The following is a 56,471-nucleotide window of genomic DNA, read 5'->3' on the forward strand; positions in this document are numbered from 1 at the left end:
GGGTTCAAGGCTGGGGGAGGGCAGTTCTTGGGGGCAATCGGGGCTGCTGGGGGTGCCAGGCTGGGGGAGGGCAGTTCTTGGGGGCAATCGGGGGCTGCTGTGGGTTCAAGGCTGGGGGAGGGCAGTTCTTGGGGGCAATCGGGGGCTGCTGGGGGGTGCCAGGCTGGGGGAGGGCAGTTCTTGGGGGCAATCGGGGGCTGCTGGGGGTGCCAGGCTGGGGGAGGGGGGGCCCATTGTATGCTCTGGTCACGCAGGCAGAAGGGATGCTAATGCCCGGGGGGGGCTGGAAGGAGAAGCCGAGATACAGAGACGGGGGGGGGGGATTAGTGGGACATCTGGGAGGGGAGGCAGCGAGTGCAGGAATCTCAGTCTCACTAAAGCCGGGGAACCAGCTGCAGCTCTGACATTGTGCCAGGGAGCGGGCACCCTATGGGGGGCATGGGGCATCATCTCAGGCCATAAGGGGCCAAACATTGTGCCAACTATGGGCATCTCCTAGGGAGCAGGAATGAGCCCAGAGACTGGCAAAGTCATGCCACAATGCTGGTGAAGGCGGCGCTGTGCTTCTACATATTGGTGCCCCTTGTGTGCCCACTGCAGGGTAAGTGTCTTCTTTATACCCCTGGGATATCCGCATTCTGTGGGCCCATTGGGATGTGCCAGCCAGTGTTTGTCGGTGTGTGCCAGGCATTAACCAGCGGTACCACCTGGCCAGTTCTAGTTAGTGTCTGTAGTCAGGCCACCCAGTGGCTGTATATGCAACTCAGTGCCAGTCAGTGCCAGTCAGTATGTGCAACCCAATGCCAGTCAGGCCACCCAGTGCCAGTCAGTATGTGTAACTCAATGCCAGTCAGTATGTGTAACTCAATGCCAGTTAGGCCACCCAGTTCCAGTCAGTATGTGTAACTCAATGCCATTTAGGCCACCCAGTGCCAGTCAGTATGTGTAACTCAGTGCCAGTCAGGCCACCCAGTGCCAGTCAGTATGTGTAACTCAGTGCCAGTCAGTATGTGTAACTCAGTGCCAGTCAGTATGTGTAACTCAGTGCCAGTCAGTATGTGTAACTCAGTGCCAGTCAGGCCACCCAGTGCCAGTCAGTATGTGTAACTCAGTGCCAGTCAGGCCACCCAGTGCCAGTCAGTATGTGTAACTCAGTGCCAGTCAGTATGTGTAACTCAATGCCAGTTAGGCCACCCAGTACCAGTCAGTATGTGTAACTCAGTGCCAGTCAGTATGTGTAACTCAATGCCAGTTAGGCCACCCAGTGCCAGTCAGTATGTGTAACTCAGTGCCAGTCAGTATGTGTAACTCAGTGCCAGTCAGTATGTGTAACTCAATGCCAGTCAGTATGTGTAACTCAGTGCCAGTCAGTATGTGTAACTCAGTGCCAGTCAGTATGTGTAACTCAATGCCAGTTAGGCCACCCAGTGCCAGTCAGTATGTGTAACTCAGTGCCAGTCAGTATGTGTAACTCAATGCCAGTTAGGCCACCCAGTGCCAGTCAGTATGTGTAACTCAGTGCCAGTCAGTATGTGTAACTCAATGCCAGTTAGGCCACCCAGTGCCAGTCAGTATGTGTAACTCAGTGCCAGTCAGTATGTGTAACTCAGTGCCAGTCAGGTCACCCAGTGCCAGTCAGTATGTGTAACTCAGTGCCAGTCAGTATGTGTAACTCAGTGCCAGTCAGTATGTGTAACTCAATGCCAGTCAGGCCACCCAGTACCAGTCAGTATGTGTAACTCAGTGCCAGTCAGTATGTGTAACTCAGTGCCAGTCAGTATGTGTAACTCAGTGCCAGTCAGGTCACCCAGTGCCAGTCAGGTCACCCAGTGCCAGTCAGTATGTGTAACTCAGTGCCAGTTAGGCCACCCAGTGCCAGTCAGTATGTGTAACTCAATGCCAGTTAGGCCACCCAGTGCCAGTCAGTATGTGTAACTCAGTGCCAGTTAGGCCACCCAGTGCCAGTCAGTATGTGTAACTCAGTGCCAGTTAGGCCACCCAGTGCCAGTCAGTATGTGTAACTCAATGCCAGTCAGGTCACCCAGTGCCAGTCAGTATGTGTAACTCAATGCCAGTTAGGCCACCCAGTGCCAGTCAGTATGTGTAACTCAGTGCCAGTCAGTATGTGTAACTCAGTGCCAGTCAGGTCACCCAGTGCCAGTCAGGTCACCCAGTGCCAGTCAGTATGTGTAACTCAGTGCCAGTCAGTATGTGTAACTCAGTGCCAGTCAGGTCACCCAGTGCCAGTCAGTATGTGTAACTCAATGCCAGTTAGGCCACCCAGTGCCAGTCAGTATGTGTAACTCAGTGCCAGTTAGGCCACCCAGTGCCAGTCAGTATGTGTAACTCAGTGCCAGTTAGGCCACCAGTGCCAGTCAGTATGTGTAACTCAATGCCAGTCAGGTCACCCAGTGCCAGTCAGTATGTGTAACTCAATGCCAGTTAGGCCACCCAGTGCCAGTCAGTATGTGTAACTCAGTGCCAGTCAGTATGTGTAACTCAGTGCCAGTCAGGTCACCCAGTGCCAGTCAGGTCACCCAGTGCCAGTCAGTATGTGTAACTCAGTGCCAGTCAGGTCACCCAGTGCCAGTCAGGTCACCCAGTGCCAGTCAGGCCACCCAGTGCCAGTCAGTATGTGCAACTCAGTGCCAGTCAGGTCACCCAGTGCCAGTCAGTATGTGCAACTCAGTGCCAGTCAGTGGGTGTCAGTATGTGCAACTCAATGCCAGTTAGGCCACCCAGTGCCAGTCAGTATGTGCAACTCAGTGCCAGTCAGTATGTGTAACTCAGTGCCAGTAAGGCCACCCAGTGCCAGTCAGTATGTGTAACTCAGTGCCAGTAAGTATGTGTAACTCAATGCCAGTCAGGTCACCCAATGCCAGTCAGGCCACCCAGTGCCAGTCAGGTCACCCAGTACCAGTCAGTATGTGTAACTCAGTGCCAGTCAGTATGTGTAACTCAGTGCCAGTAAGGCCACCCAGTGCCAGTCAGTATGTGTAACTCAGTGCCAGTCAGTATGTGTAACTCAATGCCAGTCAGGTCACCCAATGCCAGTCAGGCCACCCAGTGCCAGTCAGGTCACCCAGTACCAGTCAGTATGTGTAACTCAGTGCCAGGCAGGTCACCCAATGCCAGTCAGGCCACCCAGTGCCAGTCAGGTCACCAAATGCCAGTCATGTACAACTCAGTGCCAGTCAGTGTGTGCCAGTTTGAATGTCTGTCAATATCAGTGTGTGCCAGTCTTTATATGCGAGTCTGTGCCAGTTGGTCTAGGCCCAAGTAGGTACTTGTATATGTGAATCAGGATGTGCCATTTTGTGCCCTACAGTATCATGCCCAGCTGGCAGATTGTGCCAATGGGGTTTAGGATTTGGGAAAGTCTAATTCTAAAAGATACCATCTTATTTCATACCCAACGTAGGGCATCAGTAAGGGCACCATCATCACTACCTACAGAATTGTGAGCACAAATAGGCATCAGCAAACACTTTCCAAATACCCACACTGATACCCACATTTATGCCCACACTGATACCCACATTTATGCCCACACTGATACCCACATTTATGCCCACACTGATACCCACATTGATGCCCACACTGATACCTACACTGATACCCACACTGATACCCACATGGATGCCCACACTGATGCCCACACTGATACCAACACTGATACCCACACTGATACCCACACTGATACCTACACTGATACCCACACTGATACCCACACTGATACCCACACGGATGCCCACACTGATACCCACACGGATGCCCACACTGATGCCCACACTGATACCAACACTGATGCCCACACTGATACCCACACTGATACCCACACTGATGCCCACACTGATACCAACACTGATGCCCACATTGATACCAACACTGATGCCCACATTGATACCCACACTGATGCCCAGGCATTTTGTTCCCCATAACCCCTGTTGGTTCTTCTTCTCTCCTACCAACTCCCCCAGATCTGGGCTCTGTCCCCCATAACCTCCTGTTGGTTCTTCTTCTCTCCTACCAACTCCCCCAATCTGGGCTCTGTCCCTAACCTCCTGTTGGTTCTTCTTCTCTCCTACCAACTCCCCCAGATCTGGGCTCTGTCCCCCATAACCTCCTGTTGGTTCTTCTTCTCTCCTACCAACTCCCCCAGATCTGGGCTCTGTCCCCCATAACCTCCTGTTGGTTCTTCTTCTCTCCTACCAACTCCCCCAGATCTGGGCTCTGTCCCCCATAACCTCCTGTTGGTTCTTCTTCTCTCCTACCAACTCCCCCAGATCTGGGCTCTGTCCCCCATAACCTCCTGTTGGTTCTTCTTCTCTCCTACCAACTCCCCCAGATCTGGGCTCTGTCCCCCATAACCTCCTGTTGGTTCTTCTTCTCTCCTACCAACACCCCCAGATCTGGGCTCTGTCCCCCATAACCCCTGTTGGTTCTTCTTCTCTCCTACCAACTCCCCCAGATCTGGGCTCTGCCCCCATAACCCCTGTTGGTTCTTCTTCTCTCCTACCAACTCCCCCAGATCTGGGCTCTGCCCCCCATAACCCCTGTTGGTTCTTCTTCTCTCCTACCAACTCCCCCAGATCTGAGCTCTGTCCCTCATAACCCCTGTTGATTCTTCTCTCCTACCAACTCCCCCAGATCTGAGCTCCGTCCCTCATAACCCCTGTTGGTTCTTCTTCTCTCCTACCAACTCCCCCAGATCTGGGCTCTGTCCCCCATAACCTCCTGTTGGTTCTTCTTCTCTCCTACCCACTCCCCCAGATCTGAGCTCTGTCCCCCATAACCTCCTGTTGGTTCTTCTTCTCTCCTACCAACTCCCCCAGATCTGAGCTCTGTCCCCCATAACCCCTGTTGGTTCTTCTTCTCTCCTACCAACTCCCCCAGATCTGAGCTCTGTCCCCCATAACCCCCTATTGGTTCTTCTTCTCTCCTACCAACTCCCCCAGATCTGGGCTCTGTCCCCCATAACCTCCTGTTGGTTCTTCTTCTCTCCTACCAACTCCCCCAGATCTGGGCTCTGTCCCCCATAACCTCCTGTTGGTTCTTCTTCTCTCCTACCAACTCCCCCAGATCTGGGCTCTGTCCCCCATAACCTCCTGTTGGTTCTTCTTCTCTCCTACCAACTCCCCCAGATCTGGGCTCTGTCCCCCATAACCTCCTGTTGGTTCTTCTTCTCTCCTACCAACACCCCCAGATCTGGGCTCTGTCCCCCATAACCCCTGTTGGTTCTTCTTCTCTCCTACCAACTCCCCCAGATCTGGGCTCTGCCCCCCATAACCCCTGTTGGTTCTTCTTCTCTCCTACCAACTCCCCCAGATCTGAGCTCTGTCCCTCATAACCCCTGTTGATTCTTCTCTCCTACCAACTCCCCCAGATCTGAGCTCCGTCCCTCATAACCCCTGTTGGTTCTTCTTCTCTCCTACCAACTCCCCCAGATCTGGGCTCTGTCCCCCATAACCTCCTGTTGGTTCTTCTTCTCTCCTACCAACTCCCCCAGATCTGAGCTCTGTCCCCCATAACCTCCTGTTGGTTCTTCTTCTCTCCTACCAACTCCCCCAGATCTGGGCTCTGTCCCCCATAACCTCCTTGTTGGTTCTTCTTCTCTCCTACCAACTCCCCCAGATCTGGGCTCTGTCCCCCATAACCCCTGTTGGTTCTTCTTCTCTCCTACCTACTCCCCCAGATCTGAGCTCTGTCCCTCATAACCCCCTGTTGGTTCTTCTTCTCTCCTACCAACTCCCCCAGATCTGAGCTCTGTCCCCCATAACCTCCTGTTGGTTCTTTCTTCTCTCCTACCAACTCCCCCAGATCTGAGCTCTGTCCCCCATAACCTCCTGTTGGTTGCTCTTCTCTCCTACCAACTCCCCCAGATCTGAGCTCTGTCCCCCATAACCCCCTGTTGGTTGTTCTTCTCTCCTACCAACTCCCCCAGATCTGAGCTCTGTCCCCCATAACCTCCTGTTGGTTCTTCTTCTCTCCTACCAACTCCCCCAGATCTGAGCTCTGTCCCCCATAACCCCCTGTTGGTTGCTCTTCTCTCCTACCAACTCCCCCAGATCTGAGCTCTGTCCCCCATAACCTCCTGTTGGTTCTTCTTCTCTCCTACCAACTCCCCCAGATCTGAGCTCTGTCCCCCATAACCTCCTGTTGGTTCTTCTTATCTCCTACCCACTCCCCCAGATCTGAGCTCTGTCCCCCATAACCTCCTGTTGGTTCTTCTTCTCTCCTACCAACTCCCCCAGATCTGAGCTCTGTCCCCCATAACCTCCTGTTGGTTCTTCTTATCTCCTACCCACTCCCCCAGATCTGGGCTCTGTCCCCCATAACCTCCTGTTGGTTCTTCTTATCTCCTACCATCTCCCCCAGATCTGAGCTCTGTCCCCCATAACCTCCTGTTGGTTCTTCTTATCTCCTACCATCTCCCCCAGATCTGCTCTTTCTCTCACCCATCTACTCCCCCAGATCTCAGCCCCTCGCCCCATAACTCCCTGTTTGCTCTTTCTCTCACCCATCTCGTCCCTCAGATTTGGGCGCTCTCCCACGTAACCCCAGTTTTACTTTTTCCCATACTGTGACTCCTGTTTGTTCTTCTTTCCCATACTGGGACTCCTAACCCTGGAACCCCAGTTTGTGCCCCAGCAGATGGCAGATACAGGTGCCAGACGGGGGCCACACAGCAGGCGATTGGGCAGTGCCGGTCTCCGGTCTCAGCTGATGAATTTTCGCACTGACCTACTTTTCCTTCTGCCAACACCAAATCCCCGATTCCAGGAGGAAGAGGAGGAAGAGTCCATATTACTGGGGGGGCAGAGGAATAATGGGCACAGAGAATATTAGATTGGGGGCAGTTGGCTTTAGAGGTAGAGGCAAATCAAGGGGAAGTAATTGAGGGACACTTTGGGCTGGGATTTTATTTGACCTCTTGGTGTTAGGGCAGGGGACTGTGGCGCCCCCCTCGGGACAAACACAGTGAGAAAGAAATAATGTGACTGACTTGTGAGGGTCTCGTGCCACCCTGGGGCCCAGTTGGGGGGGAATAGGGGTGTGAGGAGCCGGGGGGGTAAAGGCAACACAAGCAGAACCAACGTGACTGTTTCACAGTCTGTGACTTAACCAATAGTGACGGGGTAAGAAGCCCAGAGACCAACCGCATGTGGCGCCCCTGACACTTCCGCGCATCTCACCCCTCTGCCCCCATTCATTCAACATTTCCCACATTCCCACCCACACCGATTGTCAGCTCCGCTCTCCATTCATTCCTCTGCTCTTAAAGGGACAGTGACCTTCCAAGGTTATTCAGCACTCGGATATACTGAGAGCTCCTCAATGGGAACCCCCCCCAAATACATTTCTAGGAATATCTATATATCTATGGAATACTTGTATCTTGGCCTGGGACACAAGGTTTCCGGAGGGAGGAACATACATTGAGTTGTGTGAATGGGTTTATGGGTAACAGATCCTGCCAGACTCATTTACTTGCCCTTTATGAGGAGGTGAGCAGAAACCTTGGCTCTGGGATGGCAGTGGATGGGATCTACTTGGAACTCACAGAGGGTTAATGATCACAGACAGGAATATTATGTGGCCCTTCAAGCATTAACTCTTTACTATATCACAGCCTGACTCCTCCCCTTTCCCCTTTAGGCATGAAATGTTATTAACTACTTGTTTGCAGAAATATTCTGTCTGTAAATATGTATTTGCCTTTATTGTGAATAATCCCCTCCTCCCTCCCTTCCTTCTGCCGCAGAGGATCTGCTTGATACCACTCAGGAGACTTCAGAGATTGGCTGGACATCTTACCCACAGGGCGGGGTGAGTTATACCCTAATGGGTTAATGCAGGACCAAGAAGGCCACACCCACTACTGAGGTGTCTCAGTACCTAATGCAGCACTGACATACACTAAGGAGAAACATTAGCACAACAGTCTGTACTATATCTGTCCATCCAGAACCCCTTCAGTCTGGTCTCCCCCCCCCCCCCCCCAATGTGTCACTCATTCCCCCTCTCTGGGTAGGGAACCCCATAACCTGACTGCCCTTACAGTAAGGAGCCCCTTCCTATGCTGATGGTGAGATCCCCTTTCCTCCCCACCCCCAATGTATCACTCATTCCCCCTCTCTTGGTAGGGAACCCCATAACCTGACTGCCCTTACAGTAAGGAACCCCTTCCTATGCTGATGGTGAGATCCCCTTTCCTCCCCACCCCCAATGTATCACTCATTCCCCCTCTCTTGGTAGGGAACCCCATAACCTGACTGCCCTTACAGTAAGGAACCCCTTCCTATGCTGATGGTGAGATCTCCTTTCCTCCCCACCCCCAATGTATCACTCATGCCCCCTCTCTTGGTAGGGAACCCCATAACCTGACTGCCCTTACAGTAAGGAGACCCTGCCTATGCTGATGGTTAGATCCCCTTTCCTCCCCACCCCCAATGTATCACTCATTCCCCCTCTCTTGGTAGGGAACCCCATAACCTGACTGCCCTTACAGTAAGGAACCCCTTCCTATGCTGATGGTGAGATCCCCTTTCCTCCCCCCCCCAATGAATCACTCATTCCCCCTCTCTGGGTAGGGAATCCCATAACCTGACTGCCCTTACAGTAAGGAACCCCTTCCTATGCTGATGGTGAGATCCCCTTTCCCCCCCACCCCCAATGAATCACTCATTCCCCCTCTCTGGGTAGGGAATCCCATAACCTGACTGCCCTTACAGTAAGGAACCCCTTCCTATGCTGATGGTGAGATCTCCTTTCCTCCCCACCCCAATGGTTTCTGCATTATGATTCCTTGTTATTATGTTGGTTTAGTAAATCATTTCTTGTTCGGTTGCCGCAGTGGGATGAAGTGAGTGTTCTGGACGGGCAGCGCCGCCTCCTGCGCACCTATGAGGTCTGTAACCCCTACGCCCAGCAGCCCAATCAGAGCAACTGGCTGCGCACTGGGTACATAGAAAGCCGAGGTGCCCGGCGGGTATACGTCAAGCTGCGGTTCTCTGTGCGGGATTGCGCCACGTTAAAGCCTCCCCCAAAAAGAAACCACCTGGTTTGTCGGGAAACATTCACCTTTTACTACCGACAGGCCGGGGGCCCTACAGAAGCCGACAAGTGGGAATGGGCAGAAGAAAAGTGGGTGAAGGTGGACACCATAGGGCCAGGCAAGAGCTTCACAAGGGACCTGGGGAAGGGGGTGCAGGGACCCCACATGGATGAACGAATCCTAGACTTTGGGCCAATCAACAGGAAAGGGTTTTACTTGGCCTTTGTGGACTCTGGGGCCTGCCTTTCATTGGCTGGGGTGAAAGTCTATTTCTATAAGTGCCCTTTTACAGTCAAGGGGCTGGCATCTTTCCTCGAGACCCCCTCTAGTGGGGAAGGCGGAGCATCACTATCGGAAGCCATAGGGACCTGTGTGAGTGGGGCCCAACCAATTGGAACAGCTCGACTCAGTCTGCACTGTGGGGGGGAGGGAGAGTGGATGGTCTCCAGTGGGAGCTGCGTGTGTGACCCCGGGAGAGCCGAGAGCGAGGATGGCACCAAATGCCCAGGTAAGTGCCCAACATAATCCCTGACCAACAATAGGGAGTTATCAATGTATATTCCCTGGTTCCCTCTTTATTAGTAAATTAGTATCTGTGCAAATGCACACCCTTCCATTAACTGGGGGGTTAGTTACAAGGTTATGATCATAAATTCCCAAGCCGCACATAGTGATCCTAACTACTGGCCCATATTCTCCTTAACCCTAACCCTACACCCAACTAACCCTGCACCCAACTAACCCTGCACCCAACTAACCCTGCACCCAACTAACCCTGCACCCAACTAACCTTGCACCCAACTAACCCTACACCCAACTAACCTTGCACCCAACTAACCCTACACCCAACTAACCTTGCACCCAAATAACCCTACACCCAACTAACCCTGCACCCAACTAACCCTACACCCAACTAACCTTGCACCCAAATAACCCTACACCCAACTAACCCTACACCCAACTAACCCTGCACCCAACTAACCCTACACCCAACTAACCTTGCACCCAAATAACCCTCCACCCAACTAACCTTGCACCCAACTAACCCTACACCCAACTAACCCTGCACCCAACTAACCCTGCACCCAACTAACCTTGCACCCAAATAACCCTCCACCCAACTAACCTTGCACCCAACTAACCCTGCACCCAACTAACCCTGCACCCAACTAACCCTGCACCCAACTAACCCTGCACCCAACTAACCTTGCACCCAACTAACCCTACACCCAACTAACCTTGCACCCAACTAACCCTACACCCAACTAACCTTGCACCCAAATAACCCTACACCCAACTAACCCTGCACCCAACTAACCCTACACCCAACTAACCTTGCACCCAAATAACCCTACACCCAACTAACCCTACACCCAACTAACCCTGCACCCAACTAACCCTACACCCAACTAACCTTGCACCCAAATAACCCTCCACCCAACTAACCTTGCACCCAACTAACCCTACACCCAACTAACCCTACACCCAACTAACCCTACACCCAACTAACCCTACACCCAACTAACCTTGCACCCAAATAACCCTCCACCCAACTAACCTTGCACCCAACTAACCCTACACCCAACTAACCCTACACCCAACTAACCCTACACCCAACTAACCCTACACCCAACTAACCCTACACCCAACTAACCTTGCACCCAACTAACCCTACACCCAACTAACCCTACACCCAACTAACCCTACACCCAACTAACCTTGCACCCAACTAACCCTACACCCAACTAACCCTACACCCAACTAACCTTGCACCCAACTAACCCTACACCCAACTAAACCTTGCACCCAACTAACCCTACACCCAACTAACCTTGCACCCAACTAACCCTACACCCAACTAACCCTACACCCAACTAACCCTACACCCAACTAACCTTGCACCCAACTAACCTTGCACCCAACTAACCTTACACCCAACTAACCCTGCACCCAACTAATCCTGCACCCAACTAACCCTACACCCAACTAACCCTGCACCCAACTAACCTTGCACCCAACTAACCCTACACCCAACTAACCCTGCACCCAACTAACCCTACACCCAACTAACCTTGCACCCAACTAACCCTACACCCAACTAATCCTGCACCCAACTAACCTTGCACCCAACTAATCCTGCACCCAACTAACCCTGCACCCAACTAATCCTGCACCTAACTAACCGTACACCCAACTAACCCTACACCCAACAAACCTTGCACCCAACTAACCCTACACCCAACTAACCCTGCACCCAACTAACCTTGCACCCAACTAACTCTGCACCCAACTAATCCTGCACCCAAACAAAGCCAATAATATTATACCCATTCAACACTCACCACCACCAACATGTGTATCCAGTGATCCCCACAACAACCTTTGTAACCAAACCCCCAATACCCTATGTACCCATCCAGCACACCCGTTCCATCTGCACCCACTAACCCCCAATACCCTATGTACCCATCCAGCACACCCGTTCCATCTGCACCCACTAACCCCCAACAACAATTGTAACCCTAACAGCTATAAGTTGTGTTCCAAACTAAACCCACAGTAACCTCTGCAGTCAACCACAATAACTCCTGTATCTAACCAAACTACTGATATACCCATAATGTACCCATAATGCACCCATAATGCACCCATAATGTACCCATAATGCACCCATAATGTACCCATAATGCACCCATAATGTACCCATAACGTACCCATAATGTACCCATAATGCACCCATAACATACCCATAACGTACCCATAATGCACCCATAATGTACCCATAATTCACCCATAACATACCCATAACGTACCCATAATGCACCCATAATGCACCCATAATGTACCCATAATGTACCCATAATGTACCCATAATGCACCCATAACATACCCATAATGCACCCATAATGCACCCATAATGTACCCATAATGTACCCATAATGCACCCATAACATACCCATAATGTACCCATAATGCACCCATAATGTACCCATAATGTACCCATAATGTACCCATAATGCACCCATAACATACCCATAATGTACCCATAATGCACCCATAATGTACCCATAATGCACCCATAATGTACCCATAATGTACCCATAATGTACCCATAATGCAATACCCAGTTAAGCAGATGGGAATGAACACACATTATGTGAATATGGGCCCAATGGGCAGTGAATATGGGCCGGACTGGTTCTGTGGGTACTGGGAATGCCTGTATATTGGGGTCTCTACCCCACCTTCCCTACATGCCCCTACGGCCCCCCTTCAGCCCAGGTTTGTTACCCCCCCACCGCTCCCCTTCCCATCCTGCTTTTCCCCCCGACCAATGAGATTGTTTCAATCTAATCCCCTCAATCCATTTATCCATAATCCCTTTTCCTTGGGTGGGAGATTGAAAGCAGAAATGGATTTAATGGCACCACCTGTTTGTTGCAAATAACGTGTCGTTAGAATTACCCGGTCTCCATGGCAACAGAACTCCATATAAACAACATGATGGTTAATATTAATTAAAATGCAGGAAACAGAGCCCCCATTGAATGGTGTTTGCCGAATACCATACAACCAATGGGAAGGGCCCCTGTAACGGTGGGGCAGTACCAGATGCCCCAAATGCCCCTCCCTGGGTTCCATCTCTGATTTATTCAGGGAAATCACGGCTCATCGCAAGGTTAGGGTGCAGTCACCCAGAACTGTCCCACCGCCGAGACCCCCACCCTTTCCCTCCCATAAGTGGCGTCTCCCGTAATTGAACATGAAAGGTTCCTGATGGGTTTGTGTGAAGGTTCCTGGGTCTCTGGTGGGTTTGTGAGAGCAGAACCAGGTGCCGGGGGCAGAAAGTCTCTCTGATTCCCCCGTAGCCGCGGGCTCCTTCCTCTAAGTGTTTCCCAACATGGTGTTTGTGCATCTCCTTCATGTCCAATTAGGCTCCTCTCCATCTCCTCCATCTCCTCCATCTCGCCCCGAGCCAACAGGCCCCGCCATGGACGTCAGCGCAGGAATTCTACTCCCTTTGTTCTCTTGTGGCCTGAACTCCCTCCCTCTCTCCGGGGATTCTTTCATTTCCAACTGACCTAGAATCTGGGAGAATCCATTGCCCATGCCCCATCCCTACGGTGGGAAAGGGCCCCATTGTCCCCTCCATTGGCCCATTATTATCTGTTATTAACCCAACACTGGGACACTGGGAAGTCATTGCACGGCACCGTGACCCACAATGCAATGGGAAGGGGCCTTATGCTCTTATTCTAACTGGCCAAACACCCACCAATCAATCTGCTGAATCCCAGTCCAATGGGTGCCTCCATATTGATTATTTACAGTACAGGTCCCCTATACACTCATTACATACAGTAACCACATCATATACACTTACAGGTATAGGATCTATTATCCAGAATGCTAGGGACCCCGAGTTTTCCAGATAAGGGGTATTTCTGTAATTAGGAAGTCTACCAATAACTCATTTAACCATTAAATAAACCCAATAGGGCTGTTCTGCCCCAATAAGGGGTAATTATATCTTAGTTGGGATCAAGTACAGGTACTGTTTTATTATTACAGAGAAAAGGGAATCATTTAACCATTAAATAAACCCAATAGGGCTGTTCTGCCCCAATAAGGGGTAATTATATCTTAGTTGGGATCAAGTACAGGTACTGTTTTATTATTACAGAGAAAAGGGAATCATTTAACCATTAAATAAACCCAATAGGGCTGTTCTGCCCCAATAAGGGGTAATTATATCTTAGTTGGGATCAAGTACAGGTACTGTTTTATTATTACAGAGAAAAGGGAATCATTTAACCATTAAATAAACCCAATAGGGCTGTTCTGCCCCCAATAAGGGGTAATTATATCTTAGTTGGGATCAAGTACAGGTACTGTTTTATTATTACAAGGAAAAAGAAAATAAGGAGATTGTGGCCCTTTATCTGCTGACGTTTCTGCCCTATGGGGGGGTACAACATCCCGTGGGCTGTAGCCCCTAGGATTCTGCCAGGGGAGGCTGAGAGCTGCAGTTGTGCAATGGCCGGAAAGCTGGGGATTAGAACTGCCCTGAATCCATCTAATTCCGCTTTGTGCCAATAAGACTTTTGCTCTAAATCCCAATGGATATTTCCATGTTTGTATATACGGCTTTAATCCCTGCACCCCCCCCCCCCCCTCTAATCACTGGTTCTGGTTCTGATGTTTTTGCCCCACCAATGATAACAAGCCAAACCGGCCCAGATACAGCCAAACTGGCCCAAACAGAACCCCCCCAGCCCCGGGTCCCACAGATACAGGGAGAAGGTCCTTATGCTGAGCCCGGCCCAAATACAGCCAAACCGGCCCAAACAGAACCCCCCCAGCCCCGGGTCCCACAGATACAGGGAGAAGGTCCTTATGCTGAGCCCGGCCCAGATACAGCCAAACCGGCCCAAACAGAACCCCCCCAGCCCGGGTCCCACAGATACAGGGAGAAGGTCCGTATGCTGAGCCGGCCCAGATACAGCCAAACCGGCCCAAACAGAACCCCCCCAGCCCCGGGTCCCACAGATACAGGGAGAAGGTCCGTATGCTGAGCCCGGCCCAGATACAGCCAAACCGGCCCAAACAGAACCCCCCCAGCCCCGGGTCCCACAGATACAGGGAGAAGGTCCTTATGCTGAGCCCGGCCCAGATACAGCCAAACCGGCCCAAACAGAACCCCCCCAGCCCCGGGTCCCACAGATACAGGGAGAAGGTCCGTATGCTGAGCCCGGCCCAGATACAGCCAAACCGGCCCAAACAGAACCCCCCCAGCCCCGGGTCCCACAGATACAGGGAGAAGGTCCTTATGCTGAGCCCGGCCCAGATACAGCCAAACCGGCCCAAACAGAACCCCCCCAGCCCCGGGTCCCACAGATACAGGGAGAAGGTCCGTATGCTGAGCCCGGCCCAGATACAGCCAAACCGGCCCAAACAGAACCCCCCCAGCCCCGGGTCCCACAGATACAGGGAGAAGGTCCGTATGCTGAGCCCGGCCCAGATACAGCCAAACCGGCCCAAACAGAACCCCCCCAGCCCCGGGTCCCACAGATACAGGGAGAAGGTCCTTATGCTGAGCCCGGCCCAGATACAGCCAAACCGGCCCAAACAGAACCCCCCAGCCCCGGGTCCCACAGATACAGGGAGAAGGTCCTTATGCTGAGCCCGGCCCAGATACAGCCAAAACCGGCCCAAACAGAACCCCCCCAGCCCCAGGTCCCACAGATACAGGGAGAAGGTCCTTATGCTGAGCCCGGCCCAGATACAGCCAAACCGGCCCAAACAGAACCCCCCCAGCCCCGGGTCCCACAGATACAGGGAGAAGGTCTTATGCTGAGCCCGGCCCAGATACAGCCAAACCGGCCCAAACAGAACCCCCCCAGCCCCGGGTCCCACAGATACAGGGAGAAGGTCCTTATGCTGAGCCCGGCCCAGATACAGCCAAACCGGCCCAAACAGAACCCCCCCAGCCCCGGGTCCCACAGATACAGGGTGAAGGTCCTTATGCTGAGCCCGGCCCAGATACAGCCAAACCGGCCCAAACAGAACCCCCCCAGCCCCGGGTCCCACAGATACAGGGAGAAGGTCCTTATGTTGGATGGTGGGTTTGTCTCTCTCCTAATGGAACATTCCTCATTGAAGCCTATAAGTTCTATTGTGGCTCAATCCCCCCACAAATGAGGGGAAAATGAGCCGTGGGGTCTCAGTCTCAGTAGGTGTAACAAGTGGAGCTGCCGCAGGGAGGGAAAGGGTTAAGGGCCCAGTGGTCCCATTATACTGGCGCTGGGCGGCAGGACACACACTTTATAGATTTTCCACTCAACTTGATTCTGAGAGAGAAATCTGAGGCTTCTGAATAATAGAAGAGGGTTGTGTATATGTGTGTGTGGGGGGGGGCACGTGGGGCAGGTGGGGGCAGGCGGGGGCAGAGGCTCAGGGAGTCTGAGATACTCGTTACTCACAGCAGGAAAATCACCCAGTGTCACCCAGCTGGGCACATGGTACAATTAATATATCCCAAACCCAATACATAATAACCAGTCATTCCCCTGCTAGAAAGTTCATGTAGGAGCCACTCATATCAGTCAGTAAATAGATCCCAATACAAACAGCTGATGTGACTCTATAATAACCAGTCATTCCCCTGCTGGAAAGTTCATGTAGGAGCCGCTCATATCATTCAGTAAATAGATCCCAATACAAACAGCTGATGTGACTCTATAATAACCAGTCATTCCCCTGCTGGAAAGTTCATGTAGGAGCCCGCTCATATCAGTCAGTAAATAGATCCCAATACAAACAGCTGATGTGACTCTATAATAACCAGTCATTCCCCTGCTGGAAAGTTCATGTAGGAGCCGCTCATATCAGTCAGTAAATAGATCCCAATACAAACAGCTGATGTGACTCTATAATAACCAGTCATTCCCCTGCTGGAAAGTTCATGTAGGAGCCGCTCATATCATTCAGTAAATAGATCCCAATACAAACAGCCGATGTGACTCTATAATAACCAGTCATTCCCCTGCTGGAAAGTTCATGTAGGAGCCGCTCATATCAGTCAGTAAATAGATCCCAATACAAACAGCTGATGTGACTCTATAATAACCAGTCATTCCCCTGCTGGAAAGTTCATGTAGGAGCCGCTCATATCATTCAGTAAATAGATCCCAATACAAACAGCTGATGTGACTCTATAATAACCAGTCATTCCCCTGCTGGAAAGTTCATGTAGGAGCCGCTCATATCATTCAGTAAATAGATCCCAATACAAACAGCTGATGTGACTCTATAATAACCGGTCATTCCCCTGCTGGAAAGTTCATGTAGGAGCCGCTCATATCATTCAGTAAATAGATCCCAATACAAACAGCCGATGTGACTCTATAATAACCAGTCATTCCCCTGCTGGAAAGTTCATGTAGGAGCCGCTCATATCAGTCAGTAAATAGATCCCAATACAAACAGCCGATGTGACTCTATAATAACCAGTCATTCCCCTGCTGGAAAGTTCATGTAGGAGCCGCTCCCCTGCTGGAAAGTTCATGTATAGAAATGTCTGTGTATCGGTGCTGCTTTTTGCTCTGTGTTTAACCCTTTCCATTTGCCCCCTACAGCCTGCCCCCCGGGCACGTACAGGCCCCCGGACTCACCAATCAGCCGCTGCCTTCCCTGCCCCAGTAACAGCAACACAATTACCTCAGGGGCCCTGGGCTGTGTGTGCGACAAGGGGTATTACCGCACCCCCGAGGAGAACCCACAATCCCCCTGTACTGGTGAGTCACGAGATGCTGTTTCTCTCACTCTGCATGGGTATTGGCTGCTAAGGGATACGCCCACAGTCTGGGTATTGGCTGCTAAGGGATACGCCCACAGTCTGGGTATTGGCTGCTAAGGGATACGCCCAAAGTCTTGGTATTGGCTGCTAAGGGATACGCCCACAGTCTGGGTATTGGCTGCTAAGGGATACGCCCACAGTCTGGGTATTGGCCGGACCACAGGGATACGCCCACAGTCTGGGTATTGGCCACCCCGCAGGGATACGCCCACAGTCTGGGTATTGGCCGCCCCACAGGGATACGCCCACAGTCTGGGTATTGGCCGCCCCACAGGGATATGCCCACAGTCTGGGTATTGGCCCCCCGACAGGGATACGCCCACAGTCTGGGTTTTGGCCGCCCCACAGGGATACGCCCACAGTCTGGGTATTGGCCGCCCCACAGGGATACGCCCACAGTCTTGGTATTGCTCCCCCCACAGGGATACGCCCACAGTCTGGGTATTTGCCACCCCACAGGGATACGCCCACAGTCTGGGTATTGGCCCCCCACAGGGATACGCCCACAGTCTGGGTATTGGCCACCCCACAGGGATACGCCCACAGTCTGGGTATGGGCCACCCCACAGGGATACGCCCACAGTCTGGGTATTGGCCGTCCCACAGGGATACCCCACAGTCTGGGTATTGGCCCCCCACAGGGATACGCCCACAGTCTGGGTATTGGCCACCCCACAGGGATACGCCCACAGTCTGGGTATTGGCCACCCCACAGGGATACGCCCACAGTCTGGGTATTGGCCACCCCACAGGGATTCGCCCACAGTCTTGGTATTGGCCACCCACAGGGATATGCCCACAGTCTGGGTTTTGGCCGTCCCACAGGGATACGCCCACAGTCTGGGTATTGGCCACCCCACAGGGATACGCCCACAGTCTGGGTATTGGCCGCCCCACAGGGATACGCCCACAGTCTGGGTATTGGCTCCCCCACAGAGATACGCCCACAGTCTGGGTTTTGGCCGCCCCACAGGGATACGCCCACAGTCTGGGTATTGGCCGCCCCACAGGGATACGCCCACAGTCTGGGTATTGGCCGTCCCACAGGGATACGCCCACAGTCTGGGTATTGGCCGTCCCACATGGATACGCCCACAGTCTGGGTATTGGCCACCCCGCAGGGATAAGCCCACAGTCTGGGTATTGGCCACCCCACAGGGATACGCCCACAGTCTGGGTATTGGCCACCCCACATGGATACCCCCACAGTCTGGGTATTGGCTTCCCCACAGGGATACGCCCACAGTCTGGGTATTGGCCACCCCACAGGGATACGCCCACAGTCTGGGTATTGGCCACCCCACAGGGATACGCCCACAGTCTGGGTATTGGCTTCCCCACAGGGATACGCCCACAGTCTGGGTATTGGCCGTCACACAGGGATACGCCCACAGTCTGGGTATTGGCCACCCCACAAGGATACGCCCACAGTCTGGGTATTGGCCACCCCACAGGGATACGCCCACAGTCTGGGTATTGGCTTCACCACAGGGATACGCCCACAGTCTGGGTATTGGCCGTCCCACAGGGATACGCCCACAGTCTGGGTATTGGCCGCCCCACAGGGATACGCCCACAGTCTGGGTATTGGCTTCCCCACAGGGATACGCCCACAGTCTGGGGATTGGCCGTCACACAGGGATTCGCCCACAGTCTGGGTATTGGCCACCCCACAGGGATACGCCCACAGTCTGGGTATTGGCCACCCCACAGGGATACGCCCACAGTCTGGGTATTGGCCACCCCACAGGGATACGCCCACAGTCTGGGTATTGGCCGCCCCACAGGGATATGCCCACAGTCTGGGTATTGGCTTCCCCACAGGGATACGCCCACAGTCTGGGTATTGGCCGTCACACAGGGATACGCCCACAGTCTGGGTATTGGCCACCCCACAGAGATACGCCCACAGTCTGGGTATTGGCCGTCACACAGGGATACGCCCACAGTCTGGGTATTGGCCACCCCACAGGGATACAGACAGGGGCAGATTTGTATGAAGGTTTGCTTGCCCTTGGCCTCACCCCTCAAACCCATGCAATATTGGTACTGCTGAACCTGAAGGGACTGGATCAGCGCCGGCGCTCTGTAAATAGCAGGCCCCCCCGCACCCCATTGGCCCCCCCGCACCCCATTGGCCCCAGAACCATGTGGAGCTTCTCATAGGAAAACGAACTGCCCTATAAATATTATTCATTATAATCAAATGTACTGGAAGGTTATTGCCCCATAGAACTGATTGCTGCACAGTAAGGATATAATTGCCCCCACAGTGCAAGTTCCTGTAATAAAGGGCCCAGCTACAGTAACCCATAGCAACCAATAAGATGGCTGCTTTAAAACAGGTGACCAGTAAATGCTAACTGCTGATTGGTCGCTATAGGCGAATCAACCAATGGCACAATGCAGGGTCAGCTGTTGCTGGACTACAACTCCCTTTGCCTATAGAAGGGTGCCGGGAGTTCTACTTCAGGGCCCCGGGGGGGGGCAGTTAAACTTATATACAATAAGTCTGCTTTGCCCCGATACCTTCCAGTAATAGAGACAGCCCATAGTAATGTGGGGAATTTACTGTATTGTGATTGGTTGCGCAGTCCAATAATAGATATTAGTGGGCGGGGCTTGTAGAGACATTAAGGAGAAACTTCTAATATCCTTATAATTTACAGTAGGGGGTATATTGTTATATTAGGGTGTGACCAGATCTTTAAGTACCCCGGGGGGCTTCTCTAACCTCTATGGCATTGGGATCTGTGTTAATTTTTGCCCCAAACACCCCACTGGGGGCAGTTAACCCTTTATAGTTGTAGTGTTTGAGCAGCTGGAGGGCCCCATGGGCACCAGTGTAGGCAGCGGCGGCGCTGGGATGTAAATAAAATATATATCAGGCACCTGGCTGGGGGAGTGAACCCCGACTCTCAGCCAATTGGATCCGTTCCCACTCAGGCTTCTCCGCCATTGGCTGCTCTTTGATTTATGTGTTGGCAGTGCCAGTAAAGGGTAAGTAACACCCCACCCACACCCACACGCCAGGGGAATATATCTGTATAATGGGAAGGGCACATAGGGACACAGCTCCATGGGGGGGGGGTATATCTCACACCATGTGACTGGATTAAAGGGTAAGTAACACCCCACCCACACCCACACGCCAGGGGAATATATCTGTATAATGGGAAGGGCACATAGGGACACAGCTCCATGGGGGGGGGGGTATATCTCACACCATGTGACTGGATTAAAGGGGAAGTGAACACTTATGTTCAATACAAAGAACTGTACATGCATCCGGCCAATGGCTGAGCTGAACTGTAAAACTGTAAAACTGAAAGCCCCTCCTCCCTCGGGGGTTTCCCAGCAATTAGGGAGAATAAAAAAGCACTTAATGCCCTTACTCTTTGCCCCTCTGACATCCATGGGGGGTGTAACTGGATCAGAACCTCCCTAGTGGCAGAACCTTTACTCTCTGCATTGTGCAATATCTGTGTGCCGGGCCCCGGGGGCCCTAAGCCTAATGCAGGGGATGCACAATGCAGTATGTAAGGAACTCCTCCTTATCTTTAAATCCGAGACAGAGAGGTGTTTGGATCCCATTGCCCTGTATATGGCGGAGATTGCCCCCACCTACCCCCCATGATGTAGTTGCCCTGTATGTGGCGGAGATTGCCCCAAGGGAACCTACCCCCCATGATGTAGTTGCCCTGTATGTGGTGGAGATTGCCCCAAGGGAACCTACCCCCCATGATGTAGTTGCCCTGTATGTGGCTGAGATTGCCCCCACCTACCCCCCATGATGTAGTTGCCCTGTATGTGGCGGAGATTGCCCCAAGGGAACCTACCCCCCATGATGTAGTTGCCCTGTATGTGGCTGAGATTGCCCCCACCTACCCCCCATGATGTAGTTGCCCTGTATGTGGCTGAGATTGCCCCCACCTACCCCCCATGATGTAGTTGCCCTGTATGTGGCTGAGATTCCCCCCACCTACCCCCCATGATGTAGTTGCCCTGTATGTGGCTGAGATTGCCCCCACCTACCCTCCATGATGTAGTTGCCCTGTATGTGGCTGAGATTGCCCCCACCTACCCTCCATGATGTAGTTGCCCTGTATGTGGCTGAGATTGCCCCCACCTACCCTCCATGATGTAGTTGCCCTGTATATTCCTGTGCCATTTAATTGCCCTCCTTCCCTTTCAGGACCTCCCTCTGCGCCGTGGGATTTGAATTACGAGGTGACAGGCCCCGGGGCAGTTTCGGCCAGCTGGAGGGCCCCTAAGGACCTGGGGGGGCGCCCGGAGGTGCTGTACTCAGTGGCCTGTAAGGAGTGTATGGGGGGGCGCTGCCTGCGCTGCGGAGAGGGAGTCACCTTCAGACCCAGCCAAGTGGGGCTCATTCACACCAGGGTGCACCTATCGGGGCTGCTACCAGGGGTGCCCTATACCCTCGAGGTGCAGGCAGTCAACCAAGTGTCCGAGCTGAGCCCCGAGCAACCCAAGCACTCCTCCCTCAACCTCAGCATCAGCCAATCAGGTGAGTGGAACATAAGGAAGTGCTACTTTACAGTAAGGGGGGTAGGTACAGGGAACAGCCTCCCAGCAGGGGCGGTAGGACTAATACAGTAAGGGGGGTAGGTACAGGGAACTGCCTCCCAGCAGGGGCGGTGGGACTAATACAGTAAGGGGGGTAGGTACAGGGAACAGCCTCCCAGCAGGGCCGGTGGGACTAATACAGTAAGGGGGGTAGGTACAGGGAACTGCCTCCCAGCAGGGGCGGTGGGACTAATACAGTAAGGGGGGTAGGTACAGGGAACAGCCTCCCAGCAGGGCCGGTGGGACTAATACAGTAAAGGAATAGGGGGGGCTGGGTGAGTCGCCGGGGCCCTGAATTCTCAATGAGACTCTCTGTTGGTGTCTCTGGGGCCGGGGGGTCTCGCTGATGCTGTGACCTAAATTAAAGTGACAGCTCCGGCCGAGCGTCTCGCAGTCACATGTCCCCCAGTGAGCGCGTCTGTGAGTGTCGGTGTTGGACAGAATCTGTTCTTTCCTATTTATATCCCCCCCCCCCCAGTTCCCTCCGCAGTTCCCATCATGCACCAGTTGCACCGATCCAAACAGAGCATCACCCTGACGTGGCCGGAACCGGAGCAGCCCAACGGCAAAATCCTGGACTATCAGCTCTGCTACCGGGAGAAGGTACCCCCCCGACCCCCCCCTGGGGCCCCCCGACACCCCCTGGGCCCCTCACCCCAACATTAAACTGGGCCCAGTTACCCCAGGTTGGGGGGCAGTATAATGTATGTAAGGTACCCCATTAGCTGAGGGTAGATATGGGCCCAGTTACCCCAGGTTGGGGGCAGTAACATGTATCCCATTAGCCCAGGTTGGGGGCAGTAACATGTATCCCATTAGCCCAGGTTGGGGCAGTAACATGTATCCCAATAGCCCAGGTTGGGGGCAGTAACATGTATCCCATTAGCCCAGGTTGGGGTAGTAACATGTATCCCAATAGCCCAGGTTGGGGGCAGTATCATGTATCCCATTAGCCCAGGTTGGGGGCAGTAACATGTATCCCAATAGCCCAGGTTGGGGCAGTAACAAGTATCCCATTAGCCCAGGTTGGGGGCAGTAACAAGTATCCCATTAGCCCAGGTTGGGGGCAGTAACATGTATCCCATTAGCCCAGGTTGGGGGCAGTAACATGTATCCCATTAGCCCAGGTTGGGGGCAGTAACATGTATCCCATTAGCCCAGGTTGGGGGCAGTAACATGTATCCCATTAGCCCAGGTTGGGGGCAGTAACATGTATCCCATTAGCCCAGGTTGGGGGCAGTAACAAGTATCCCATTAGCCCAGGTTGGGGGCAGTAACATGTATCCCATTAGCCCAGGTTGGGGGCAGTAACATGTATCCCAATAGCCCAGGTTGGGGGCAGTAACATGTATCCCAATAGCCCAGGTTGGGGGCAGTAACATGTATCCCATTAGCCCAGGTTGGGGGCAGTAACATGTATCCCATTAGCCCAGGTTGGGGGCAGTAACATGTATCCCAATAGCCCAGGTTGGGGGCAGTAACATTTATCCCATTAGCCCAGGTTGGGGGCAGTAACATGTATCCCAATAGCCCAGGTTGGGGGCAGTAACATGTATCCCATTAGCCCAGGTTGGGGGCAGTAACAAGTATCCCATTAGCCCAGGTTGGGGGCAGTAACATTTATCCCATTAGCCCAGGTTGGGGGCAGTTACATGTATCCCAATAGCCCAGGTTGGGGGCAGTAACATGTATCCCATTAGCCCAGGTTGGGGGCAGTAACAAGTATCCCATTAGCCCAGGTTGGGGGCAGTAACAAGTATCCCATTAGCCCAGGTTGGGGGCAGTTACATGTATCCCAATAGCCCAGGTTGGGGGCAGTAACATGTATCCCATTAGCCCAGGTTGGGGGCAGTAACAAGTATCCCATTAGCCCAGGTTGGGGGCAGTAACAAGTATCCCATTAGCCCAGGTTGGGGGCAGTTACATGTATCCCAATAGCCCAGGTTGGGGGCAGTAACATGTATCCCATTAGCCCAGGTTGGGGGCAGTAACAAGTATCCCATTAGCCCAGGTTGGGGGCAGTAACATGTATCCCAATAGCCCAGGTTGGGGGCAGTAACATGTATCCCAATAGCCCAGGTTGGGGCAGTAACATGTATCCCATTAGCCCAGGTTGGGGGCAGTAACATGTATCCCATTAGCCCAGGTTGGGGGCAGTAACAAGTATCCCATTAGCCCAGGTTGGGGGCAGTAACAAGTATCCCATTAGCCCAGGTTGGGGCAGTAACATGTATCCCATTAGCCCAGGTTGGGGCAGTAACATGTATCCCATTAGCCCAGGTTGGGGGCAGTAACATGTATCCCAATAGCCCAGGTTGGGGGCAGTAACATGTATCCCAATAGCCCAGGTTGGGGGCAGTAACATGTATCCCATTAGCCCAGGTTGGGGCAGTATCATGTATCCCAATAGCCCAGGTTGGGGGCAGTATCATGTATCCCAATAGCCCAGGTTGGGGGCAGTAACATGTATCCCAATAGCCCAGGTTGGGGGCAGTAACATGTATCCCAATAGCCTAGGTTGGGGGGCAGTAACATGTATCCCAATAGCCCAGGTTGGGGGCAGTAACATGTATCCCATTAGCCCAGGTTGGGGGCAGTAACATGTATCCCATTAGCCCAGGTTGGGGGCAGTAACATGTATCCCATTAGCCCAGGTTGGGGGCAGTAACATGTATCCCAATAGCCCAGGTTGGGGGCAGTAACATGTATCCCAATAGCCCAGGTTGGGGGCAGTAACATGTATCCCAATAGCCCAGGTTGGGGGCAGTATCATGTATCCCAATAGCCCAGGTTGGGGGCAGTAACATGTATCCCAATAGCCCAGGTTGGGGCAGTAATATGTATCCCAATAGCCCAGGTTGGGGGCAGTATCATGTATCCCAATAGCCCAGGTTGGGGGCAGTAACATGTATCCCAATAGCCCAGGTTGGGGGCAGTAACATGTATCCCATTAGCCCAGGTTTGGGGGCAGTAACATGTATCCCAATAGCCCAGGTTGGGGGCAGTAACATGTATCCCAATAGCCCAGGTTGGGGGCAGTAACATGTATCCCATAGCCCAGGTTGGGGGCAGTAACATGTATCCCATTAGCCCAGGTTGGGGGCAGTAACATGTATCCCAATAGCCCAGGTTGGGGGCAGTAACATGTATCCCATTAGCCCAGGTTGGGGGCAGTAACATGTATCCCATTAGCCCAGGTTGGGGGCAGTAACATGTATCCCATTAGCCCAGGTTGGGGGCAGTAACATGTATCCCATTAGCCCAGGTTGGGGGCAGTAACATGTATCCCATTAGCCCAGGTTGGGGGCAGTAACATGTATCCCATTAGCCCAGGTTGGGGGCAGTAACATGTATCCCATTAGCCCAGGTTGGGGGCAGTAACATGTATCCCATTAGCCCAGGTTGGGGGCAGTAACATGTATCCCATTAGCCCAGGTTGGGGGCAGTAACATGTATCCCATTAGCCCAGGTTGGGGGCAGTAACATGTATCCCAATAGCCCAGGTTGGGGGCAGTAACATGTATCCCATTAGCCCAGGTTGGGGGCAGTAACATGTATCCATAGCCCAGGTTGGGGGCAGTAACATGTATCCCAATAGCCCAGGTTGGGGGCAGTAACATTGTATCCCATAGCCCAGGTTGGGGGCAGTAACATGTATCCCATTAGCCCAAGGTTGGGGGCAGTAACATGTATCCCAATAGCCCAGGTTGGGGGCAGTAACATGTATCCCAATAGCCCAGGTTGGGGGCAGTAACATGTATCCCATTAGCCAGGTGGGGGCAGTAACATGTATCCCAATAGCCCAGGTTGGGGCAGTAACATGTATCCCATTAGCCCAGGTGGGGCAGTAACATGTATCCCATTAGCCCAGGTTGGGGGCAGTATCATGTTCCATAGCCAGGTTGGGGCAGTACATGTATCCCATTAGCCCAGGTTGGGGGCAGTATCATGTATCCCATTAGCCCAGGTTGGGGGCAGTATCATGTATCCCATTAGCCCAGGTTTGGGGGCAGTAACATGTATCCCATTAGCCCAGGTTGGGGCAGTAACATGTATCCCATTAGCCCAGGTTGGGGCAGTAACATGTATCCCATTAGCCCAGGTTGGGGCAGTAACATGTATCCCATTAGCCCAGGTTTGGGGGCAGTAACATGTATCCCATTAGCCCAGGTTGGGGCAGTAACATGTATCCCATTAGCCCAGTTTGGGGGCAGTAACATGTATCCCATTAGCCCAGGTTGGGGGCAGTAACATGTATCCCAATAGCCCAGGTTGGGGGCAGTAACATGTATCCCATTAGCCCAGTTGGGGCAGTAACATGTATCCCATTAGCCCAGGTTGGGGGCAGTAACATGTATCCCATTAGCCCAGGTTGGGGGCAGTAACATGTATCCCATTAGCCCAGTTGGGGGCAGTAACATGTATCCCATTAGCCCAGGTTGGGGCAGTAACATGTATCCCATTAGCCCAGGTTGGGGGCAGTAAAATGTATCCAATTAGCCCAGGTTGGGGGCAGTAACATGTATCCCATTAGCCCAGGTTGGGGGCAGTAACATGTATCCCATTAGCCCAGGTTGGGGGCAGTAACATGTATCCCAATAGCCCAGGTTGGGGGCAGTAACATGTATCCCATTAGCCCAGGTTGGGGGCAGTAACATGTATCCCATAGCCCAGGTGGGGCAGTAACATGTATCCATTAGCCCAGGTTGGGGGCAGTAACATGTATCCCAATAGCCCAGGTTGGGGGCAGTAACATGTATCCCATTAGCCCAGGTTGGGGGCAGTAACATGTATCCCATTAGCCCAGGTTGGGGGCAGTAACATGTATCCCATTAGCCCAGGTTGGGGGCAGTAACATGTATCCCAATAGCCCAGGTTGGGGGCAGTAACATGTATCCCATTAGCCCAGGTTGGGGGCAGTAACATGTATCCCAATAGCCCAGGTTGGGGGCAGTAACATGTATCCCATTAGCCCAGGTTGGGGGCAGTAACATGTATCCCATTAGCCCAGGTTGGGGGCAGTATCATGTATCCCAATAGCCCAGGTTGGGGGCAGTAACATGTATCCCAATAGCCCAGGTTGGGGGCAGTATCATGTATCCCAATAGCCCAGGTTGGGGGCAGTAACATGTATCCCATTAGCCCAGGTTGGGGGCAGTAACATGTATCCCAATAGCCCAGGTTGGGGGCAGTAACATGTATCCCAATAGCCCAGGTTGGGGCAAGTAACATGTATCCCATTAGCCCAGGTTGGGGCAGTAACATGTATCCCATTAGCCCAGGTTGGGGCAGTAACATGTATCCCATTAGCCCAGGTTGGGGGCAGTAACATGTTATCCCAATAGCCCAGGTTGGGGGCAGTAACATGTATCCCATTAGCCCAGGTTGGGGGCAGTAACATGTATCCCAATAGCCCAGGTTGGGGGGCAGTAACATGTATCCCAATAGCCCAGGTTGGGGGGCAGTATCATGTATCCCATTAGCCCAGGTTGGGGGCAGTAACATGTATCCCAATAGCCCAGGTTGGGGGCAGTATCATGTATCCCATTAGCCCAGGTTGGGGGCAGTAACATGCAGGGTCGGACTGGGGGGTGCAGGGCCCACCGGGGCTCCCGCCCCAGGGGCCCTGCAGGTGCCCCAGCCGCGTCCCCTAACCCCCCCAAGGCCCCCCTAACCCCCCCCCGAAGGGCCCCCGCCTGACGTCCTCCCCGAGCGCGTATAAATTGAACGCGTCGGGGAGGAACAGTCAGTAGCGGGGAGCGCCGGCAAAGGTCGGACTGGGCCGCTGGGGCCCACTAGGGCCGGGGCCCACCGGGATTTTTCCCGGTGTCCCGGCGGCCCAGTCCGACCCTGGTAACATGTATCCCATTAGCCCAGGTTGGGGGCAGTAACATGTATCCCAATAGCCCAGGTTGGGGCAGTAACATGTATCCCATTAGCCCAGGTTGGGGGCAGTAACATGTATCCCAATAGCCCAGGTTGGGGGGCAGTAACATGTATCCCATTAGCCCAGGTTGGGGGCAGTAACATGTATCCCAATAGCCCAGGTTGGGGCAGTAACATGTATCCCATTAGCCCAGGTTGGGGCAGTAACATGTATCCCATTAGCCCAGGTTGGGGGCAGTAACATGTATCCCATTAGCCCAGGTTGGGGGCAGTAACATGTATCCCATTAGCCCAGGTTGGGGCAGGTGGGGCAGTAACATGTATCCCATTAGCCCAGGTTGGGCAGTAACATGTATCCCAATAGCCCAGGTTGGGGGCAGTAACATGGTATCCCATAAGCCCAGGGTTGGGGCAGTAACATGTATCCCATTAGCCCAGGTGGGGCAGTAACATGTTATCCCATTAGCCCAGGTTGGGGGCAGTAACATGTATCCCAATAGCCCAGGTTGGGGGGCAGTAACATGTATCCCAATAGCCCAGGTTGGGGCAGTAACATGTATCCCATTAGCCCAGGTTGGGGCCAGTAACATGTATCCCATTAGCCCAGGTTGGGGGGCAGTAACAAGTATTCCCAATAGCCCAGGTTGGGGGCAGTAACATGTATCCCATTAGCCCAGGTTGGGGGCAGTAACATGTATCCCAAAGCCCAGGTTGGGGGCAGTAACATGTATCCCATAGCCCAGGTTGGGGCAGTAACAAGTATCCCATTAGCCCAGGTTGGGGCAGTAACATGTATCCCATTAGCCCAGGTTGGGGGCAGTAACAAGTATCCCATTAGCCCAGGTTGGGGGCAGTAACAAGTATCCCATTAGCCCAGGTTGGGGCAGTAACATGTATCCCATTAGCCCAGGTTGGGGCAGTAACATGTATCCCATTAGCCCAGGTTGGGGCAGTAACAAGTATCCCATTAGCCCAGGGTTGGGGCAGTAACAAGTATCCCATTAGCCCAGGTTGGGGGCAGTAACAAGTATCCCATTAGCCCAGGTTGGGGGCAGTAACATGTATCCCAATAGCCCAGGTTGGGGGCAGTAACATGTATCCCAAATAGCCCAGGTTGGGGGCAGTAACATGTATCCCATTAGCCAGGTTGGGGGCAGTAACATGTATCCCATTAGCCCAGGTTGGCGGGCAGTAACATGTATCCCATTAGCCCAGGTTGGGGGCAGTAACATGTATCCCATTAGCCCAGGTTGGGGGCAGTAACATGTATCCCATTAGCCCAGGTTGGGGGCAGTAACATGTATCCCATTAGCCCAGGTTGGGGGCAGTAACATGTATCCCATTAGCCCAGGTTGGGGGCAGTAACATGTATCCCATTAGCCTGGGTTGGGGCAGTTGCCCTGATGATCATGTGACCTGTACCATGTGACCTGTGCCCAACGCAGGGTGACGAGGGCGAGTCCCTTTATCTGATCAGTGAAACCAACACGGCGACCATTGGGGGCCTCAACCCCGGAGCCATTTATTCCTTCCAGGTCAGAGGTCGGAGCGAGGGGGGCTACGGGGCCTTCAGCGGCAGCATGTACTTCCAGACACTGCTTGGGGGTAAGTGCCCCAGTGTGACCAGGGGGGGTATGTATGAGGGGGGTGACTGTGTATAAGGGGGGGTCACTCAGTATAAGGGGGGGTCACTCAGTATAAGGGGGTGACTGTGTATAAGGGGGGGTCACTCAGGGTATAAGGGGGTGGACTGTGTATAAGGGGGGGTCACTCAGTATAAGGGGGTGACTGTGTATAAGGGGGGTCACTCAGTATAAGGGGGTGACTGTGTATAGGGGGGGTCACTCAGTATAAGGGGGGCGTCACTCAGTGTAAGGGGGCGGTCACTCAGTATAAGGGGGTGACTGTGTATAAGGGGGGGTCACTCAGTATAAGGGGCGGTCACTCAGTATAAGGGGGTGACTGTGTATAAGGGGGGGTCACTCAGTATAAGGGGGGGTCACTCAGTATAAGGGGGGGCACTCAGTATAAGGGGTGACTGTGTATAAGGGGGGGTCACTCAGTATAAGGGGGGGTCACTCAGTATATGGGGTGACTGTGTATAAGGGGGGGGTCACTCAGTATAAGGGGGTGACTGTGTATAAGGGGGTGACTGTGTATAAGGGGGGTCACTCAGTATAAGGGGAGTCACTCAGGTAAAGGGGGGGGGCACTCAGTATAAGGGGGCGTCACTCAGTATAAGGGGGGGTCACTCAGTATAACGGGGTGACTCAGTATAAGGGGGGGTCACTCAGTATAACGGGGTGACTCAGTATAAGGGGGGGTCACTCAGTATAAGGGGGGGTCACTCAGTATAAGGGGGGTCACTCAGTATAAGGGGGGGTCACTCAGTATAAGGGGGGTCACTCAGTATAAGGGGTGACTCAGTATAAGGGGGGGTGACTGTGTATAAGGGGGGTCACTCAGTATAAGGGGGTGACTCAGTATAAGGGGGGTCACTCAGTATAAGGGGTGACTCAGTATAAGGGGGGGTGACTGTGTATAAGGGGGGTCACTCAGTATAAGGGGTGACTCAGTATAAGGGGGGGTCACTCAGTATAAGGGGGTTACTGTGTATAAGGGGGGTCACTCAGTATAAGGGGGGGGTCACTCAGTATAAGGGGGGTCACTCAGTATAAGGGGGGGTCACTCAGTATAAGGGGGTTACTGTGTATAAGGGGGGCTCACTCAGTATAAGGGGGGGTCACTCAGTATAAGGGGGGTCACTCAGTATAAGGGGGGGGTCACTCAGTATAAGGGGGGGTCCTGAGGTACTGAGGTTTCTCCCCCTCTCTGGGCAGGTTCTGAGCAGGCAGAGCACCAAGTGGACAAACTGCCCCTGATCGTGGGTTCCTGCCTTGGCGCCTTGGCATTTATTGGCATCTCAGTTATTCTCTTCCTAATTCTGCTCTATAAAAGGTACCAATCAGCTTGTGACTCCTCCCCCTATTTCCCCCCATCCCCCCCCCTTCATGTAACTGTAATTGTGACTCCCAGTGACAGGAATTTACTAACATATAAACTACAGCACAGAGAGCGGGTGGGGGTGCATCTCCTGAGCGAAACGGGGAGGGTCCCACGTGACTTGGAAAGTGTCACATAAATTCACATGTTATTTTAGGGTTAACCCAAACTCTAATAACCCTAACCCTAATAACCCTAACCCTAATACCCTAACCCTAATAACCCTAACCCTAACCCTAATAACCCTAACCCTAATAACCCAAACCCTAACCCTAATAACCCTAACCCTAATAACCCAAACCATAACCCTAATAACCCTAACCCTAATAACCCTAACCCTAATACCCTAACCCTAATAACCCTAACCCTAATAACCCTAACCCTAATAACCCAAACCATAACCCTAATACCCTAACCCTAATAACCCTAACCCTAACCCTAATAACCCTAACCCTAATAACCCAAACCCTAATAACCCTAGCCCTAATAACCCTAACCCTAATAACCCTAACCCTAATAACCCTAACCCTAATAACCCTAACCCTAATAACCCTAATAACAACCCTAATAACCCTAACCCTAATAACCCTAACCCTAATAACCCTAATAACCCAAACCCTAATAACCCTAACCCTAATAACCCTAATAACCCTAACCCTAATAACCCTAACCCTAATAACCCTAACCCTAATAACCCTAATAACCCAACCCTAATAACCCAACCCTAAACCCTAACCCTAATAACCCTAACCCTAATAACCCTAACCCTAATAACCCTAACCCTAATAACCCTAACCCTAATACCCTAACCCTAATAACCCTAACCTAAAACCCTAACCCTAATAACCCTAACCCTAATACCCTAACCCTAATACCCTAACCCTAATAACCCTAACCCTAATAACCCAAACCCTAATAACCTAACCCTAATAACCCTAACCCTAATAACCCTAACCCTAATACCCTAACCCTAATACCCTAACCCTAATAACCCTAACCCTAATAACCCAACCCTAATACCTACCTAATACCCTAACCCTAATACCTAACCCTAATAACCCTAACCCTAATAACCCTAACCCTAATAACCCTAACCCTAATAACCCTAACCCTAATAACCCTAACCCTAATACCCTAACCCTAATACCCTAACCCTAATAACCCTAACCCTAATAACCCAAACCCTAATAACCCTAACCCTAATAACCCTAACCCTAATAACCCTACTAATAACCCTAATACCCTAATAACCCTAACCCTAATAACCCTAACCCTAATAACCCTAATACCCTAATAACCCTAACCCTAATAACCCTAATAACCCTAATACCCTAATAACCCAAACCCTAATAACCCAAACCCTAATAACCCTAGCCCTAATAACCCTAACCCTAATAACCCTAACCCTAATAACCCTAACCCTAATAACCCAAACCCTAATAACCCAAACCCTAATAACCCTAACCCTAATAACCCAAACCCTAATAACCCAAACCCTAATAACCCAAACCCTAATAACCCTAACCCTAATAACCCAAACCCTAATAACCCTAACCCTAATAACCCAAACCCTAATAACCCTAACCCTAATAACCCTAACCCTAATAACCCTAACCCTAATAACCCTAATACCCTAATACCCTAACCCTAATAACCCTAACCCTAATAACCCTAACCCTAATAACCCTAACCCTAATAACCCTAACCCTAATAACCCTAATCCTAATAACCCTAACCCTAATAACCCTAACCCTAATAACCCTAACCCTAATAACCCTAACCCTAATAACCCTAATCCTAATAACCCTAACCCTAATAACCCTAACCCTAATAACCCAAACCCTAATAACCCTAACCCTAATAACCCTAATCCTAATAACCCTAACCCTAATAACCCTAATAACCCTAATAACCCTTAACCTAATCCTAATAACACTAACCCTAACCCTATCCCTAACCCTAACCCTATCCCTAACCCTATCCCTAACCCTAACCCTATCCCTAACCCTAACCCTAACCCTATCCCTATCCCTAACCCTAATAACCCTAATAACCCTTAACCTAATCCTAATAACACTAACCCTAACCCTATCCCTAACCCTAACCCTATCCCTAACCCTATCCCTATCCCTATCCCTATCCCTAACCCTATCCCTAACCATAACCCTATCCCTAACCCTATCCCTATCCCTATCCCTAACCCTAACCCTATCCCTAACCCTTAACCCTATCCCTAACCTAACCCTATCCCTAACCCTATCCCTAACCCTAACCCCTATCCCTAACCCTAACCCTAACCCTAACCCTATCCCTAACCCTAACCCTATCCCTAACCCTAACCCTATCCCTAACCATAACCCTATCCCTAACCCTATCCCTATCCCTATCCCTAACCCTAACCCTATCCCTATCCCTATCCCTAACCCTAACCCTAACCCTAACCCTATCCCTAACCCTAACCCTATCCCTAACCCTAACCCTAATAACCCAAACCCTAATAACCCTAACCCTAATAACCCTAACCCTAATAACCCTAACCCTAATAACCCTAACCCTAATAACCCTAATACCCTAATACCCTAACCCTAATAACCCTAACCCTAATAACCCTAACCCTAATAACCCTAATCCTAATAACCCTAACCCTAATAACCCTAACCCTAATAACCCAAACCCTAATAACCCTAACCCTAATAACCCTAATCCTAATAACCCTAACCCTAATAACCCTAATAACCCTAATAACCCTTAACCTAATCCTAATAACACTAACCCTAACCCTATCCCTAACCCTATCCCTATCCCTATCCCTAACCCTAACCCTAACCCTATCCCTAACCCTATCCCTAACCCTATCCCTAACCCTATCCCTAACCCTATCCCTATCCCTATCCCTAACCCTAACCCTATCCCTAACCCTAACCCTATCCCTATCCCTAACCCTAACCCTATCCCTAACCCTATCCCTAACCCTATCCCTAACCCTAACCCTAGCCCTAACCCTAACCCTAACCCTAACCCTAACCCTAACCCTAACCCTAACCCTAACCCTATCCCTAACCCTAACCCTAACCCTAACCCTATCCCTATCCCTATCCCTATCCCTATCCCTATCCCTAATAGAGATGTAGCGAACCTCACAAAAAAAGTTCGCAAACCCGTTTGCGAACTTCTGCCAAAAAGTGCGAACTTTTGCGAACTTTGCGAACCCCATAGACTTCAATGGGAAGGCGAACTTTAAAACCTAGAAAAGCCATTTCTGGCCAGAAAACTGATTTTAAAGTTGTTTAAAGTGTGCCACGACCTGGGCAGTGACATGCCGGAGGGGGATCAAGGGCAAAAATTTATCTGAAAAATACGTTGTTGACACAACGTTGTGTTTTGTGCTGTAAAGGGCAGAAATCACACTACATTTCTAAACTTGTGTAATAAACTGCTTTAAAACGTCCGGCGTCTACATGCCAATCAAGTCGTGTAAAGGTTACAGCCGGTTCAATGTGTGGTTGGTGCTTAGTGCACTACTCGGAGCAGCACACCTGTCTCCAACACACACAGACGGAGCTGCAGTACACAATGAAAAGAAGAGTAACAGTAATCAGAAAATAAAAGCAGTCCTTACAAGGACTATTGGGTTACAGCAGATGATCAGCAGGACAGCTGCCCCCAGCAGCTACATACAGAGCAGTAGAAAGTAGATTACTAGTCAGCAAAGCTACCTAAACTGTCCCTCAAATCCCTGCACAGCTCTCTCCCTATGCTAACTCATCAAGCACACACAGGCAGAATGTAAAATGGCTGCTGGGCTTCGGTTATATATGGAAGGGAGTGGTCCGGGGGTGGTCCAGGAGGGAGAGCTGCCTGATTGGCTGCCATGTATCTGCTGGCTCTGGGGTGAGAGTTCATAATTTGGCTCCAGCTAAGGCGAACCCAAAATTGCGAACTTCGCTAAAAGTTCGCGAACTTGCGAACTTGCGAACACCCGATTTTCGTGCGAATTAGTTCTCCGGCGAACAGTTCGCTACATCTCTAATCCCTAACCCTAACCCTATCCCTATCCCTAACCCTAACCCTAACCCTATCCCTAACCCTATCCCTAACCCTATCCCTAACCCTATCCCTAACCCTATCCCTAACCCTATCCCTAACCCTTACCCTATCCCTAACCCTAACCCTATCCCTAACCCTATCCCTATCCCTAACCCTATCCCTAACCCTATCCCTAACCCTTACCCTATCCCTAACCCTAACCCTATCCCTAACCCTAACCCTAACCCTATCCCTATCCCTATCCCTAACCCTATCCCTATCCCTATCCCTAACCCTATCCCTAACCCTAACCCTATCCCTATCCCTAACCCTATCCCTAACCCTATCCCTAACCCTATCCCTAACCCTATCCCTATCCCTATCCCTAACCTTATCCCTAACCCTATCCCTATCCCTATCCCTAACCCTATCCCTAACCCTATCCCTATCCCTAACCCTAACCCTAACCCTATCCCTAACCCTATCCCTATCCCTAACCCTAACCCTAACCCTATCCCTATCCCTATCCCTATCCCTATCCCTAACCCTATCCCTATCCCTAACCCTTACCCTATCCCTATCCCTAACCCTATCCCTATCCCTAACCCTTACCCTATCCCTATCCCTATCCCTATCCCTATCCCTATCCCTAACCCTATCCCTAACCCTAACCCTAACCCTAACCCTTACCCTATCCCTATCCCTATCCCTAACCCTAACCCTATCCCTATCCCTAACCCTATCCCTAACCCTTACCCTATCCCTATCCCTATCCCTAACCCTAACCCTATCCCTATCCCTAACCCTATCCCTAACCCTATCCCTATCCCTATCCCTATCCCTATCCCTAACCCTATCCCTAACCCTTACCCTATCCCTATCCCTATCCCTAACCCTATCCCTAACCCTATCCCTAACCCTATCCCTATCCCTATCCCTATCCCTAACCCTATCCCTAACCCTATCCCTATCCCTAACCCTATCCCTATCCCTAACCCTATCCCTAACCCTTACCCTATCCCTATCCCTATCTCTAACCCTAACCCTATCCCTAACCCTATCCCTAACCCTAACCCTAACCCTAACCCTATCCCTATCCCTATCCCTATCCCTAACCCTATCCCTAACCCTTACCCTATCCCTAACCCTATCCCTAACCCTAACCCTATCCCTAACCCTATCCCTAACCCTAACCCTAACCCTAACCCTATCCCTAACCCTATCCCTAACCCTAACCCTATCCCTAACCCTAACCCTATCCCTAACCCTAACCCTAACTGTAATGACCCTAATAGACTTAGAAAACAACAGAGGGAGAGTTTGGGTCGGGGGGCTCTGGGGGCTCAACAGGGAATTGTAACCCCCCAACCCTACCAACCTGCCAACCCAATACCACCCCTCCCCCACACGCACACACCCGTTACCCCCCCATACCTACCTGTTCCCCTTATGTTACAGTAAGAGACGGGAGACCCCATATACGGACCGGCTGCAGCATTACATCACCTCTCGGGGTAAGTGGGGCATCTGCCCCTGTCTATCTTCTTCTTGTTGCCCTAAGTGCCTCCCTGAGACATCCACAGACCGAGGGCGCCCCTCAGCCAGACCTTCCCCATTTCTAGTGACCCCCCCCCCACAGTTACCCCAGTCCCATGGATATCACCCCAGTTCCTCAGCCCTCGTTACCCACATTCCCAGAGACAGATAAAGGGCCCCAAGGGCCCCACCGGCCCAAAGGCTGAAATGAACCCTCTGTTTGCCCCCAGGTTTAGGGGTGAAATACTACATCGACCCCTCCACCTACGAGGACCCCGCAGAGGCCGTACATGAGTTTGCCCGTGAGATCGATGTGACGTTTGTGAAGATTGAAGAGGTGATTGGCTCAGGTATGGGTTATTGGCCAATATCCAATCCAATGGATGCTGCCGCTTTGCAGAGCGATTTGACAAAATTAGATAACTGGGCAGCAAACTGGGAAATGAGGTTCAATGTTGATAAGTGCAAAGTTATGCCCTTTGGTAGGAATAATATAAACGCAAACTATCTACTGAATGGGAGTGAGTTGGGGGATCCTTAATGGAGAAGGATCTGGGGGTTTTTGTTGATAACAAGTTGTCCAATACCAGGCAGTGTCATTCTGTGGCTACTAAAGCAAATAAAGTGCTGTCTTGTATAAAAAAGGGCATTGACTCAAGGGATGAGAACATAATTTTGCCCCTTTATAGGTCCCTGGTAAGGCCTCACCTTGAGTATGGGGGGCAGTAACAGTGAGTATGGGGGGCAGTAACAGTGAGTATGGGGGGCAGTAACAGTGAGTATGGGGGCATAAAGTGATATGGGGGCAGTAACAGTGAGTATGGGGGGGGGCAGTAACAGTGAGTATGGGGGGGCAGTAACAGTGAGTATGGGGGGCAGTAACAGTGAGTATGGGGGGTAACAGTGAGTATGGGGCCAGAACAGTGAGTATGGGGGGCAGTAACAGTGGAGTTATGGGGGGGCAGTAACAGTGAGTATGGGGGCAGTAACAGTGAGTATGGGGGCAGTAACAGTGAGTATGGGGGCAGTAACAGTGAGTATGGGGCATAACAGTGAGTATGGCGGGGGCAGTAACAGTGAGTATGGGGGGCAGTAACAGTGAGTATGGGGGGCAGTAACAGTGAGTATGGGGGGCAGTAACAGTGAGTATGGGGGGCAGTAACAGTGAGTATGGGGGGCAAGTAACAGTGAGTATGGTGGGGCAGTAACAGTGAGTATGGGGGCAGTAACAGTGAGTATGGGGGCAGTAAACAGTGAGTATGGGGGGCAGTAACAGTGGAGTATGGGGCGGCAGTAACAGTGAGTATGGGGGCAGTGACAGTGAGTATGGGGGGGCAGTTACAGTGAGTATGGGGGCAGTAACAGTGAGTATGGGGGGCAGTAACAGTGAGTATGGGGGGCAGTTTTTGGGCTCCAGTCCTTAAGAAGGATATTAATGAGCTGGAGAGAGTGCAGAGACTGCAACTAAACTGGTTAAGGGGATGGAAGGGTTAAACTATGAGGTGAGACTGTCAGGGTTGGGGTTGTTTTCTCTGGAAAAGAGGCGCTTGCGAGGGGACATGATTACTCTGTACAAGTACATTAGGGGGGATTATAGGCAGTTGGGGGATGTTCTTTTTTCCCATAAAAACAATCAGCGCACCAGAGGCCCCCCCTATAGATTAGAGCAGTGCTGTCCAACTTCTGCGGTGCCGAGGGCCGGAATTTCTCTAGCATACATGGTGGAGGGCCGCTAATGGAAGCCAGTTTTGACCACTCCTCTTTTTGAAACCACACCCACTCCAAACCACACCTATTTTATCACAATGGTGGTAGCACAGCAAAATCCCAAATGCTTGGTCCTTACTGTGGGGATATCAACCGTCATTCATTTGTGAAAGAATTATGTCATATTAAGATATACCCTTAAATTCCATATGCCCCCTCCTCCCCTGTGGATAGCACAGCAACCCAGTACATAATTACACACCTTAGGGACCATTTAATGGCTATTTCCAACTGCTAACAAACTCCCACAACAAACCCCTGCCAGGATCACCTCCCACAAGCAGCATAGGGCAAGCAGAGTATGGCACACACAGGCAGCGCTCTGCCTGTCCTATGCTGTCTGTGTGTGCCATGCTCTGCCTGTCCTACCCTGCCTGTGTGTGCCATACTCTGCCTGCCCTACCCTGCCTGTGTGGCCATACTCTGCCTGCCCTACCCTGCCTGTGTGTGCCATACTCTCCCTGCCCTATTACTGCCTATGTGCGCCATACTCTGCCTACCCTATGCTCCCGGTGTGTGCCATACTCTGCCTACCCTATGCTCCCTGTGTGTGCCATACACACAGGTAGCATAGTCCAGGCAGTACCTGCATAAGTACCTACAGTACCTATGTCTGAGGTGTGGACAGGTAAACAATGGGGGTGATTACTGCCTGAGCCTGAGGTGGGAACACTGCAGGGGTTGAACAATGCAGGTATTAAAAGGTGGAACAACACAGAGGATTACATATTTAAACAATACAGGGGGATTACAGCCTGAATCTGAGGTGTGAACCATGCAGGGGGGCAGTTAATCTCAGTACTGATACCATTTAAAGCTTACACAAAGGTAAGCCATCAAAGCAGCCAGACAGGTGGGGGGCCACACAGAGGGGGGTCGCGGGCCGCATGCGGCCCGCGGGCCGCCAGTTGGACAGCACTGGATTAGAGGAAAGGAGCTTCCATTTGAAGCAGCGTAGGTGGTTCCTCACGGTGAGGGCAGTGAGGGGGTTGGGGAATGCCCTGCCGGGGGTGTTGGTAGGGGGTTCCTCACGTGAGGGCAGTGAGGGGGTTGGGGAATGCCCTGCCGGGGGATGTTGGGTAGGGGTCCCTCACGTGAGGGCAGTGAGGGGGTTGGGGAATGCCCTGCCGGGGATGTTGGAGTAGGGGGTTCCTCACGGTGAGGGCAGTGAGGGGGTTGGGGAATGCCCTGCCGGGGGATGTTGGGTAGGGGGTTCCTCACGGTGAGGGCAGTGAGGGGGTTGGGGAATGCCCTGCCGGGGGATGTTGGGTAGGGGGTTCCTCACGGTGAGGGCAGTGAGGGGTTGGGAATGCCCTGCCGGGGGATGTTGGGTAGGGGGTTCCTCACGGTGGAGGGACGTGAGGGGGTTGGGGAATGCCCTGCTGGGGGGATGTTGGGTAGGGGTTCCTCACGGTGAGGGCAGTGAGGTTGGGAATGCCCTGCCGGGGGATGTTGGGTAGGGGGTTCCTCACGGTGAGGCAGTGAGGGGGTTGGGGAATGCCCTGCCGGGGGATGTTGGGTAGGGGGTTCCTCACGGTGAGGGCAGTGAGGGGGTTGGGAATGCCCTGCCGGGGATGTTGGGTAGGGGGTTCCTCACGGTGAGGGCAGTGAGGGGGGGGAATGCCCTGCCTGGGGATGTTGGGTAGGGGGTTCCTCACGGTGGGCAGTGAGGGGTGGGGATGCCCTGCTGGGGATGGTAGGGGGTTCCTCACGGTGAGGGCAGTGAGGGGGTTGGGGAATGCCCTGCCGGGGATGTTGGGTAGGGGGTTCCTCACGGTGAGGGCAGTGAGGGGGTTGGGAATGCCCTGCTGGGGATGTTGGGTAGGGGGTTCCTCACGGTGAGGGCAGTGAGGGGGTTGGGGAATGCCCCTAGAGATGGGGTAATGGCAGATTCTGTTAATGCCTATAAGAGGGGCCTGGATGAGTTCTTGATCAATCAGAATACCCAAGGCTATTGTGATACTAATACCTACAGTTAGTACTAGTGGTTGTATTTATAGTTTATGTATGTGAGTGTATAGATTGGTAGGTGTGGGTTAGGTGTGCTGGGTTTACTTGGATGGGTTGAACTTGATGGACACAGGTCTTTTTTCAACCCTATGTAACTATGTAACTATGTAACTATGTAAATGGCACCTGCCTGGCCATGCCCCTCCCCCGACACCATCTGAGTATTGAGACTAAGGGCTCAGCCCGAGTATTAGGGTTAGGGGTACCCCTATAGGCTCAGATACTTTGGAATTCAGTTGTAAATCCAGAGCACCCCATTCTGTATCATTTTATTGGAGCCCAATGATTGGGTGGGGGGATTCAAACCTAGAGCCCAATGATTGGGTGGGGGGATTAAAACCTAGAGCCCAATGATTGGGTGGGGGGATTATAACATGGAGCCCAATGATTGGGTGGGGGGATTATAACATAGAGCCCAATGATTGGGTGGGGGGATTATAACATAGAGCCCAATGATTGGGTGGGGGGATTCTAACCTGGAGCCCAATGATTGGGTGGGGGGATTATAACATGGAGCCCAATGATTGGGTGGGGGGATTATAACATGGAGCCCAATGATTGGGTGGGAGGATTCTAACCTGGAGCCCAATTATTGGGTGGGGGGATTATAACATGGAGCCCAATGATTGGGTGGGGGGGATCCCACACTGGACCCCAAAGATTGAGTGGGGGGATTGCAACCTGGAGCCCAATGATTGGGTGGGCCGGTTCCTACACTGGAGCCCAATGATTTGGTGGGGGAATCCCACACTGGAGCCCAATCATTGGGTGGGGGAATCCCACACTGGAGCCCAATCATTGGGTGGGGGAATCCCACATTGGAGCCCAATGATTGGGTAGGGGGATCTTACATTGAAGCCCAATGACTGGGTGGGGGATCCCAAACTGAAGTCCAATGATTGGGTGGGAGGGATCCCACACTGAGGTCTCACCATAAGGTCTGGGTGCCACCTGTACTGATCAGAGCATCCAGTCTATTCGGCACAATCAGCCCTACATTTGGGGGGCAGTGATGGGGTTCAGCGCCCCCTCTCTCTCTCTCTCTGTCCTGCAGGAGATTTCGGGGAGGTGTGTCGGGGTCGCCTCTGCCTCCCAAGCAAACGAGAGGTCGCCGTGTGTATTCGGACCCTGCGCACTGGGAGTGGTGAGAAGGAGCGGGCGGAGTTCCTGAGTGAGGCGGGCATCATGGGGCAATTCGACCACCCCAATGTGGTGCATCTGGAGGGGGCGGTGACGCGCAGCCGGCCAATCATGATTCTCACAGAACACATGGAGAATGGGGCGCTGGATGCCTTCCTGAGGGTGAGTGGGGGCCGGACATGGCGCCCAATGGTACAGGCAGCAACAAAATGGGGCTCATACCCCTCAATGAGATGGACTTGGTTCTGTACCATTGTGGCCCCTCAGGATCCCCCCGCCATGTTGAGTGTCTGTGTGTTGTGCTCTCTCAGCAGTGCGAGGGGGGCTTCTCCACCCTACAGATGGTCTCCATGCTGCGCGGCGTTGCCGCGGGGATGCGCTACCTGTCCGACAGGAGCTACAACCACCGCAATCTGACGGCCCACAATGTCCTGGTCAATGGGCAACTGGTGTGCAAAGTGTCCGGCCTGCGCCCCCCAGAACAGGTAACTGCCCCCCCAGCCCAACAGGCTGTCCGCTAGGTGGGGATTGGCTGCTTAGCCTCCATTTCATTGGTTGGATTTTTCCTTCTTAGCCCAGTGTTTATATAAAGCTCTGTGATAGGAAAGCACTATAATAAATAAATCAGATGGGAAAGCCGTTATGACGGGGTTAAGTCGAGGAGTGGGCATGTCTCACTCTCGGCTCCTCCTTCCCTTCCTTATTTGTGTCTGACTTGCTCTTATCAGCAACTGACCAATGACAATCCAGTAAACAAACCCCGGTGCTTTTTTCCCAAGTCTGATACAGAGGAGTCGCTGCTTCCTTTCCCCCCAATGACCCCCCTTGACCCACCGGATCAGGGAAAGATCTTCTCATTTGGTAATTTTGTTAAATGATTGGATCTCCCCGCGTAGCCCCAGTCTGATGCCCCTCAGTCCGACAGTAATTGGGTTCTCGGTTGGTTCCCCGGTGCATTTCAGGGTGCCAGGCAGTCCCTACGTTGGGCCGCCCCAGACTGATGCTCCTATATGAGCCAATAATTGGGTTCTCGGTTGGTTCCCCGGTGCATTTCAGGGTGCCAGGCAGTCCCTACGTTGGGCCGCCCCAGACCGATGCTCCTATATGAGCCAATAATTGGGTTCTCGGTTGGTTCCCCGGTGCATTTCAGGGTGCCAGGCAGTCCCTACGTTGGGCCGCCCCAGACTGATGCTCCTATATGAGCAATAATTGGGTTCTCGGTTGGTTCCCGGTGCATTTCAGGGTGCCAGGCTTTCCCTACGTTGGGCCGCCCCAGACTGATGTTCCTATATGAGCCAATAATTGGGTTCTCGGTTGGTTCCCCGGTGCATTTCAGGGTGCCAGGCTGTCCCTACGTTGGGCCGCCCCAGACTGATGCTCCTATATGAGCCAATAATTGGGTTCTCGGTTGGTTCCCCGGTGCATTTCAGGGTGCCAGGCAGTCCCTACGTTGGGCCCCCCTAGACTGATGTTCCTATATGAGCCAATAATTGGGTTCTCGGTTGGTTCCCCGGTGCATTTCAGGGTGCCAGACAGTCCCTACGTTGGGCCGCCCCAGACTGATGTTCCTATATGAGCCAATAATTGGGTTCTCGGTTGGTTCCCCGGTGCATTTCAGGGTGCCAGGCAGTCCCTACGTTGGGCCGCCCCAGACTGATGTTCCTATATGAGCCAATAATTGGGTTCTCGGTTGGTTCCCCGGTGCATTTCAGGGTGCCAGGCAGTCCCTACGTTGGGCCGCCCCAGAGGTTCTGCAGCTGCACAAGTTCTCCAGTGCCAGCGACGTGTGGAGTTACGGCATCGTCATGTGGGAGGTGACTTCCTACGGGGAGCGGCCATATTGGGATATGAGCAATCAGGAGGTGAGATGGATATTGAGGGATTTGCCCCAGTTGCCCAGTTACCCTCCTACCACTGCCATTTTGCCTGTTATTCTGTTTGGCTTTAGTTAGTAGGCACTGCCATTACTCCCCACCCCCCCCAGAGATATATCTGTCTGCCCCCCCCCCCATCTGTACTGTCTCTCTGCAGTCTCTCAGTGTCAAGCCCGGGGGTCTCTCTGCGCCGCTCCTTTCCTTATTCTGGGTGGGGGGCACTTAATTCCCGGTGGGGGGGGGGCACTTTATTACCAGCACAGGTTTCTGTTTTGCAATAAATGACTCAATTGGGTAAGAAACCTGCCATGCAGTGCCACCTACAGGCCAAGGTAGGTACTGTACCTTAAGTGGAAATTGGGCATTTCCTAAGGACAGTACCTTTCTATTGGGAGCCACTGTATATATTGGGGTGTGGGAAGAGATTGGGGTACTGGGAGGAACCCACACAGACACGGGGGGATATACACACTCCCTACTCCCACGGTGGAACTGACCCCAAGCACAGAAGGTATCAGTGCTAATCAGCGAGGGGCAAGTTGTTAGTACCCCCACCAGTTACCTCCCACCAGGGGTGTATGGGGTGGGGTACTAACTAAGGAGCAGGTGTTGGGGGTATGAGGGGCCGGACTAGGGGTACAGCAGAGGTACGTGCCTAGTGCCCCCCAGTATTGTACCTACCCCTAGTTCCCACCCCGGGGCTAATGGCTGTGCCACGGGGGTGCCCATATAAGTTTTATTCATCGCTGCTCCCCATTCCATTTCTGAGGATTCTCGTACCCCGGGGGGGTCCCAAGCGGTGCGTCCGTCAGATCCCCCCCTAACCCAAGTGCCCCAGGCTGAGTGGCATACTTACTATTTAACCTATTCCTGGCTGTGCAGGTTCTGGAGGCTCTAGAGCAAGACTACCGACTGCCCCCCCCGCCCGACTGCCCCAGTGCCCTCCACTTGCTTATGTTGGACTGCTGGCAGCGAGAGCGCGCCCAGAGGCCCCGCTTTGAGCAGATTGTCAGCTCTTTGGACCGAATGATAAGAAACCCAAACTGCTTAAAATCTGTGGGCGTCTCATCCAGTAGGTAAGAACTTGGCTCCCAAACCTTGTGATGTCTCTGCTCCCCTGCTGGGTTCTGGGTAATTCTCATGGGGTGGGGCTTAGAGAGATTCGACTTTTGGGGAGTGACCCCACTTTGGGCAGGTTCTAGATGTACTGTATATATAAAGGGGGCCGTCCTAAGATAGAACTCCTCCCATCTCCCATAGTTCCCTCCTCCTGGTTTCTGTGTAACCCCCAATATCACCAAGGGGTTGGGACCCAGAACATCTGGAAAGTGACTCCCCCCTTAGGCAGGTCCTCCATGGATATATAAAGGGGGCCGTCCTAAGATGGAACTCCTCCCACATCCTATCCTTACCTTATACTTTCTGGGTCATTTCCAAGATGGCCATGGGGTTGGTGGAGAGGGAAGACCCCAAGGTTGCCTAGTTACCCCCCTACTGTTTCTGGGGTTTCCAGGTAACTGGGAATCGTTCTGCCATTTTATCTTCCCTTCAGACCCTCACAGCCGCTCCTCAGTAACTGCCCCCCAGATCTGCCCTCACTCTCCTCCCCCCACGAATGGTTGGAGGCCATCAAGATGCAGAGGTACAAGGAGAACTTTGACCAGGCCGGATACACCACGCTGGAGGCAATTTCCCGGCTCACAGCAGAGTAAGCGGAAACTTTTGTATTCGTCTTCTCTTTGCTGCAGGGGGTAGCGCCCGTTTCTATGGGGTACAACCATAGTTACATAATAATAACTATCTGAGAGGATATTTACAAGGAATAGTGACAGATGCAAGTTTAGCACGGGGCTAATATCGGGGGCAAAGCATCACTCTGGTGCCACTGGGATTTCCCCAGGAGCTTGCACTTCATTCAGAACCTGCTAACTGGGTTGGGAGCGCTGGGGGGGGGGGGGTAAGTCTTTGACAAACCTTGTAGGAAGATATTAAAGGGAAAGTTCACCTTCAGACAAGCAGCTTGTAATACAGGCACGATATGCAAGGAGTTTGTCTGTTCCTTGTCTGTGTGGGGGTCTATCACCCCCTCAAACTGCCCCCCACTAGGGTAGGGGCCCATGGGATACCCCAGGGTTAATAATACAGATATTTCCCCTAGCCCGGGGATACCCCAGGGTTAATGATACAGATGCCCGGGGATACCCCAGGGTTAATAATACAGATGCCCGGGGATACCCCAGGGTTAATAATACAGATATTTCCCCTCGCCCGGGGATACCCCAGGATTAATAATACAGATGCCCGGGGATACCCCAGGGTTAATAATACAGAATTTCCCTCGCCGGGGACCCAGGATTAATAATACAGAGGCCCGGGGATACCCCAGGATTAAATGGGAATACAGATGCCCGGGATAACCCAGTTAATAATACAGATGCCCGGGGATACCCCAGGGTTAATAATACAGATGCCCGGGGATACCCCAGGATTAATAATACAGATGCCCGGGGATACCCCAGGGTTAATAATACAGATGCCCGGGGATACCCCAGGATTAATAATACAGATGCCCGGGGATACCCCAGGATTAATAATACAGATGCCCGGGGATACCCCAGGGTTAATAATACAGATGCCCGGGGATACCCCAGGGTAAATAATACAGATGCCCGGGGATACCCCAGGGTTAATGATACAGATGCCCGGGGATACCCCAGGGTTAATAATATAGATGCCCGGGATTACCCCAGGGTTAATAATACAGATGCCCGGGGATACCCCAGGGTTAATGATACAGATGCCCGGGGATACCCCAGGGTTAATAATATAGATGCCCGGGGATACCCCAGGGTTAATAATACAGATGCTCAGGGATACCCCAGGGTTAATAATACAGATGCCCAGGGATACCCCAGGGTAAATAATACAGATGCCCGGGGATACCCCAGGGTTAATGATACAGATGCCCGGGGATACCCCAGGGTTAATAATACATAATAATACAGATGCCCAGGGATACCCCAGGGTTAATAATAAAGATATTTCCCCTCGCCCGGGGATACCCCAGGATTAATAATACAGATGCCCGGGGATACCCCAGGATTAATAATACAGATGCCCGGGGATACCCCAGGATTAATAATACAGATGCCCGGGGATACCCCAGGATTAATAATACAGATGCCCGGGGATACCCCAGGGTTAATAATACAGATGCCCGGGGATACCCCAGGGTTAATAATAAAGATATTTCCCCTCGCCCGGGGATACCCCAGGGTTAATAATACAGATGCCCGGGGATACCCCAGGGTTAATGATACAGATGCCCGGGGATACCCCAGGGTTAATGATACAGATGCCCGGGGATACCCCAGGGTTAATAATAAAGATATTTCCCCTCGCCCGGGGATACCCCAGGGTTAATAATACAGATGCCCGGGGATACCCCAGGGTAAATAACACAGATATTTCCCCTCGCCCGGGGATACCCCAGGGTTAATAATACAGATGCCCGGGGATACCCCAGGGTAAATAACACAGATATTTGCTCTTGCCCAGGGATATCCGGATTATCGGGGTGACCCTCTCGGGGCACCAGAAGAAGATCCTGGGCAGTATTCAGCTGCTGAAAGCTCATCTCCAGCCGTTAGAGCCCCTGGAGGTCTGAGGAGCAGAAACCTCCATTATCCAACTGGCACAGACCAACTCGCCAACGTGGCACAGACAGAACCCGAGGGGCACTCACAGCCTATGCACGAGGTGGCAGAGACACAATACAGCTCATAGGGAAATAAATGGGCACAGTCCAGAGCAAAGCTTCCTGGCACTGACTGGCAGGGATCCCCCCACTGGCACATACCCAGAGTGGCACCCAGAGTGGCACAGAGAGACATTCACTGCGAGACCATAGCATACTCACTGGCACATAGAGGCAACATATAGACACGCTGGCACGAATCAGGGAATGCCAACTGGCACATCCACAGACTGGCAGAGAACAATAAACATTGGCAAATGCAATGGGAGCCACACTTACTGGCAGGCACTTACTGGCTGGCATGGAGAGGCTGTGGTGCACTCATTGGTACCTACTCTGGTGCTACACAGACTGGGCACAGTTACTGGCATGTACATTGGGTGACAGACTGGCAGGACACATTTATTAGCACACCAGGTGGCACCCAGGCTTCTATAGGTAGAGAATGGCACATTCACTTACGATGGGTAATAGATTGGCACCAAGAGACAATAGCACAGTCATACATGGGCTGATACACAGACTGGCACAGAGCTACCATGGTACAGACTGGCAGAGAGGCAGAATGATACAGACTGGCAGAGAGGCAGAATGATACAGACTGGCAGAGAGCTAGAATGATACAGACTGGCAGAGAGGCAGAATGATACAGACTGGCAGAGAGCTAGAATGATACAGACTGGCAGAGAGCTAGAATGATACAGACTGGCAGAGAGGCAGAATGATACAGACTGGCAGAGAGGCAGAATGATACAGACTGGCAGAGAGGCAGAATGATACAGACTGGCAGAGAGGCAGAATGATACAGACTGGCGGATGATACAGACTGGCAGAGAGCTAGAATGATACAGACTGGCAGAGAGCTAGAATGATACAGACTGGCAGAGAGCTAGAATGATACAGACTGGCAGAGAGGCAGAATGATACAGACTGGCAGAGAGGCAGAATGATACAGACTGGCAGAGAGGCAGAATGATACAGACTGGCAGAGAGGCAGAATGATACAGACTGGCAGAGAGGCAGAATGATACAGACTGGCAGAGAGGCAGAATGATACAGACTGGCAGAGAGGCAGATGCCAGGGTACTGCCACACACAGACGGGTTGTACTTACGGCTCAGGCACCTGGTGCATTTGCTGTTTATGGAAAGAAGTTGGCGCAGCCCAGACAATAAGAGGTTAATGGGCAGCTGAAATGTCTTTATTTATCCCTATTTTGGCTCAAATAAAGGGACCCCCGTACCCCTCTCTATGGCTGTGGGTCCTTATTGGGCTCTGCTCCTCACCCAGACTGGCACCCAGACTGGCACCAAGAGAAATTTGTCCTGAGGTCTTTGCGCTAAACCCAGTGAGGGGGTGTAACATGGCGGGACTGTGTCTCCCTGGGGTCAGGCAGGAGCCTCAATTGCCCCCACAGAGTGTGTTTCTGATAGGGAGATGCTGCCACCTACTGGTGTAATGCCAACTGCCAACTCCCAGCAGCCGATCAGCAGAACAATGGGAAGGGAGCAAGCAGGGCCGGATTTCTCTTTGGTGCGCCCCGAGGCCGCCCCTGTGGGAGTCCCCCATGCGCATGCGCGAACGCGTACCCCAGTGCGCATGCGCAAACACGCCCCCGGTGCGCATGCGCAAGCGCGCCCCCATTGCGCATGCGCAAAGGGCCAGCTCCCCATTGCGCATGCGCAAAGCGCCAGCGCATGCGCGAACGCTCTTTTTAACTCCCATACGGAGCAGTGGGGAGAGGTCCTGACTGCTCCGTATGGGAGCAAAATTAAAAATGTTCTTGCGGCGGGGCGGCATGCCGCCCCTAAACTTCTGCCGCCCTAGGCCCGGGCCTTTGTGGCCTCTCCACAAATCCGGGCCTGGGAGCAAGATAGCAGCTCCCAGTAGGTATAAGAATAGCACTCAATAGTAAGAAATCCAAGTCCGGCTTGGGACTCCTCCAGTTACATGGGAGTAGGAGAAACAATAGGTTAGCTGAAAGTCAGTTCTCTAAACAGGGTCATTTAAAGATAAACAGCCTTTAACGTTTCCACCAACTGAATGCAACACTTCTTTATCACAATTAGTGCTTAATGGGGTATTTATTCACTTATTGGGGGTGCACTTAGTGTATTTTGCAGTTCTCCCCACTGCAGTCTCTGACGTGGCCACAGGGTGGCGCTGTGCCTCTCTCACTGGGCAGTTTTGCATTATTGCAACCGTCACTTGTGTGTATCGGAAAGGGGCGGAGATGGTGTTGGGGGTGTGACAATGACATGGGGGGGGGGGGTAGAAAGAAAGAGATACATATTAGTTGCCCCCTGTTGTGCCTCTCTGTTCCACCTGCTCACAATGCTAATACCCCTTGACCCTCCTCATCCTCCACCCTCCTGCCCTGTTTGCCCCAGACCATCACTCAGACTCCCCAGATTCTCATTGTACCCCTAGGAGGGGCCGTATCCCTGAATTGCTCAGTGGTGGGGGCATCAGACCCCTATATGTACTGGTACAAACAGGATCTACACCAGGGGGGCCTTAAACTCGTGGTATTCTCCTTTGGGAAAGACTCGGCTGAAGAGCCGACAATCCCTGACTTCAAGGCAAATAGGGGCAGCCAATCAGATTTCAGCCTGAGCAGCGAGAAGGCAAAGGCGACAGACTGTGGGGATTACTACTGGTGCTTGGAGTCACACAGGGGCACGAGTGCAGGGGGGGGCATTACAAAAACCCTCACAGGCTCATGTACTGAATGGCCCCTACTGGCACCTTATGGTACTGCCCCCACTAATTGCCCCCAAACTGTATGACCCCTATTCTGTCTCCCCTCTCCTACCCTATGGTACAGTCTGAACCAGCTAAGTTCTCCCCCCCAAACTGTATGGTTTAACCCACGCAGACTGCCTATCCCCTCCCACCTTGTTTGTGCCAGTCAATTCCCTCCAAGATGCACTGGGGTTGGGGTGACCCAGAGGGACAAACTGGCACCCCCTGGTATGTATCTCTCTGTTTATCACGTGTGGGACTGGGGGGCCAGGGGCCCACTCTCCCCTTCTCTGCTCATTCACTTTCATTTGTCTCTTACTATTATCTCTCCACAGTGCACAGTGTCCCCAGCAATATATGATACAGTGGCCCCAGCAATATATGGCACAGTGTCCCCAGCAATATATGGCACGTGTCCCCAGCAATATATGGGCACAGTGGCCCCAGCAATATATGGCACAGTGACCCCAGCAATATATGGCACAGTGACCCCAGCAATATATGGCACAGTGACCCCAGCAATGTATGGCACAGTGGCCCCAGCAATATATGGTACAGTGACCCCAGCAATATATGATACAGTGACCCCACCAATATATGGCACAGTGACCCCACCAATATATGGCACCAGTGGCCCCAGCAAATATGGCACAGTGGCCCAGCAATATATGGCACAGTGACCCCAGCGATGTATGGCACAGTGATCCCAGCAATTATATGACACAGTGGCCCCAGCAATATATGGCACAGTGGCCCAGCAATATATGATACAGTGGCCCCAGCAAATATATGATACAGTGGCCCCAGCAAATATATGACACAGTGGCCTCAGCAATATATGACACGGTGGCCTCAGCAATATATGAGACAGTGGCCCCAGCAATGTATGGCAACAGTGACCCCAGCAATATATTGGCGCAGTGACCCCAGCAATATTGATACAGTGGCCCCAGCAATATATGGCACCAGTGGCCCCAGCAATATATGGCACAGTGACCCCAGCGATGTATGGCACAGTGATCCCAGCAATTATATGACACAGTGGCCCCAGCAATATATGGCACAGTGGCCCCAGCAATATATGATACAGTGGCCCCAGCAATATATGATACAGTGGCCCCAGCAATATATGACACAGTGGCCTCAGCAATATATGACACGGTGGCCTCAGCAATATATGAGACAGTGGCCCCAGCAATGTATGGCACAGTGACCCCAGCAATATATGGCGCAGTGACCCCAGCATATATGATACAGTGACCCCAGCAATATATGGCACAGTGGCCCCAGCAATAATGGCACAGTGGCCCCAGCAATATAGGCACAGTGACCCCAGCGATATATGACACAGTGATCCCAGCAATACATGACACAGTGGCCCCAGCGATATATGACACAGTGATCCCAGCAATATATGGCACAGTGGCCCCAGCAATATATGATACAGTGGCCTAGCAATATATGGCACAGTGACCCCAGCAATATATGATACAGTGGCCCCAGCAATATATGATACAGTGGCCCCAGCAATATATGACACGGTGGCCTCAGCAATATGATACAGTGGCCCCAGCATGTATGGCACAGTGACCCCAGCAATATATGACGCAGTGACCCCAGCAATATATGATACAGTGACCCCAGCAATATATGGCACAGTGGCCCCAGCAATATATGGCACAGTGACCCCAGCGATATATGGCACAGTGATCCCAGCAATATATGACACAGTGGCCCCAGCAATATATGGCACAGTGGCCCCAGCAATATATGATACAGTAGCCCTAGCAATATATGGCACAGTGACCCCAGCAATATATGATACAGTGGCCCAGCAATATATGATACAGTGGACCCCCAGCAATATATGACACGGTGGCCTCAGCAATATATGACACGGTGGCCTCAGCAATATATGGATCAGTTGCCCCAGCAATGTATGGCACAGTGACCCCAGCAATATATTGGCGCAGTGACCCCAGCAATATATGATTAAGTGACCCCAGCAATATATGGCACAGTGGCCCAGCAATATATGGCACAGTGGCCCCAGCAATACATGGCACAGTGACCCCAGCGATATATGGCACAGTGATCCCAGCAATATATGACACAGTGGCCCCAGCAATATATGGCACAGTGGGCCCCAGCAATATATGATACAGTGGCCCTAGCAATATATGGCACAGTGACCCAGCAATATATGATACAGTGGCCCCAGCAATATATGATACAGTGGCCCCAGCAATATATGACACGGTGGCCTCAGCAATATATGACACGGTGGCCTCAGCAATATATGATACAGTGGTCCCCAGCAATGTATGCACAGTGACCCAAGCAATATATGGCGCAGTGACCCCAGCAATTATATGATAAGTGAACCCCAGCAATATATGGCACAGTGGCCCCAGCAATATATGGCAGAGTGGCCCCAGCAATATATGCACAGTGACCCCAGCGATATATGGCACAGTGATCCCCAGCAATATATGACACAGTGGCCCAGCAATATATGATACGGGCCCCAGTATATGATACAGTGGCCCTAGCAATATATGGCACAGTGACCCAGCAATATATGATACAGTGGCCCCAGCAATATATGATACAGTGGCCCCAGCAATGATATGACACGGTGGCCTCAGCAATATATGACACGGTGGCCTCAGCAATATATGATACGGTGGCCCCAGCAATGTATGGACAGTGACCCCAGCAATATATGGCACAGTGACCCGCAATATATGATTTACAGTGACCCCAGCAATATATGCACAGTGGCCCCAGCAATATATGATACAGTGACAGCAATATATTGCACAGGCCCCAGCAATATATGGCACAGTGGCCCCAGCAATATATGGCACAGTGACCCCAGAAATATGGCACGGTGACCCCAGCAATATATGGCACGGTGGCCCGAATATATGGACAGTGGCCCCAGCAATATAGATACAGTGGCCCCAGCAATATATGGCACAGTGGCCAGGCAAATTATGGCACAAGTGCCCAGCAATATATGGCACAGTGACCCAGATATTATGGCACGGTGACCCCAGCAATATATGGCACGGTGGCCCAGCAATATATGGCACGTGGCCCCAGCATATATATACAGTGACCCCAGCAATATATGGCACAGTGGCCCCAGCAATATATGGCACAGTGCCCCCAGCAATATATGGCACAGTGGGCCCAGCAATATATGCACAGTGACCCCAGAAATATATGGCCGGTGACCCAGCAATATATGGCACAGTGGCCCAGCAATATATGGCACAGTGGCCCCAGCATATATGATACAGTGGCCCAGCATATGGTACAGTGACCCCAGCATATATGACACGGTGCCCCAGCAATGTATGGTACAGTGACCCCAGCAATATATGACACGGTGGCCCAGCAATATATGGTACAGTGCCAGCAATATATGATACAGTGACCCCAGCAATATATGGCACAGTGACCCCACCAATATATGGCCGGCCCCAGCCAATTTGGCACAGTGGCCCAGCAATATATGGCACAGTGACCCCAGCGATATATGGCACAGTTACCCAGCAATATATGGCAGAGTGCAGCAATATATGCACAGTGGCCCCAGCAATATATGATACAGTGGCCCTAGCAATATATGGACAGTGACCCAAGCAATATATTTACAGTTGGGCCCCAGCAATATATGATACAGTGGCCCCAGCAATATATGATCCAGTGGCCCCAGCAATATATGGCACAGTGGCCCAGCAATATATGGCACAGTGGCCCCAGCAATATATGGCACAGTGACCCCAGCAATATATGATACAGTGGCCCCAGCAATATATGATACAGTGGCCCCAGCAATATATGAACTGGTGGCCTCAGCAATATATGACACGGTGGCCTCAGCAATATATGATACAGTGGCCCCAGCAATGTATGGCCACAGTGACCCCAGCAATATATGGCGCAGTGACCCCAGCAATATATGATACAGTGACCCCAGCAATATATGCACCAGTGGCCCCAAGCAATATATGATACAGTGACCCCAGCAATATGTGGCACAGTGGCCCCAGCAATATATGGCACAGTGCCCCAGCAATATATGGCACAGTGACCCCACAAATATATGGCACGGTGACCCCAGCAATATATGGCACAGTGGCCCCAGCAATATATGCACAGTGGCCCCAGCAATATATGATACAGTGGCCCCAGCAATATATGACACGGTGGCCTCAGGCAATATATGGACCGGTGGCCTCAGCAATATATGATACAGTGGCCCCAGCAATGTATGGCACAGTGACCCCAAATATATGGCGCAGTGACCCCAGCAATATATGAGTACAGTGACCCCAGCAATATATGGCACAGTGGCCCAGCAATATATGATACAGTGACCCCAGCAATATATGGCACAGTGGCCCAGCAATATATGGCACAGTGGCCCCAGCAATATATGGCACAGTGACCCCGAAATATATGGCACGGTGACCAGCAATATATGGCACAGTGGCCCCAGCATTATGGCACAGTGGCCCCAGCAATATATGATACAGTGGCCCAGCAATATATGGTACAGTGACCCAGCAATATATGACACGGTGGCCCCAGCAATATATGGTACAGTGACCCCAGCAATATATGACAGGGTGGCCCCAGCAATATATGGTACAGTGACACCAGCAATATATGATACAGTGACCCGACCAATATATGCACAGTGACCCCAGCAATATATGGAACAGTGGCCCCAGCAATATATGGCACAGTGGCCCCAGCAATATATGGCACAGTGACCCCAGCGATATATGGCACAGTTATCCCAGCAATATATGGCACAGTGGCCCCCAGCAATATATGGCACAGTGGCCAGCAATATATGATACAGTGGCCCTAGCAATATATGGCACAGTGACCCAAGCAATATATGATACAGTGGCCCCAGCCAATATATGATACAGTGGCCCCAGCAATATATGACACGGTGGCCTCAGCAATATATGATACAGTGGCCCTAGCAATATATGGCACAGTGACCCAAGCAATATATGATACAGTGGCCCCAGCAATATATGATACAGTGGCCCCAGCAATATATGATCCAGTGGCCCCAGCAATATATGACACAGTGGCCCCAGCAATATATGGGCACAGTGGCCCCAGCAATATATGCACAGTGACCCCAGCAATATATGATACAGTGGCCCCAGCAATATTGATACAGTGGCCCCAGCAATATATGACACGGTGGCCTCAGCAATATATGATACGTGGCCTACATATATGGCCAGTGACCCAAGCCAATATATGATTACAGTGGCCCCAGCAATATATGATAACAGTGGCCCCAGCAAATATATATCAGTGGCCCCATGCAATATAATGCGCAACAGTTGGCCACCAGCAATATATGGCACCAGATGGCCCCAGCAATATATGGCACCAGTGAACCCAAATTATGTACAGTGGCCCAGCAATATATGATACAGTGGGCCCCACAATATATGAACGGTGGCCTCAGAATAATAGACACGGTGGCCTCAGCAATATGATGATACAGTGCCCCAGCAATGGTATGTGCACAGTACCCAGTCAATATATGGCGCAGTGACCCCAAGCAATATATCGATAAGTGGATCCCAGCAATATATGGGCACAGGTGGCCCCAGCTAAATATTATTGATACATGTGACCACAGCAATATATGGCAACAGTGGCCCCAGCAATATATGGCACAGTGCCCCAGCAATATATGGCACAGTGACCCCAGAAATATATGCACGGTGGCACCCAGATATATATATGGCACAGTACTCCCAGAATATATGACACGGTGGCCCAGCATATATGGTACATGTGACCCCAGCAATATATGACAGGGTGGCCCAGCAATATATGGTAAGTGACCCCATCAATATATGCATACAGTGACCCAGCAATATATGGCCACAGTGTGCCCCAGCAATATAGTGAGCACAGTGGCCCCAGCAATATATGGCACAGTGACCGCCAGAAATATATGGCTACGGGACCACCAGCAATTATAGCACAGTGGCCCCAGCAATATAATGGCAGCAGTGGCCCCAGCAAATATGATACATGGCCCCAGCCAAGATATGGTACAGTGGACCGCCAGCAATATATGACACACGGTGGCCCCAGCATATAATTGGTACAACGGACCCAGCAATATTGACAGGGTGGCCCAGCAATAATGGTACGTGCCCAGCAATATATGATACGAGTGACCCCAGCAAAATATAGGACAGTGCCCCAGCAATATAGGCAACAGTGCCCAAGCAATATAGTGGCAAGTGGCCTCCAAGCAGTATATGCACAGTTGACCCAGCGATATATGGCACAGGTTAATCCAGCAATATATGGCACAAGTGGCTCCAGCAATATAATGGCAAACTAGTGGGCCCCAGCAATATATGATACAGTGGCCTGCTAGCAATATATGGCAACAGTGACCCAAGCAAATATGATACTTAGTTGGCCCAGCAATATATGAGTAGCAGGTGGCCCAGCAATATATGACACGGTGGCTCAAGCAATATATGATACAGTGGCCCTATGCAATTAATATGGCACAGGTGACCCAAGCAATATATGATGTACAGTGGCCCCAGCAATATATGATTACTAGTGGCCCCAAGCCAATATTATGCCAGTGCCCCAGCAATAATATGGCACAGGTGGCCCAGCAAATATATGGCACAGTGGCCG

The 56,471-nt window shown here is 52.0% G+C and overlaps 1 protein-coding gene across 2 annotated transcripts; it reads left to right on the top strand.

Annotated features, from left to right (window-relative positions):
- Window positions 1-387: 387 nt before the first annotated feature.
- Window positions 388-48,079, top strand: LOC100488704 (ephrin type-B receptor 5-like). 2 transcript variants are annotated; one of them, XM_031906332.1, is made up of 16 exons: window positions 388-601; window positions 7,766-7,830; window positions 8,858-9,566; window positions 17,197-17,355; window positions 21,613-21,945; window positions 22,483-22,607; window positions 29,336-29,495; window positions 30,731-30,848; window positions 36,378-36,433; window positions 36,686-36,805; window positions 41,287-41,534; window positions 41,684-41,857; window positions 43,085-43,234; window positions 44,129-44,322; window positions 44,799-44,954; window positions 46,805-48,079. In XM_031906332.1, exons 1-16 carry the CDS (start codon window positions 541-543, stop codon window positions 46,911-46,913), a joined length of 2,937 nt encoding a protein of 978 aa, XP_031762192.1. In that variant the 5' UTR covers window positions 388-540; the 3' UTR covers window positions 46,914-48,079. The 2 variants fall into 2 exon arrangements, with proteins under 2 accessions (XP_031762192.1, XP_031762193.1); XM_031906333.1 differs by lacking the exons at window positions 43,085-43,234; window positions 44,129-44,322; window positions 44,799-44,954; window positions 46,805-48,079 and adding an exon at window positions 42,335-42,563.
- Window positions 48,080-56,471: the final 8,392 nt, after the last annotated feature.

The sequence above is a fragment of the Xenopus tropicalis genome, chromosome 7, assembly GCF_000004195.4.
Source record: "Xenopus tropicalis strain Nigerian chromosome 7, UCB_Xtro_10.0, whole genome shotgun sequence".
In the NCBI taxonomy this organism is placed as follows: domain Eukaryota; kingdom Metazoa; phylum Chordata; class Amphibia; order Anura; family Pipidae; genus Xenopus; species Xenopus tropicalis.

Coding starts and splice junctions, on each gene's coding strand:
- LOC100488704 (XM_031906332.1), top strand. CDS start 541: ATGCTGGTGAAGGCGGCGCTGTGCTTCTACATATTGGTGCCCCTTGTG. Junction 21,946..22,482: donor CCTCAGCATCAGCCAATCAG/GTGAGTGGAACA, acceptor CCCCCCCCCCAG/TTCCCTCCGCAGTTCCCATC. Junction 41,858..43,084: donor GCCTGCGCCCCCCAGAACAG/GTAACTGCCCCC, acceptor GGTGCATTTCAG/GGTGCCAGGCAGTCCCTACG.